This window comes from Impatiens glandulifera, chromosome 8 (genome assembly GCF_907164915.1).
Source record: "Impatiens glandulifera chromosome 8, dImpGla2.1, whole genome shotgun sequence".
NCBI classification, from domain to species: domain Eukaryota; kingdom Viridiplantae; phylum Streptophyta; class Magnoliopsida; order Ericales; family Balsaminaceae; genus Impatiens; species Impatiens glandulifera.
The window spans coordinates 35,464,671-35,536,759 of NC_061869.1; the positions used below are offsets into that span (position 1 = coordinate 35,464,671).

Genomic DNA, 72,089 nt, shown 5'->3' on the forward strand with positions numbered 1-72,089 from the left:
ACCTTGAATCGACAAATACAGAGTCCTTCTTATTTGAACTCTTCAGACTGGAGGAACTGGCCTCCGATTCATTCACCGTTTTCGATCTCTTAACCCCTATAGACATAATAGAAGCAGAAGGTTGCTTGGATCGGGTAGAAGGCTTTCCACCAGCTTGGTAACTAGATGCACCAGATGCAGATTCAAGATTGTTCTTCATCCTCATTAGTGTATTAACCACTATAAGGGCAGTATATACTCTTGGAGAGTTGATCTACACAGGTTTACCAACAGGAACCCCCAAATGCTTCAACAAATGACTCAGTTGAGCCGCAAACGTTATGCTTTCCTTGTTCGTTTGACAGATCGAGAAGGACAAGTTCTGGAAAAGGGTATGAGCCTAGTTTACCTGGATTCCCTTTGAAATAGCACACATATAGTCAAAACGGTCTTGACTATAGAGATGGAAGGAGTCAGATTTCCCTTGTATCGCCTTTGCCACCACGTCGTTCAGCAGAATGAAGTGTGGTTTAAATGCCTTTTTGAGTCAATTTACATGGATTATCGAACCATCGGCAGAAAAGGTTCTCTTCATCTCCTCCATGATTTCTGAAGAGAGGATCAAGTCGAATGAGTGCCCCTCCGTCGGAAGTTCAAAGAACTCCGCATATACAGTTTCATCGAAGGAGAACTCCATGTCGTTGACAGTTGCTATGATGGATTCGCCCACCATAGTTGCAGATTTGAAGAACTCGCGAACTTCTTTTTCATAGAATATGAACGGACCGCCGAGATACTTTCTTAGCCCAAAATATTCTAGGGTTCTGAACATCTCCACCACCTCTGGTTGATCGAAAGTATACACCGATGGAAAATCCACCTGCAAAGTACAGTGACCCAAAGTGATTTTCTTCACCATTTTCGAAAGAATATGAAACGACACAAGATTTCAGAGAGATTTTGTGAGAGAAATTCAAAGAGAACTAGGGTTCTTAAGAGTTTCTAGAGATTGAAAACTTCCAAACGCATGCACTAATATCCTTATATAGACAAAAGAGAGAAATACAGAATAACCGTCTTTTCTTAAGGGTATGGCCCATTAATAAATGTTAGACGTCCTTTTTCAACGAGTCATCATTAAAAATGAGGGTATATCAGTCATTTTCTCAAAACTTGAGAGACACGTGTCTTCATGTTAATAAGAGATGATTGTTTGATATTTTGAGCGGGAAAAGTAAATAGCTCTCAATCGTGGGACAACTGTCCTTGATCAGTCTAATCAGCATGTAGTTAGACGTTTTTCTTACTCCACAAATCCTTATAACAAAACGTTTATTAGGAGGATGCATCTATTGGATGCATACGTCTAATTCCGTGTTATAAAATCCGTCTAATGTCTATTAGACGTGTACGTCTAATTCCGCATAAACACCACGTGTTAGACGTGTGTTTGATTAGACGTGAGCATCCACTTGCTCATGACATAAAAATGTCTAACGTCTATTAGACGTGTCCGTCTACCCGCGTAGGTATAATACTTCAACATATAGACTTAAGTGAATAGATTTTGAGCAAAAATACGTCTAAGTACACACTGTTTCTTTCAGACACCCTTGTCTAATTAGATCGATTAAGGATATTCGTCTGGAGAGTATCTTTACTTCCAAAGTAATTTTCCCTCTCAGTATGTATATGGACATAAAAATGTAATAAATAATTTTTGTGGTCCAAAGAACAAAAACATTTTTAACGACAGAACACATTTATTCTACTAGAATGGCAAATTCCATTGTTGATCTTCAAGCCAGTGTACTCAGAAGAGTACTCTTCTAGCTTCCTTCCTGCAATCCTCCTGCATCACCTACAAAAGAAACTATTTACACATTTTGGTACCCGTACTCAATTGGGTCCTCGATCAATTAGTCCCTTTGGAATCCATATTTGAGTTATTCTGATGGACTTCCCATTTTGTGTTGTGATTAATGCATAAGATTTTGACTTAACGGATGACTTCCTACTAGCCACTAATCCTTTAACTTTTGAAGAATATTTTCTTTTAAAACTCCTTGACTTAGAGTCAGGTTTTAGATTGTCAGACTTGTTAGCTGCTTCTAGCTTATTCTTAAGTCATCTAACAGTAGGCAGAACATAAACTATTTCATTTTTGAAAGCAACTTCTTCATGAATAGGATCAGATTCAATGTCAGTCATACTTCCTTTGACAAAACTTATTTGCTTAAGTTTGTCATATGATTTTGACTTTTTGCATGACAGGTTAGGGTCATTGCTATCATATCCCAATCCGGATCTAGATTCAGCAGGTTTCAACATGCTGATCTGATATTTAACAGCATCTTCAGACCTTGTCCATGCACAAACAACATAGTTTAACCTTTTGTTTTCAGATAAAAGGGTTTGAATCTATTCCTTGAGAATCTCATTCTCATATGAGATCTCTTCAATCTTCTTTTCAAAAACATTTGACTATTCAGCTTGAGACAGATTTGGTTTGTTTACATCTGATGAAGATTTAGTTTCATTTAGGGATTCTGCTAGCTTTCTGTACTCGATGAACATGTCATCTAGTGCAGCTACCAGTTGATCCCTTGAAAACCTTTCGGAAGAGAAGTCAAATACCTCAGTCTCCTGAGTTGTTTCTTCATTTTCTCTTTCCATGAAGCAAGCCACCTCTTCTTCATCACTTTCATTGGATAAAAAGTAAGAGCCACATCTGCTTCCTCTATTCTTCCCGTCACCTGCCATAAGAGCCTTCAGCTCTTTTCCATCATCCTTGGCATCTTCACGCTTTGGCTTCCGGCATTCCGATGCATAATAACCTTTAATACCATAGTTAAAACAAGTAACATTAGCTTTAGATTTTTTATTGTCATTAGAATTTGAAGAGTTTGAGTAAGAGTTCCTCTTCTTCATGAAGTCGCCAAACTTCTTCACGAAGAGAGACATGGCATCGCTTCTCAGGTGCTGAGCAGCCATCTTCACATCCGGAACGGTTGGTGGCTCATCAGCAGTCACCAGTGCCTTGGTAATGATAACGGACGTGGGTTGATCTTCTTCCATCCTAGAGTTCAGCTCGAACTCATAGGCCTTGAGATCAGCAAAGAGATCAAAGAGAGAGATCTTGTTAAGATCTTTGGATTCTCTCATCGCCATAGTCTTTATGTCCCATTCCCTTAGAAGAGCACGCATGACCTTGATAGCAAGCTCCCGGTTTCCATAGATCTTGCCTAGGATAGACAGAGAGGAGACGATCTTGCTGAATCTGGTGTCGAAATCGTTCATTGTTTCACCAGGACCCATCTTGAAGTTGTTGAACTGTTGAGTGGAAACCATGATCTTGTTTTCCTTGGTTTGCTCGTTGCCCTCGCACAGTTGAGTGAGTCTGTCCCAGACCTCTTTGGCAGTATCGCATTCGATAATGTAGTTAAACATGGTGTCATCGAGAGATCTGTACAGAACATCAAGAGCCATGTTGTTGAGATTGTTCTGCCTCTTTTCATCAGCGGTCCAGTCAGCCTTCTCCTTATCAATCTTGATATAACCTTCTGTGACAACGCTCCATATGTCATCATGAAGAGAAGATATATGAGCACGAACCCTTTTCTTCCAAAAAATGTAATTTTCTCGAGAGAAAGTTGGAATGGCTGTAGCACTAGCATCTTTGGTTACGGTCAACATATTTCAGGAAAAGCTTGAGAATAGAAACAGGGCTTTGATACCAATTGATAGGATCGGCTTTATCGATAGAGACGGGGGTCTGGCTAGGGATGAAGGCTTATGAAAAACGGTTTGAAAGAAATCCTGTTAGGGATTTAATTCGCTTTTTATTATACGCAAACACTTGTAAACACTTGAAACAGATTCAAGGCGGAATTGTTTACTTGGGTTTGAAGCACAAGAAGAAATATGAAAAGATGACAGAAATGAATGAACACAGCAGTTTGTTTATGGATGTTCGTAGAAACTCTCCTACGTCACCCCTTCTTCCAACCACCGGAAGGATTCACTATAATATGATTCCAATCAAATACAGTTTACACACACTTAGCTCACTATTGAACAAAACATTTTCTGTTCAATTACAAGATGAAGAATATCACTCAGTTAAAGGTTTTTTGATTCTATCTCTCTCTTGATTCACACACAGTACAATCAGAAAGCAGCTTCACAGTATGAATATTCAAATGCTTGACTTCAGTAAGCAAGATGATAGAACAGTTTCTCTCTCTGTAAAATACGATTTCTTGTTCGTTGTGTGAGACAGATTGTCCGTTGTCCTTTAGATTTGTTAAATACTGAGCAGGAGCTAACAATCGAATCTTTTAGAATGATACGTGGCATTCTTCCATTGGAAAGCCTCCATTGTACACAGCAGGTTCTGAGCACAAGGATTGTGGTCGTACATCACTGGTAGTGCGCCGAATATTCCATCAGAGATATGTACCTACAAAACAAGTAATGTGAGGAAAATTATCTTACGTGGTATTCCTTGGTTGGTTGCATATAGCTGTTGTACTAATCTTCACTAGAAAGTGGAGCAAGAGTATGGTACAACTATAGCACGTGGGTAGGTAAAATGCTAGCTTCAAGCAAATTACTTAAGCTGAGCATTAGACGTATTTCAGTTAGACGGATTATAAAATCAGTTTAATGAAATCAAACATCTCCTTCTAATAGTAACGTCTATTAGACCGCTTGGTCTAATATAATTAGACTTACGTCTAATTATCCAATAACCATTAGACTACATGTCTAACTCCACTGAGTTAGATTGCACGTCTAATTCCGGTTCTACCTTAGACTTGTCTGAAGGATTTAGACTCACGTCTAACTTTCACTAATTAGACTACACGTCTAATTATCCAATAACCATTAGACTGCACATCTAACTCCACTGAGTTAGACTGCACGTCTAATTCTGGTTCTACCTCAGACTTGTCTGAAGGAGTTAGACTCACGTCTAACTTTCACTAATTAGACTACACGTCTAATTATCCAATAACCATTAGACTATACGTCTAACTCCACTGAGTTAGACTACACGTCTAATTTCGGTTCTACCTCAGACTTGTCTGAAGGAGTTAGACTCACGTCTAACTTTCACTTTCTATTAGACTGTACGTCTAACTCCACTGAGTTAGACTACACGTCTAATTCCGCACAAATTAGACTATCCGTCTAATTGTAAATATATTAGACTACACGTCTAATTCCGAATGTCTATTAGACCATCCGTCTAATTAGAAGTCTATTAGACTACACGTCTAACTCCGCTTAGTTAGATTGTACGTCTAATTTCAAACACATTAGACTTACGTCTAATTCCGTGTATATTAGACTTACGTCTAATTCTATGCATTCATTAGACTACACGTCTAACTCCAATGAGTTAGATTGTACGTCTAATTCTACGCATTCATTAGACTACACGTCTAACTCCGATGAGTTAGACTATACGTCTAATTCTATGCATTCATTAGACTACACGTCTAACTCCGATGAGTTGGACTGTATGTCTAATTTCTATGCATTCATTAGACTACATGTATAACTCCGATGAGTTAGACTGTACGTCTAATTCTATGCATCGAATGCCAAAATCGGTCTAATGACCCTCATTAGAGCCAAGTCTTATGAAATATTGTTTTAATACATCTGCATTAAAACTCATAAGTCATTTCATCATCAAAATCTCAGTGGTTAAATTATTTCAACACTTAGTCAAAATAATTTGACCCAACAGAAAGCTTTCCGTTTTTCTTAAAAAGGAAAAACCGAGAGTTTTGCATATACCTCTCGTGTTTTTTTGAAAAGGAAAAACCGAAAGATATGGAAAGCTTTCGGTTTTTGTTAAAATGGAAAAACCGAGAGTTTTTCATATACCTCTTGGGTTTATTTGAAAAGGAAAAACCGAGAGTTATATGGAAAGCTTTCAGTTTTTCTTGAAAGGGAAAAACCGAGAGTTTTCCATATACCTCTCGGGTTTTATTAAAAAGGAAAAACCGAGAGTTAATTGGAAAGCTTTCAGTTTTTCTTAAAAGGAAAAAACTGAGAGTTTTCCATATATCTCTTGGGTTTTTTTGAAAAGGAAAACCGAGAGTTAATTGGAAAACTTTCGGTTTCGTAAAAGGGAAAAACTTAGAGTTTTCTATATAACTCTTGGTTTTTCCCTTTCAATAAAAACTGAAAGCTTTTCAATTAACTCTCGGGTATCTAAACCGAAAAATCTATGATATCTCTTGGTAAACACCTAATTATATTTACCGAAAGTGGCAATACCGACGAATGGCGAGAGTTACTCAAACTTTTTGTATTAGGTTTATACCGCGAGATATAGGGCTATTGTTGAGAGAGTTTACTCTCGGTTTTGACCCATTTTTCACCAGAGAAATCTAATTAAAGCTTAGAGTCATCTTTAAGCGAAGAATATGGTTAATCCATTAGATTAGTCGTAAAGTTGTGATACAAAAGCAAAAGAATTCTTAGCTCTGAGTGCAATGTGTAACATACCTTCAAAAATAACTAGCCAATTACATTCGAGTAGATTATCCTTCAGGATAGGTGTACAAGACATATCCCTACGACCCTTTCCTAATAAATAACTAAACACCAGACCCTTAATACGTGAATACTTTATTTTCTTTCATTTAGTTTTTTTGTTAAGTAAACTAAAGTGGCAACTCTTAAAGTCAATTAGTTTATTACGCTTTCACGCGTACTAATCTAAAACCTATATGGGCCAATACCAAAAGTCTATAATATAGAACACCACTATGGTTCATCATCTCAAAAGATAGGATAGCATCCTATAGGAATAGTCTTTTATCTACTTTACAAGATTTGAGAGGAAGGTAAGCCAATTGGTTTTATAACATAAATTTTATAGAAAAAAAACTTTTCTAAAATAAGTGCACGAGTTGCACATACCATTTAAATCTTTTGATGCATCTCATCCATGGGTGGAGCACTCAAACGGATAGGTAAGACATGAGATCAACCAATTTCAAATCACACAGATCGTCCTTAAAGACAAAATATTCTAATTGATAAGAAATATACTCATTAGTAACAGATCTTTTACGTCCAAAAAAAAAGGCAAATTAAAAATAGTCATACAGAAAAAGAAGCATGGGAGACGACAAAATAAACAACATATAGAAAATTTACAACTTAGTTGGGGAGTAACTAGATGCTTAGCTCAAAACATTTAGTTGGACAAACTACCCTAATAATGAAGGATGTTACACTCCTCATTTCACAAGAATCTTTTCTTGAGGGCACACAACTCATTCAATCAATGTGAATCACGCATTTGCATTTGATTGTTGGCTTGCCTATTTGCATATGGATTAAACTCAACAAGGTTCACTGCCTCTTAAGTGATGAGGTGTGTGAACATAAGTATTTTGATAAACACTATTTGCACATAAGCAATCTCAAATGCATCTTGTATGTCGAAGTTCTGTAGTCAAAGAGTATCCAACTAATATTAACTACACCAAGAGGCCCTTGCGCCCATGATGTATCTTAAAATAAAACTAAGATATATTTGTCTTTCTCATCTCATTTCTTCTTGATTACGACAACCGTTATCGTAAGTCATGCTAAAAGAAATAGACGCTCAAAGGATTAAAATTTGAGATTTCTTTCTAAAATTAAAAACTAATTAGAACTTTTATTTTGCTAGGAAATGTCTCAACTACCTCAACTTGATGTTGATCGATATATTCAATGCTTCTTCTTCAGCAACAAGGAGTTGTATGCGTGATCTGGAGTAAACGAGATTCTCTCGTTGATCCATTCACTAGTGGACACTAGTTTCTTGATGTACATGCATAACTAATGGAATCTAGATACCAGGACATTCATCATAGTAAAGAGACACATCTAGCCTACTATCAAATATTTTCATTCCATCATGATGTCCTTTAGTGACACTTCGTTGTGTCTACTGCCTCCACAAGGGACAATTCCCTATAAACGTTTGAAGATATATTTCAGCTTTGACAAATTAACTGCTCAACGTATAGTAGTGAATAAAACCATTAACTTGACAAGATGCACTAATTCGATCATAAATTCGGGAGGTACGGAACGAGTAGACGTCCAATTTAGAAAGATGATGGTGATGCTCCTTGCTCATTTCCTGTTGCGTCCATCGGAGGCCAGAGGGCCTTCAGCACGACTCCTTGAGGTTGTCATCCACATGGAAAGGAGCTTGTGCAGCTTGGCGTGATTGGTGCTCACTAAAACTCTCATAGGGCTCGATGATACTCCTCGTCTTTCTTATCGTTTCCTTCAGAGGGAATACCTACTAACACTCTACATTTGGCTTATGGATAAATTCAATTTTTTGCCTAAAGTAGAGTATCATTATTCTTCCTTTATGTCACTTCAAACAAAAAGAATAATCAAAGTTTATCCAACTTATCATGTTGAAGACGATCACCCCATGAAATACATTGTAACATGGTATCATTTCAAAGGCATAAGGCATGAGGTTCTTCATGGATGATAGTCCTTATATCATCTTGATTGGCCTTGAAGAAGTCACTTCACATTGCACCTTGTCTCTCTTTTATCAATTCAGAAAGACCAAGGAAATAGTTTGACAATGCATCGTTGACCATGTATTCATAATGATATGTACATCATATATCTTGACATGTGGAATGAAGCATGTTCCCTCATATTCCCTCATATTCCAACACAATTGGATTAGTCTCATTAACATGACTGAGAAATTGCTCGATTCAGAAAAGAAAGGAGATGGAATAGAAGACAACGAGACAGGCTCTGATTGTTAGGAAAAGTCTCTAGTTTTATTTTATATTTATCTTATTTGTAACGCTTTATCATGTGTATGAACTATTTGTGTACTCGAGTACTAGCTATTTGATTTGTTCAAACTATGTTATTTTCAATATTAATCAGATTTAGAAATTGAATGTTTATTTCTATCATAGAATATTGTTTGCATGTTTGACAATGTGGGTTTTCACAATTACTTGAGATAGTAGTGTGTGAATTTTTTTATTGATTATCTTGCATGATTATATAACATCTTCATTGCATGCATGCATTAATTAGAATGGGTAAGTATTTGTGAATGTGTAAAATAAATTTTTCTAAGAAATAAAAGCTAATTTAACATTACTACTTCCACGTGTAGGACATGGAGCTCCTCAACTCTGAAGCCTTGTTTACATGCATCATTTGTACAAGAACTGCGTCCATTTCCATCATTATGGCATTGACCATATTCTTTCTTTGGGTCTCATCAAATTCAACATAAATATGATGACACATATGAGGAGCATATGGTGTACTAACACTCACACTTTTTCTATTGGATGTCGTCAAATTACTCCTATTGTAGAGAAGTTTCATGCCCTTATGTGACCTCGTACGCAAAGCATGTTATTTATTTCCTCTACGATAACATCCATTCTTCACACATAGTTTCTCATAAACTATTTCGGTTTCAATAACCATGACTCTCATTCTCTTGTTAAAAATGGGGGCATTAATATTCGACTATGGCATGATCATTTCGAGCGCCATTTCAATAAGAATAATGATGCATTCATCTGATGTAAGACAATGGTCATTATCTTATCACATCTCTAATTGAGCTTCATTAGTCATCATCTTGCATTTTGGAAGTGGTTGTATCCTTGGAGTACAAACCGTACTATCTATCTTGTATATATTCTTGTTGAGATATAACTTGGCCTTAATCATCCAATGTCAAGAAATTCTCACAAGTCACGAAGATGTTCTCTATCCATCATTTATCTAGGGATTATGGATAAGCTTAATGTTCTCCCTCTAAAACTAGATTTGTTCTATTTGTCATGCATTTAGAGGATAAAAGGAGGACTCAATCTTGCTTCATTTATGCGAGTTATCCAAGATGATCATCCTATTCAATTTTTAATTCATTCATATCGCATCGAATCTATGATCTTTGTCATGAATGGTCATCCATACATTATGATTGTGGGCCTCGAATGATTCACATCATATTGTACTATTCCATTGTATCGATAGTTCGATGTAGAACGAGAAAACCCATGGGAGAAACTATGTCCCACATCAAAAGGCTCATTTACTCCCTCTATGTTCGAATCATAATTAGATCTATGGTGTACTATTCAACCATTCTTGCTCCCTTTATCTCAAAGGAGTATAAAAATAATGGAAATAACTCATCTCCATTATGAAGCTGGTCTGAGCATCGATCTTCAAGGTGCAACTAAGGCATTGACACATGCAAGATTAGGTGCAAGTGAGGCCCATGGGTCCAATCATGTTGTCGACTTATCTACTCAGGCTGATGTAGAAACAAATGTTGAATACAAAGGTGATGAATCTAGATATGAAGTTATGGAGGGTGAAGTGGAGTCTAAAGAGGATCATGTTTCTCAAGATCCTACTTACTTTTTTAATCCTTGTGATCTAGCTAGGAATACTAATTATGTCCTCGATATTTAGAAGGATCATTAGAAATCTTATCTCTACTAATGACATGTTATTGTAAATATATAAAATAGTAGTATGAGACGCTAAGTTATTGTTAAATGATTTGACACTTTAACTTATTAATTAAAACTAATATTTTATGGTCAAGCCCTTACCTTTATGACATATTTTCTTTGTTACTTAGAAATAATCTCTTCGTTAAAACTAATTCTTTTCTAAATTTATGCATATATATACTTATAAAATAGTTATGTGCATCATTTTCAAAAAAAAAATATTTAATTTTAATATAGGATTGTAACAACATTTTATTCCCCCCCGGTCTATATCCCGTTCCATAGCTTATCACGTGTTTGTGAGATACATGGCAATATGGAAGGACTACCGCGAGGCAGCTCGAGGTTCAATGATTTCAACCTTGGTTTGCGTACCAAGCATCTTTTAAAATGAAATATTTAATTTTTAAAAGATTTTGAGAATACCTGGAGCAGTAATAAATTAATTATTTAAAATAATTAATCTTTTGTTCAAACATTAATAATCTAGGAGGCTGAATAACAATTTAACCTGGCCCAATTTAAATCAATTAAACATAATCAATTTAAAGATTATTCATTTGAAAATCAGAGTCGCCAAGAGATTTTATGAAAATCAATAAAATGATACGTGTACAAACGTATTTATACTAGAGTTTCCAAAAAAAATGGTTCGTTATCTGTTTACGCTCGGAAAAGGGCTTTCGCGCTATGTCCTCTACGCCCGCCTAAGGACGGTTTTCAAAATCCTTCTAAAATAGACAAAGTCTGGCTTCTATAAATCTAATTATAACATTCCTTATCTTTAATTAGTAGTCCAGGGGTCCTAAATGAGGATAGACTTTAAATAATTGTACAAAATTATTTAAAGGAGGTGTGTACCTGTTGCGTTGGGGTTCAGATTTAACAAAACCTTAAAATATCGGAAAAAGATGTTAGAGAGTATAACCAAACAAGACCTAGCAAAAGAAAATTTCTTTGGGAAACATCCTAGAGAATTTTGAGAGTTACTTTATGACCTTGAAAATACCATTTTTTAGAAAATGGGGGCTTGGTTCCAAAATAGTTTTGGATTTTTTGAAAATTGGAACCAAACGGGCCTAAGGATTAAACCCTAGGTTCAAGTCCGATCTGGTCAATTTGGACTTAGTAAGGTTGAAGAGGTTCAATTTTGAGTAAGGGTTCGGACTTAAGCCTAGGGCTATAACGGTCTTAGGTTAAGTGGGGGTTTGATACTAGGTTGGGCTAGGGTTTGGCCTAGGCTAAGATGAGGTTAGGTTTAGTTGTTAGTCCTAGGTTAGGTGTCACGGTCAATCCTAGGTCAAGTGGCAAGGTTTGTCCTAGGTTAATTAGGTCTATGCTAGTTTTGTTGGCCCTAAGATAACTCTCTCGGTCGGGTGGCTCGGTCGTGGGCGGTTTTCTCGGTCGCTCGGCTCGGTCCTGGCCTGTTTTTCTCGGTCCGAAGGCAAAATTTCAGGGCTTGGTGTTCTTGTGTTGGTCCGAAACTTTAGAAGGCCATAACTTTTGATTGGGATGTCCAAATCACAATCCGTAAGTTACAGTAGGTTCATATGATCATGAAGAACAAAATCCCTAACATAAATCACGATTTTGAAAATCATAAGAGAATCAATTTTAAAACACCATTTCTAGGTCAAATTTTGGGATCTTTTAAATTAGGTCATTTCAAGGCCTGATTTTTGTTCCATTAGCTTTGAAATGATGAATATAGTTAATCCATACCAAAACAAGAATATCATTACATCATTAAAATGGTTTTTGAAGATTGAATCAAAATCTAACTTTTTTCAAAAATCAAATTTGATCAAACATGATCAAAAGGGTGAAACAGTTACTTGGAATTCATCCCTACATGTTAAGAATCATGTATAGCTACTAACTGAATCAACAAATTCAACTTAGAAGCAAGAACATGAAATTTCAAAAATTCAGATTTTTAACCTTTTTCTCAAAATTTCAATTTGATCAAACATGATCAAAACATGATTACAGTTACTTATAAATCATCTAATCATGTATACAAACATGTAATACAACTAATTGAACCAACAAAATCCGATTAAAAGCAAGAACACAAAGTTTTAAAATTCAAATTTTCAAGCTTTTTTTTCAAATTTCAATTTTGATCAAAAATGATCAAAACTTGATTACAGTTGTGTGGAAATGATTCAAACATGTTTATAAACATATATAACAACAATCTGGATCGACAAATCCAGGTTTAAACCAAGAACACAACATTTCAAAAAAATCAAATTTTCAAACTGATTTTTGCAAAATTATGTTCTAGGTTGATTTGATCGGTTTTATTTCAACAAAAAGTTTACACATGTTATATATAATGATTCTCTACAAATAAATCACATAATCAAGCATAAGAACACGACCAAAGTGATCAAACAAGAAAATTTGAAGAATTTCAAAATTTTGAATTACAAATCGAAAATCAAGGCTTCTTGAATCATACCAACAGCTAGAAAACGTTCCTGGGTAGTGTTGGAGGTGATCCAAAAGCCTGGATCGAAGCTTGGCTCACCGGAGAAAGTTCTGTAGAAAACTGTTCTTGGCCGGAAATTGCAGGTCTTCGATTGAGGCGATTTGATGTGTAATTCTTGGTTATTGTTTGATGGATTGGTAGTAGAGGGGTAGGGGAGTATTTATAGGGTGGAAAGGTCGGTTGTAGAAGGCCAATTCGACTTGATTTTGATCGCCGGCGTTCTTATCCCTAAAATCTTATCCGGCAGCTGGCAGCCTTATCCCGGGGAAGATAAGGCTTCTAGATAAGGGGGAAACGTAGGCGCTGACGAGGGGATCACGTGGGCGAAAAAATCAATGGATTTGATCGCCTGTAGCCGAAGTTAGAGCTTCTGGAAGGTTTGACGTCGGCGATGATCGCGAATCTGGCGACCCTGCATCTCAACGAAGAAGATGAACAAAACGACGTCGTTTTGAGTAACGGAACGCTGAGTTCCGTCTGGTTCCATCAGCGGTCAGCCTAGTTGACTAACGGGGTTAGTCTGTCCCGTTAGTTGATCCGGTGCGAGCGCGCGCGTGTGGTTCTGCTACAACTGGATTTATGGCGCGCTCTGGGCTGTCGGATGAGATCTGGGCGCTCATCTGATGGTCCAGGATCCTGCTGCAAAGTTTAAACATAAAATCAGCCACACAGGATTATGCAATTTTAATTTTATTTAAAAGGTTATTAAAAATCGAATTTAATTCCTTTTAAATCCATTTTTTCACCAAAAATTTCACAAAAAATATTTCTAGATTCATAATAACAATTATGATCATATTTTATTTTTGGGGAATTTTTGGGAATTTTGGGGTATTTTATTTAATTGGTTTAAGTCATGAATTAAACATAAATCATGAATAAATCATAATTAAATATTTTTAACCCCTTCCTTGGTCTAATTTGGATAAAATATATACAAATATTTTATCCTCAAATTATTTTTGGAATTTTGGAAAGTTTCCTTAATTAAGATTTAATTATCACAATAATTAATCCTTAATTGGGTTTTAATTCCTTCTTTCAAGTTATTTTGAATATAAAAATCCAAAATATTATTTTAATATTATTAAACATAATAATATTATTTTGCAAATTGGGTAAGTCAAATTTTCATGCTTACAAGGATGTTAACATAACCTCATAGAGACACTCACTTCAACCTAAAGTGTTTTAAGTTGGAATCGAACCTATGACTTTTGATCTCTTAAAAATAAATCTTATCACTTGTGCAGTGGGTTCATATAATCTAATATAAATGTCTTTTAAAACTCTAATCTAATATAAATGTCTTTTAAAACTCAAAACACTGATTGGTTGCAATTTATTTTCATTATGCACTAGATGATTTGGATATTCATTTTGGTGCAATATTTGTTTGACTTTTGTGTTTTTTACCAACTTTTTAATTTGTAAACTTTTGTGTTTACATATGCACTTATAATAAAGATCAAATCTTTTATTTAAAATAAACTTAACAATATCTAAAGTAAAACAATCACTTTATCTATATTAGGTGAGTATGAATTTATAAAAAAATTAATTAAAAAAATTATATATTGATTTATATGGCATATCCTTTGAAAACAAAACAATTTTATAATTTTCATAAAATGTTAAACATAATTAGTTGCTTCTTAATAATCAATAATATCACATTTAAATAGGTTGAATGTAGGTTTAGTGAACAAATTGAGGTAATAGCAAAAGTTCAAGTTTAACCTATTTTAATAAGTAATTATTGATCTTTTGTTTTGTTTATTTTTTAAGAAATTATTTCATTAGCAAATTTATTTATTAGAAGATGTTAAATAAATTTAAATATTCATACACATTAATAAGATAGGATAATAAGAAAAAAAATAACAAATTTTTAATACACTATAAAAAAGAGAAATGATAGAGAGCGGGAAATAATTGGCAGGAATATGTAAGGAAATGATGTGTCATCTTTCCATTAGATTGAAAATTTTAAAATTCTCTCTCATATTAAATTTTCAATCCAATGGAGGAATGACACATCATTTACCTACATATTCTTGTCAATTTTTTCCCGCTTTCTATCATTTCTCCTATAAAAAGGTAGGGGTGTTTATCGGTTCGTGTTTCGAGTTATTTGAGTTCTTCGGTTCAGTTTTTTCTAATTATTTATTTTTTAGCCAATTCGAACACCGAACTGAATTCGAATAAATTCTAATAAAACCGAACTGAATTCAAATAAATTTTAATAAAACCGAACTGAATTCGAATTTGATATTCGGTTCGAATTTCGAATAATTTGAATTCGAACTGAAATTTCTTTTCTTTTTTTCTTTTATGGTTAAATCTTTAATTCAGATTATTCTAATTCAAAACAAAATTTGAATTAAGATGTTGAACGGCGGAGTTAAATCTTGACTTCGAAGTAGGTGTTAAACGATACAAAGATAGATAAAATTTTAAGAGTTTTGACAAAGAAAAAATGAAGAGATATCGTGATTTGATAGATCGAAGTAGTTGAAGAATCTTTTATATGAGAATGGAGAATAGATGCAGTTGAAGCCTATAGAGGCTCTTTTATATAAGAATAAAAATGAAAGAGAGAGGTAACAACTATGGAGATGAAAGAGGGAGGTGACGCTTTAGATTATGTTAAGAGAATAGAGATATGAAGGGTAAAGAGATTATTTGATTAGGTTAGAGAATAAAAAGAGATTAAGTTTAGAGAATATATATATGAGGTGGGTTGTAGATGTAGGCTAGAGAGATTATTTGATTATGATTAGGTTAAAGAATAAAAATGGATTAGGTTTAGAGAATATATATATGAGGTAGGCGGCTGAGAAATTAGGTTTAGAGAATAAAGATAAGGTGTACAACGTCTAGGGTTAGAGAATATAGATGAGCTGAGAAATTTGGTTTAGAGAATGAATGAGTAATTATTATATATAATAAATTATATAATATATAATAAAATAAATAAATTATTATATATTTTATATAATAAATATTTATATAATATAATAAGTTGTATATTATATATAATAAATAATAAAAAATGAATTCGGTTTGGTTTATAAGTTGAAACTCCAACTCGAAATCCAATTTGAAAACCGTATTTAAATTCAAATTGGTTTGAAATTTGATTCAAAAATCAAAAATGAAATTCGAATTCGGTTTATTCGAATTCGGTGAATTCGAATTCAGTCGAATATTCGGTTCTGGCCAAATATTGAACACCCCTAACCATATTTAATAAAAGACAACCAATTAATGATAGTTAGATATATTTGACTTATTAAATTATTTATATTATAGATATTTTGCGTAACATATTTAATAAATAAAATGGAAGAAAATTGGAAGAAAAAAAATCTTTTAAATAATTTTAAAAAATATAACATGTTCTAATATTATATAATAATTTATAAGTTTTATAACATATTTAATAAATAAAATGGGATAAAATTGAAAAAAAAAATATTCTTTTAAATAATTTTAAAAAATATAACATGTTCTAATCTATATATATATATATATAATGATGCTTAATTTTTAAAATGTCCGGATTGCCGGGTCGAGAGCTGTGGTTAAATTGAATACTTGGATCGGATTGTGGGTTGACCCGCCCATAAACTTAAAACGGTTAAAAATAAAATTAAAAATGCTAGATGTATATTTCAAACTTGTAACCTAACAAAAACAAGTACAACCCTTTAACCAACTAGGCTACTAAAACTTTATATTTTAAATTCAACACCAAATTTGATGAACGCGGTATGTTTTAACATTAATATAAGTTCAACTTTTTAACTAACTAGTATATATATATATGTATATAATGATGCTGAGTAAATGGATACTTGGGTCGGATTGTGGGTTGGTCCACCCATAAACTTAAAACGGTTAAAAATAAAATTAAAAATGTTATCCGTAATTATTTTCACGGTTTTTATATTATTACTTGTGCAAATTGTCATGGCTCCCTTGACCAGCTAACCCAAGAGGCTTAATCACCCATGAAGGCCCAACCCAAAGAACATTCTAGAAAGCCTTGTGAGTCATTTAATATAGTGGTTGGTTATTAGGGTGGTAGTTGGATAGTAACTCATTATTGTGGTGGTTGGCTAGCACATCATTAATGAGGTAGTTGGGTAATTAATGTAGTAGTTGAGATTAACACTATAAATACCTTTGAGGTATACCTTTGTAAAGCATCAAGTATTTTACCAATATAATTACTTTCTCTCTCTAAAAGTTCTTGTGTTTATTCAAGTGTTGCATTGAGAAAGGCTGACTAGTTATTGATCTTACAAAGATAATAACTAGTGTCGCACGGTTCGTTGGAGAAAAGACCAAGTCCGTGACAATTGGTATCAGAGCTGAAATGACGAAGAGATCGGATGAAAGTTCAAAGGTCGTGGATGAAGTAGAGAATCTTCCCCACGGGACAGGAGAAGATGGTAGGATCTCCCGCAAAGTTCAAACGGGAGGATCCAAAACTACCAAAGAAAGAGAGAGATCAAGGGATGCTATCGTTGACATTATCGCCAGACTGGAGAAGGTAGAACTCACAATGGCGTACGGACAAGATAATTTTGGGGACCTAGAGGAACGCATTGCCGAGCTTGAGAAAGAGAGAGACGAGCTCCGGGAAGGAATGCAAGGTGCCTTAAACGAGGGCTTGTCAAAATGTCAGGAGCAGGCTCAGATCATGGAGCAAACCCTCATTGGTGAAATCAATACCTTGACCGAGAAACTCGAGGTAATGTCATCTAAACTACAAGCCACCGAAGAGGATGTGGCGTTACTCAAAAAGGCGGTTGCGCAAGAGTGCGGACGTGCGCCTGTTGGAGTCCCCAATCCGACAAGGATAGATGTTCCAAGGCCTAAAGCGTATTTAGGCGAGAGGAATGCGAAAGAGATTGATAATTTCTTATGGGGTCTGGACCAGTACTTCAAAGCACTCGGCCTGGTAGAAGAGGCGAGGAAGATAGATACTACCACGACCTACTTGGAAGACACCGCAATGTTATGGTGGAGGCGAAGGAGTAGCGACATAGAAAGAGGTATGTGTTCTATTAACACTTGGATCGAATTCAAGGAAGAACTCAAGAGGCAGTTTTATCCTGAAAATGCTATTCGAGAAGCAAGAGCCAAGTTGCGGTGGCTCTCACATAGGGGGAGTATCAAGGAATACGTCAAGGAATTCATTGCCACTCTCCTTGAGATCCCCAACTACTCGGACGAAGAAGCTTTGTTTGCCTTCACCGATGGTCTACAAATGTGGGCTAAACTAGAGTTAGAACGGCGTGGCGTCCAAGATCTAAACACCGCCATTGCTGTGGCTGAATCTCTAGTTGAAATGCGAAGACAAGACAACACAAAATCGACCCACGATAGGAGCGACAAGGGGAAGAACGGTAGAGATCGTTTTCACAATAGGGAAGCTCCATCTAAGTTCACTAAACCCAATAGTGGAGATCAGGACGAGAAAAGTGGGGAGAGACCCCGGATAAAATGCTTCTTTTGCGAGGGACCACATAAAGCAAGAGAATGCCCCACGAAAAACAAACTATCTGCATTATTGGAGGAGCAGGAACGCCTTCATGAAGAGGCGCGATTGGGGTCGCTACATCTCCTCAGTTCTATCAAAGCCAAGTTCGAAGAACCAAAGTCCGCGAAGAAGGGACGATTGTTCGTGGAAACTAAAGTGGGAAACCACACGGTTAAAGCTTTATTGGACACGGGAGCCAACAGTAACTTTCTAGAGGCAAAAGAGGCGGGAAGATTGGGGATCGATTACACCAAAGAGAAGGGGTGGCTGAAAGCGGTCAATTCGGCACCAAGTGCGACATATGGCGTTGCTCGTGATGTAAGGGTCAACTTGGGAGAATGGACTGGAGTATTAGATTTTTCCATTGTTGACATGGACGATCACAAAATGGTCATTGGCATAGAGTTTCTAGACAAGGTAAATGCTTTCCCACTTCCTTTTGCAAATACTATGTGCATTCTAGAGCAATGCAATACTTGCATGATTCCTTTAACAAGGGAAGGCAAGATAGAAGCTAGACAGCTTTCTGCCATGCAACTCTCAAAGGCATGAAGAAAGCTCGTCCAACTTTCCTTGTTAGCCTGAAGGAAGATGAGAAAAGCGTGTCCCAAGAGAAGACACCTCTAGAAGTCACGAAGGTTCTAGAGAGGTTTCAAGATGTAATGCCCGCTGAGCTGCCAAAGAAACTCCCTCCGAAGAGAGAGGTGGATCACAAAACAGAGTTAGCCGAAGGTACTAAACCACCAGCAGCGGTCCCTTATCGCATGGCACCCCCCGAATTGGAGGAGCTGAGGAAGCAATTAAAGGAGCTGTTGGACGCGGGCTATATCAAGCCGTCCAAAGCACCTTATGGAGCACCAGTACTTTTCCAAAAGAAGCAGGATGGGTCGCTTCGAATGTGCATTGATTACCGAGCTCTCAACAAGTTGACGATAAAGAACAAGTACCCTATCCCATTGATTGCTGACTTGTTCGACCAACTTGGTGATGCGAAGTAGTTTACAAAATTGGATCTACGGTCGGGGTACTACCAAGTAAGAATAGCGGAGGGAGACGAGCCCAAAACCGCATGTGTTACGAGGTATGGATCTTTTGAGTTCTTAGTTATGCCTTTTGGTTTGACGAATGCTCCTACTACATTCTGTACCTTGATGAATCGAGTCTTCCAACCTTTCCTGGACAAGTTTGTTGTGGTGTACCTAGACGATATTGTCATATATAGCAGAACATTGGAGGATCATCTACAACACCTACAACAAGTTTTCCAAGTATTAAGGGAAAATGAGTTGTTCGTCAAGAAAGAGAAGTGTGAATTCGCAAGGCCAGAAGTGATGTTCTTGGGGCATATTGTGGGAAGGGGCCAACTCCGGATGGACAAGGCCAAGGTGCGAGCCATTGAAGAGTGGAATCCACCGAGGAAGGTTACTGAGCTGCGATCTTTCCTCGGCCTTATCAATTACTATCGAAAGTTTATAAAGGGGTATTCATCGATTGCATCCCCATTAACGGACCTATTAAAAAAGAATAAGTCGTGGAATTGGGATACGAGATGCAACGAGGCATTTGAGAAGCTGAAACAGGCAGTGATGGAGGAACCCGTGTTGGTACTACCAAACCACACCATGGCTTACGAAATCCACACAGATGCCTCAGATTTCGCCCTTGGTGGAGTGTTGATGCAAGAGGGACACCCCGTCGCCTATGAGAGTCGCAAGCTCAATGATGCGGAACGTCGGTACACCGTCCAAGAAAAGGAGATGACTGCGGTTGTCCATTGCTTGCGAACATGGAGACACTACTTGTTGGGGGCTAAGTTCGTCGTGAAGACCGACAATGTGGCAACAAGCTATTTCCTCACTCAAAAGAAGTTGACTCCAAAACAAGCAAGGTGGCAAGCTTTTCTCACAGAGTTCGACTTCATTATGGAGTATAAACCGGGAAAAGCCAACTTGGTAGCAGACGCCCTGAGTAGGAAGGCAGAGTTAGCCGCAATCACAAGTGCTAATTTTCCTTTAGTAGATCAAATCAAGGAAGGAATTGAGCACGACCCACAAGCCAAGAATTTAAAAGAATTGGCAGAGAAAGGGAAGACTCGCCAATTTTGGATAAGAGATGGAATACTCATTACCAAAGGAGATAGAATCTATGTACCAAGGTGGGAAGGATTAAGGAAAGCCATTCTAAAGGAGTGTCACGACTCAAGATGGGCTGGACATCCAGGAACACATCGTACATTGGCGCTAGTAGAACGTGGGTATTATTGGCCTCAGATGAGAGACGACATTGAAATCTATGTTAAGACGTGTCTTGTGTGTCAACAAGATAAGGTGGATTAACACAAGACTGCGGGATTGCTAGAGCCATTGCCAACCCCGGAGAGACCTTGGGAAAGCATTTCCATGGACTTCATCACTTGCCTACCCAAGTCTGATGGGTGTAGTAACATAATGGTTGTGGTGGATCGATTTAGCAAATACGGAGTGTTCATCCCCATGACGACAAAGTTCACGGCTGAAGATGCAGCTCGATCATTTTTCAAGTATGTGATGAAATATTGGGGCATTCCAAAATCCATTGTGAGCGACCGAGATACTCGCTTCACTGGAAGGTTTTGGATGGAGTTGTTCAAGCTTATGGGATCCGAACTCAACTTCTCAACTAGCTTTCACCCGCAAACCGACGGACAAACAGAAAGGGTGAACGCCTTACTTGAGTTGTTCTTAAGGCACTACGTGAGCGCCAACCAAAAAGACTGGACAAAATTGCTTGACATAGCCCAATTTTCATACAATCTGCAAAAAAGTGAATCAACAGGGGGAAGTCCCTTTGAGATAGCTACAGGTCAACAACCCTTAACTCCACACACTTTGGCGATGGGATACAAAGGCCCAAGTCCTACGGCTTTTAAGTTCGCCAAAGGGTGGCATGAGGAAGCTGACATAGTACGAGCCCACCTCGCCAAGGCCGCCAAAAAAATGAAGAAATGGGCGGACAAGAAGAGAAGGCACTTGGAGTTCGAAGAAGGAGACCAAGTGATGGTAAAACTCCTCCTCCATCAAGGGAGACGCTTTTCGCAAGTTCACAAGGGACTAGTGAGGCGGTATGAAGGCCCTTTCATCGTGGAGAAACGGATTGGAAAGCTGGCCTATCGCTTAAAATTACCGACACATTTGGAGATGCACCCCGTATTCCACGTAAGTTTACTAAAACCTTATCATGAAAATAAAGAAGATCCAAGTAGAGGAGAATCAAAACGAGCTCCCACGGCAATCACTACCGTACCCGAGAAAGAAGCCGAAGAGATATTGGCACATCGGGTCATACCGAGGAGGGGTACCCACCCAAGTTATGTCGAATACTTTGTGAAGTGGAAGGGACTACCGGAAAGTGAAGCCAGTTGGGAACACGAATTAGTACTATGGAACTTCAAAGACGTCATTCGTAGCTATAAGGAGGACGCGACGAGGACGTCGCCAGATTGAGTGGGGGAGAATGTCATGGCTCCCTTGACCAGCTAACCCAAGAGGCTTAATCACCCATGAAGGCCCAACCCAAAGAACATTTTAGAAAGCCTTGTGAGTCATTTAATGTAGTGGTTGGTTATTAGGGTGGTAGTTGGATAGTAACTCATTATTGTGGTGGTTGGCTAGCACACCATTAATGAGGTAGTTGGGTAATTAATGTAGTAGTTGAGATTAACACTATAAATACCTTTGAGGTATACCTTTGTAAAGCATCAAGTATTTTACCAATATAATTACTTTCTCTCTCTAAAAGTTCTTGTGTTTATTCAAGTGTTGCATTGAGAAAGGCTGACTAGTTATTGATCTTACGAAGATAATAACTAGTGCCGCACGGTTCGTTGGAGAAAAGACCAAGCCCATGACAAAATGCACGGGCTAAATACTAGTATTATATAATAATTTATAAGTTTTATATGCATTTATATGTTAATCTAATTATATTTAAAGGATAAATAATTGTACTGACTTAGTATTGAAGTTGAATTTTTTTGTTTTCATATAGTCATGTACAGATGTTAATTGAGGAATCTCATGTAAGACGAGTTTATTAAAGACCGAAGATAATTATTTTATTGTTTAAATAAGATATTAATATATCAACATAAGATAATTACATCCTCATCAAAAAAATTGTATTGTGACTAATTTATTTTTCATTTATAATTAAATAAATATAGTTGAGTTTACACACTTTTTAATTAGGATAAATTTATTATTAATGTTCAGATATTTAAGTTTCTATTATGAACATAGTCACATGCACTAAGAGAGAAAGGGTGGATTAGGGGCAGAAAATTATAAATTATAAATTCTAAATATCGAGAATACCCAAAAAAAAATTGTAAAGTATGGTACCGAAATATGATAATGGTATGAGGTTTTTAAAATTTAGGTATATCGTTTTATACCGAAATTTTGAAATAATATTTATAAATTAAAATGTATATATATAATAATTATAAATAAAAAATAATTATTAATACAATTATAATAATTATACTTTAATTTTCATTTCAAAAATTAAATTTATGGATCCATTAGAAATTTTGAGTTAAATCAAACGGTGATCAACGAATCAATCAATCTTAATAAATATATTTATTTCTTTCTCCAAACATATTAAGGTCAAGATTGTTAAAATCTCAAGTTGACTCTTAAAAACTTACAATTTCACATTAGGTTAACGAGTCTGATTTTAAGTAAACTCTTAAATAGGTAAACTCTTACAATTTTAAATTTATGATAATAAGATTTTACGAGCTTACAAGTTAATAAATAATTTCGATTTTACAATTCTATATGATTTACTTTTAAAAAAACAAATTTATATTTAAAAATTAAAAAATAAAGTTATTATTTATTTAAATAAATTAATTAATATAATTAATTTTGTAATTATAATTTTTTATAGTGTTATTAACTTATTATTATTTTTTAAATAATTTTATATTAAAATATATAAAAAAAAATTAAGTTGGCTAAGTATAAAATACTTAATTATATATATAAATATTAATAATATATAACTATTCTTTTTTCAAATTAAACTCTTACGATTCCATGTAAACTCTAGATTTTACGAGTTTTACAACTATCTAACGATTTTACGTAAACTCTCGATTTTGACAGCCTTGATTAAGGCTCAACTTTAAATATATTTATTATGTCTCTCGAACTTTAACCACTTTATTTCATTTTTAAACATATTTGATGTTAAAACATCATTTTTAAAAATCAAATCAAAATATAATTATATTGCAAAATTATTCAATGTATATAATTCTTAGACATTTGGTTTACTAGATATAAAACTAATTTAATTTTATTATAAAGTATTTAATTTTTTTCTTATAAAATAGACTTAATGGAGTCTAATATGTTGTCAAGTATATCTCGAATAAAAAATACGACGAAATTTGAAACACAAGAGTCCACGGCTCAAAAAAGAGTAAAAACAACTTCAAACTAAAACTTCATGTGACTCTTAAACATGGAGTGTATTATCAATTTATACAAAATATTTGCAGATATAAATGCGATTAAAGACCGTTCTAGATCTCCCTCTTTCGCATTTTAGTTTGACTTAAATAATATATACTTATGTTTATTTATGTTAATTCCAATTTTTGTGACTACTAGTCTCTATAAGTGTTATGATGTTCTTCTTAAAAACTGAAAATGTTCTAGAGAGAAACTAAAAATTTGGCGAATCAGTGTACGGCGTCGCGATTTCGTTTTCGTCCGTCGTCGGTTGTCCGGTGCTGGAATCCCGCCATGGTTGATCTTTTATGGTGCGTCTCTTTCTCCCCTGTAGTATATCCGAAACTCTCATCAATACATTGGAAGAATCAGTGTCAATAAGGATTTATATATTTTGGAGCGTGTTATGTTTTTTCACTCACAGTCGCCGCGGCGTTGCTCCAACACTGGGAGTGGCATCGCTGGTTCGTCTGAGACTTCGATTGCTACTAGCTCTTTCTATTGGAGTCCACAACCGCAAGCTACAGCCATTATCAGTCCACCGGAAATTGGAATGACAGTTCGTCGGGTTACATTTTTCTTCCCTACTTTAGTTTTAGATTGTTATAGATTTCGAACTGTTTCGATTGTTTGATTTGTCAATGCACGATTCGAGCCCGACAATTCTCTTGGATCTCTTTGTCGTGTTCCGATAGTTTGCATTTTTCAGCAATGCACGTTATCAATAAATCTATAACCTCGAAATAGAATTATTTTGGTGAATAGATAGAGAAGAAGAAAGAAGAGAAATAAATAGTCTTGGTAAAGAAGAACAAGAAGAAGAAGAAGAAGCAGCAAGAGAAATTATTCAAGGTATTCTATTATAGAAGAAAGGTAATGTGATTTACATCCAAGATATCATATCCTAACCATTATTAATCTATCTATATATACTAAGGAGTTCTAACTAACTAACTGAAATATTAATTGTCTAACTGAAATGTTCTAAGTAAAATTGATTTAGAGGGACATGACAATCCCCATTCCTTAAAAGTCTACTTGTAGGTTGAGCTTACTTTCTCTTACTGTTTCACCAATACTTTGGCCTCAATGTGATCTCTACATACCTCCTCCTTAACATCATATAAACGAATCTTCCTCTTCATTATCCCCAAGCTTCAACCGTTCCTTTAATTCATCATCAAGTTCGACATTAAATAGTTGTTGATTAGCACATATGTGACCTGGGGTATATTTCTCATTACATTTGAAACAAAGGCCTTGTTGTTTCTTTTCTCGTATCAATGCCCAATTTACGTTTCTAGTTTATTGTTCCAAATTAGAGTGACCTCCTATATTATCTGTCTAGGCTGGTTTTGGATGATTTGTTCTAATCGAATCTCCAATCGTCTGTCATGTGGTTCTAATATCATTTGGTAATGGATTTAAAAATTCATTATTCTTCATCGCTAACCTTATTGCTTTGTCCAAAGTTTCAAGTTTCAACAATTTTAACGTCTCTTTCAGTTCATCATACAGACCTCCGAAGAAACATAGCACGTAGTAATTTTCGCTCTGAGGTATGTTCTTGACAATAACTAACGATCGCAATTCCCATCATTGGTCAATGTATTCTGTTAATGATCTTGTCTGCGTAAGTTGATGAAATTCAATAATGATGTTTTGATGACCTGCTTCTTGAAAAGATAATAAAACTTCATTAGTAAATTCGTCTCATGTAGTTATAGTATGATCTACCAAATAATTTTTAACCCATATATCCGCTCATTCTTTAAAGAAAAAAAACGCATAATTCACTTTGTCAATATCTTCAAGTATGAAATTTCCAAAAAAAATGGTTTGCCTTTCTAACTCAACCCCTTGGATTTGTTCCATCAAACTTTTCCATATCAATCCTATAATTCTTTAGTGATAAATTTCCTACTGATTGTAGTCCCATGAGTTTTGTAGGTCGTGAGCTTCCGAATTTTTGAGATTTATTGTTGGTTGTATCTGGTCGCCTCAACAGTCCATCTTCAACAACTTTTTTCTCTATTTTTGTATTTGAAGAAAAAATACCCCTATAACTTCTTCCTCATTACTTTTGTTAGGTATATTTCTTGCTTCAAGCTTGGCTTCCAAATTAGTTAAGAATTTCGACTGCATCAGTTAAAGGCGTTTGGTCGCATCTTGTTGGAATCTTGTAGGTTTTTGGTGTATGAGTTCGAATTGTTTAGTATTTTCCTGTTGTAACTCTATGAATTGGGATATCAACTTTGTTTCTATTACCCATTGTCCTTGAATTTCTTACTATACCGTAATAAGTTATCTTGCCACGACCGTTTCTAGTTTAGTAGAAATAGTTGCTTCTAGATTATCCATTTGCTCGCCTAGCTTTTGGATTGCTTTCTTCCATGGCTTATGATCTTGACATTGTTGTCAACGGATTTTTGTCGAGGATTGTTTCTCTCTAATACCAAATGTCGTATCTCGATAGTTTGCGTTTTTCAGCAATGCACGTTATCAATAAATCTGTAACTCAAACTAGAATTATTTTGATAAATAGGTAGAGCAGAAGAAAGAAGAGAAATAGATAGTCTTGGTAAAGAAGAACAAGAAGAAGAAGAAGAAAAACCAAGAGAAATTACTCAAGGTAATGTGATTTATATCCAAGATATCATATCCTAACTATTAGTAATCTATCTATTTATACTAAGGAGTTCCAACTAACTAACTGAAATACTAATTGTCTAACTGAAATGTTCTAAGTAAAATTAATTTACAGGGACATGACACCCTCCAAATTGTTTTCTAATTTTGTGAGGTTAAGTTGGATTTAGAGAATTCATTTGAGGTAGTCTGTAGCATCATTTCTTGCTGATGTGTGCACGCGTATGAGATTTGTTACTACTCTCTATTTCAATAAACGAATTTGATAGCCATTGTTTGGGCACACAGGAATTCCTATTATATCTGTTACCTTAGCTTGTGAAGTTTATTTAATTCACAATATCTATGGTCAATTTTGGTTGTGATTTGGTCTATCGTATGACTGGTTCACACCCTTCCAGCATAATCACTAGGGCAATGGGAATGTCTAAATCTTTAACCGTCGATCTTGAGAATTTACCATTAGGAGCTGCTAATTGCAGCAAAAACTTAAAGGAAAAGCACATTCTGAAAACGAGCAACAATATTTGTAGGTCAGGTCAAGATAAGGAGCACGCTTCATCAGTAGGGATCAATGTGTTACAAGTTTATCTATCAATGAGGACAAGAGTTTGGCTTTCTACGGCGGTGTTAAGGAGGAAACAAAAGCGGATATTTTCAGCATAATGGGCATCAATGAGGGTACCATACCGGTTCTATATTTGGGAATTCCTTTGACCTCAAAAAAAAATCAGATTACACAATGTAAGCCACTTATTGAGAATGTTAAAAATTCGATCCTAGGATGGGCTACGTTAAAGTTGTCCTATGCGGGAAGAATTGAGTTAGTCAAGAAGGTCATGATGGATATCATAGGGTATTGGTCACAATAGTTGGTTCTACCTAAAAAAGTGATGAAGGAACTTGATCAAATCATGAGAAATTTCATTTGGGGTAACCAAGGTAGAGGTGGAAAGAAGGTCAAATGGGATAATGTGTGTATGCCTAAAGATGAAGGAGGAATCGATTTAAGAAACTGTGTTGAATGGAATAAGATTATGACAGTAAGACACTTTTAGGATATTGAAATAAGGCAGAATTCTTTATGGGTTCAATACATTCAAAATTTATGAAAAAGGAAAAGACTATATGGACGTGTAAAATCAAACCAGATATGGCTTGGTCGCTCAAGAAAATCCTAAAGCTAAAAGAGAGCGTTAATTTGTTGTTTATTATTCGAATTGAAGATGGTATAGGAACACTCTTTTGGCATGACCCATGGTTTGAAGAGATTTCAATCGTTCTTAAAGAAGACTTTGGGCATGTGCAAATTAGAAGGGACTGTCATGATGCTATTGTCCAAGACATTAAGGAGGGTAAGTGGAACTCAATCTTGAGGCACATCCTATAAGGTACGAGAATCCTTGACTATTTACATACTTTACAGTTTAATGAGCATATGGATACTCGTGTGTGGAAGGTTGAACAATGTGGTAAATTTGTTGCTGGATTAGCTTGGGATATGATGCGAAATAGGGGTGATTATGTTCAATGGTTTCATATTGTTTGGTCTCCCAAGATTATACCTAGGAACCAATTCATTTTATGGTTTCTATTTAGAGGGAGGTTTAAGTATATGAAAAATCCATATTCTAAATATTTGCTTTGTAATGATATGGATGAAACTATTGATCACCTTTTTGGTTGTTTCCCATTTACCTTGGAACTTTGGAAGAGATTTTCTAAATCCATGGCATTGGCTATAGTGACAAACCCAGAAAATAGGGTTGGGGTGTGCTTAAAAAATATTTGGGGTGGCTTAAAAAAGTAGCGAGAAAAATCAAAATAAAACTAGTGGATAAAGGTAAGTTTTACCATAATTTTTAATAATTAGATAAACAAACATTGAAGTATATTGAAATTTTTTAAGAAATTAGCGTGTGTAGTCAAATTTTAACCGTAAAAAAATCGGGGTAGGCTTCAGCCCACCCGAGCCCCTACATAGATCCGTCCCTAATTGGCTAGCTTTCCAAGTGAATGGGAGGATGTTAAGTAAGTGGCTATGATTAAGGTAAAAAGTGATAGATTATATTATAATGTTTTCAAGTGTGGATTTGTATCTATTATATATCACATTTGGAAAGAAAGGAATATTGTAGTGTTATTAAGAGTGAGTAGAAGTATTGATGAAGTTTGGGAAGTCATTGTGTTTGATAGCGGCTCTCTTATGTGAACTTGGAGGTGTATTACCGTAAGTGAGCAAGCTTGGAATATATGCCAAAGTTGGAAGATCCCTTATAATGTAGTCACTCAAGTGAGAAATTCAAAGGCGAGATAAAACTATAAAAATGGATGTATGTTACTTTGGTTGCCTTTATAAATCATGTCCAAGTCTCTAAAAATGTTAGATTCTTAAAAATAATATTTTATTTTACGATAAAATTCTTTAATTTTTAGTTTTGTCTAACTTGTATGTAGTGGCCATACTGAATTGTTTTTTTTTTGTTTGGGTAAATATGTTTTTTTCGGTATCAACGGTATAATATCGTTACCAAATAAAATCAAGGTATACCGAAATCAAGGTACGGTAAATGTATGAATTTTTATATATCAAAATTTCTAATATGGTATAAGGTATACCATACCGACCCATTGTAGAGTTAAAAGTGGAATTTCAATCTTAAACAATTTGTAAATACTATATACCATAAAATATTATCAACTATTTATATATTTTTATAAATTGTAATTAATATTTTTTATGTCAAGTGTTATATTCACAATGTGAGAAGTGATACAATATTTATAACAAATAAAATAGTAGACATTATCAAGGTATGTATAATGATTTATATACATTTAACTAAGTTTGAAATATCTCTATATATGATCTTGTTTTGCATTATTTTTGTTTTCCTTACAAAATATTTTGTTTGAAATTATTCCTTATATATTTATTTTGTTTAAATTTACACCATAAATATGTAAAAGCATTTAAAATGTTATAAAACCGTAATTTGTGTTGAAAATATGTACAAATTCCTCTTATACAAGATATATCTATATTTTTTCTAAGTCTGTTTCGAGCAAAACTTTCACATTTGTCTTTAGATAACTTCTTCAACTTCATTCTCAAACTATGACGCGTATACTATGTTCTATTTCAAGTTAATGATGTTACAAACTAAGGCGGAGACGAGGTTATTTCGTCTCTTCCATATTTAAATATTGTGGGTTTGTGTTGTGCCCCCAAATAATTTCTAAGCAATAAAGAATGTTGATGTTGAAGAAGAAAAAATTATATGATAATAGTCATATACTTACAATATAAATAATAGGATAGAAATTATGAAATATAAAATATGATATTGTAATACAAAAACCCGTAATATTTTTTAACCGACCGAGTAGACAAGAGTTACACTAAAAGAGCGACAATCTCTTAGTGAGAATGAATTGGGAGTGAGAATGAGTGTATTTTAATTTAAAGACGACATGCGTTTATTAGTCAAAATTAGCTCTAATCCAAATTTGAAAAACACAACCTACTTAAAATTTGAAGTGATCGATAGTTTAAAGTTAATTATTAAGGGTTCAAATTTTGACCATAGAATAAGAATTCTTCCAAGTACTTGAAGTTAGGTTCTTCATTTTGTATTGTTCTATAAATCTTAACTATTTCAAACCAAAATAAATGTATAAAAATAAATATATAAAGAATTATTTCAAACAAAATTATATATATATATATATGTGGATATTTAAAACTTAGTTAAATGTATCGAATTATTGTACATATTTGTCATTTTCAGTTTATTTAATATTCTACTTTCGTTTTTATTATCAATTTTATTTATTTATTTAGTAGTTTAAATCTTTGTGTTAAATAAATCATAATATCTTAATGATTAATCTTTTTGTTCTAACTCTATTTGTGGTAAATTATTAAGTATTAGACCCACAAAATACACATTTTTAGATTTATTGTGAAAGTTTTCATTGATTTTTTTTTATATAATTGCAAGGTTTAAAAAATAAAATAAAACAATTTGTATTTGTTAAAAGTAGAGAAAATAAAGTAATAAACTAAAAAAACAAAATCAAGTTTTATTTTTATTTTTATTTTTATTCTCGCTACCTCCTATATATAAATATTACAGCTTCAGACCTAAGGTATAGAGAAACAGCATAGAGCGACGAGAGGAGGAGGCGGCGGCGTCAAGAGCAATAATCATCATCTGATTTTGAGGTGGAAATGGATCCAGATTCAGTATCAAAGGCTTTCGTCGAACATTATTACTCTACCTTCGATACCAATCGAGCCGGTCTCGCTAACTTGTATCAGGATGCGTCTATGCTAACCTTCGAAGGCCAGAAGATCCAGGGATCGGTCAACATCGTCGCCAAATTGACCAGCCTCCCCTTTCAACAGTGCAAGCACAGCATCACCACCGTCGATTGCCAACCTTCCGGCCCTTCTGGTGGCATGCTTGTTTTTGTCAGTGGCAATCTCCAACTAGCGGGCGAGCAGCATGCCCTCAAGTTCAGCCAGGTACGCATATTCCCTTCAAACCCTAGTTTTACTTTCGTCTTCATCAAACTAGTTGAAGATCTATGGATATTACTGTCTTGATCAAGTTTTTTATTGTCTTCAAATTGAAATTACAATATCTGCTCCGATTTGAATGTTTTGCTCCCTCATTGTCCTGCACATCAGAATCCAGTCAATCTGTTCTTCTTTTTTATATTGGTCATTTACAGTCATTTTTATCTGATTAGTTGATGTTATGTTCACATAGGCAATCACATGAGTAAATATAGACTTTTTATAAGTGAGAGATCAATGTGCTATAACCAATCTTTTGCCTCAATATTCCAAAGAATCCAAGAGTCATCAAGGATATAATGGGATATTGAGGATGAAGGGAGAAATTTTCGATAAATAGAATCAACTAGTGGAGAAGAAAAACACAGTGATAGCTAGAAAGAATTTGTTAGACCTTGTGTAAGTTATAGAGTTCTAACCAGGTAAAACATTATGTATGCAATTGTTTGATCTAGGATTATTTGAATAACCAAGTGATTATTTCATTCTTGTTTGATATAGGTTTTATAGGAAATCAGATTATATGGGTAAAAAGATAGAGGAGGATAGATAATTTGAAAGATGTAACTGATGGGTATATTGTTGATTGGATAATTCCAAATAACCCCCACATAAACAAGGCCTAGGTCTAGTAATAAACACGTGAAATATTGACATGAGATATAGTTTACCGATCTGATTGAACCTTTTTTGACTTATCCTTCTTCAAAAAAAACTTCCTTGTTCACAATTTTAAGTGATTCGACGATTTCCCTTCTCAAGTGTTTTAATGCATCTCTTTATTTTCTTTGTATTCATAAGATGTTTGATCATTTGAATGATATTGTTATTTTTCTCGTTATCTTTCCCAGATGTTTCATCTTATGCCAACACCCCAAGGCAGCTTTTATGTACTGAATGACATTTTCCGCTTGAACTATGCTTAAGAGATGGTGATATCCAAATGGTTAGCTATTGGCATTCTTATCTTGCCTCAATGATTTTATTTCTGTTTTAATGTATTTTGCGGAGAATGTTCCAAATCAGCTTTTGGCATTTATTTGTTATCGGAATTTTATGTATTTTTGCAGACTGAGGAAGTTCTTAAACTTACAATTCTCTGATTTTATCATTCATTCTCTGATTTTATTATTCTAATTGTAAGATTTCAATTGGACAAACCAAATTAAAGTAGTTTGATTTTGAAACTCTAGACCAACTGAGGGAATAATAATTTGACTTCAAAGTTAATTTAGTTATCTTGTAAATTGTTCCAAAATGAAGTCTAAAGGTTGCACTAAGAACATAGACTAATTCAACCATGTATGTTTTTTGAAGAAAGTGTTTAAAGGTTGCACTAAAGAAATAAGAAGAAAATGTATGTATTTTTATCTGAAAATTTTTAAATTAATGTGTTAATTTTCAGTGAAGACAATAAGTTATATGAATAGGATAATAATTGGGAAAAAAATCTCAATATCAAGCAAGAAAATTGCATAAGTTTAGATGGTCATTCTTGGTTATGCTTGACACCATTATTTTCATTGTTATGCAATATTCATCACTAACATTTGAAAAGAAAGCCCATTGACAAATATTTGGGACTCAATTAAACTTTGATATGAAAGGAAAAGAAGTGAAAAACTAGAATTTTACCCTTCATCCCCATAAAAACACAATCCAGGTTAGGAAACACCTATCTTATCATTTGTGGCTCTTCCTCCCATCCTCTACATGCAAAAAAAAAAAATAGGTATTTTATGTCATGATTTTGATGGAACTTGGATAACAAGAAACACCACTACTGTAAAAAATCGAAAATCAATCTATAAGCTAAAAGCATTGAGAGGATTAGGTTTCAGTAGTGCAAAAGACCACATTCACAAATCACAATCTCTTTGCTAAGGTTATTAGCAAAATTGCTCTTCTTAATAAGGAATGTGATGGTTCCACACCATCTTGGATAGTCATTTTTTACACAAATACCTTGGCAAACCAATTGTTGGGGAAGTTTCATATACTTTACAAAATTCTCTTATGTCTGATAAATGAGTGGTATTAATCTTTGCTAAGATCTTATCATCCCATTCAATTGCCGAAAAGATTTTATTGTTTAATTGTTTTTACCATAAAAAAAGTCTCTTAACACTTACAAGTTTGTCTCTCTTGCATTCTAAAAAAATCAGGTTCATTGATTCATAGATCATGCCAACTTTGAATTCAATCATGTTTTGATCTATCTGGTTTTAATGTTAAACAAATTTTGTTTGTTAACATGGACATTAACAAAGTTTAGCCTAACAGTACTAGCAAATAATTAAAATTTCAAACTTATGTTCTTCCCTCACACAACCCATATATAGGCTATTAATTGGCTTAATGAACTCCCACCACCAATCAAAATATACTTGTCCTAGATCATCATTGCCACATACCATTTTACTCTTAAAATAAATGATAAAATGTCATCCCACAAACGCATAGTATTTTTGATATGGATGTGTTTACTGTGATCTTTCACTCCAATGCCAGTTTGTATTCACAGTTTGATTTAATTTTCAAAAAATTCTACACTATAATTCATCTAAGTCCAATATCATAAAAGAATATCAAAGGTTCTATGGTGTAGTGGTTAGCACTCTGGACTTTGAATCCAGCGACCTGGGTTCGACTCCCGGTAGGACCTAATTTCTTTTTTAAATATAGTTTTAAACGGGAAATTGGACGAAATGACCCTGAAGATAGGGGGCATTTGCCTCCGTTGTCACCCGATAATTAAAATTGATCTGGTGACCACTTTATTTTTTTTTAGACAAAATTACCTTTTTCGCGTAACGCGAAAGGACTTTACGTTTCGCGAAGTCGAACAGTGTGTATATATATTCTCAAATTTTTTCATTTCCTTCATTTCGTTTCTCTCTCTTCTCTCTCTATTCTTGTTCGTCGACAAAAACTTCGACGACGGCAATTACGGCTATGCCCTGAATCTACAAATATAAGAAAACCTTGTCCCTGAATCGATGGAGATACTGGAAACATCGATTTAGAAATAGACAATAAGAACATAAATCGATTTGGGTTAGACAGTGTATTTAAAAAATCATTTATGGTCCAGATCCAAATAATATTTATCTTTATGAAAATGAAATCTAAGAGTGAAGTGTTTTGGTATATACATATTACAAGGGGAATAACAACAGTTACTGTTCAGGCCAAATTAAACTGGCATTGACCATTATGATGACACCTTCATAATAATAACATTCCACTTCCAAAATCACTCAAGAACTGGAACCTCCATCCTAGCAAGAAAAGAACATTCATTTTTAAAAAATATTCAAGAAATCGAGTGTAAAATGCTTTCCAGGAAAAAAATAACCTAAAAATCAAATGTATTATTTCAATTTATATGAGAATTATTCCTTCAAAAATATTTGCATGTTTGATGGGAAAGACTACTTACTCATGGTCATGGACATCCCTTTATCTTATTTTGTGGGGTTATTCTGCAAGAGAAAACATTGACGAAAGGGCAAATCCGTCAATAAATTACAATTAAAAGGAACTCTCAAAGTATGCAATATATTACCTAAATTATATAAGTTTTATCATTAGGTAACTAACTTTTATAAAATCACATCTAATTTGAATGAATCATGATCTAAAAACAATCTCATACCAAACAAAAAGAAAATCAGTTTCAATTTTAACTTCCACAAGTTTTCAAAGGGATGTGATAGATAAAACTTTCACCTCTTGGAGGATTTTGCGGCTGTCGCTGAAATATTGGTTAGGATGATTGATCCCAGTATCACATGATGATCCATGAATAGCTTCAAAGGTTAAAGTGCATGCCAACTGCACTCAAGTTAAATTTGGAGATATTATTATTATTCAGTACGTTGGGGAGGAATGGAGGATATTTCAGACATTTTGAATGTTTTATCGAAAATAATCTTCTCACCTGATAATGTCTATTACGAACTTTTCCCATCACATCATCAAGAGGGCGATTGCCAACTCCCATTTTGGAAAGAGCTGCTTTAAGGTTATCCTCACTGTATGAAGAGCATAATACTCAATTGCAGTTAATACTGGGAAAAGCAAAAACTATTAGTAATATAGATCACTATCATCTGCAAATAATACTGTTAATCATCATGTGTAGAGATTCTTGACTGGTTCATATTGGGCTTATTGCAAAATTTATGAGAATAGAACACTGTGATGCGCACGATTTTTGCAGTATCTAGAGCTTGTTTAATGTAGGATTATTTGGAAAAAATCAGCTTTATTTTTTTAATAACTGTAAAAATCGGTTTAGATAAAATGATTAAAATAATATCCTTAGTATTTTATATTATAAAATGTTATAGAAAATAAAGTAATAATAATTTGATAGTTTTGAATGATGGGATTGAAGAAATGGTTGATAAGAGGCAACTATTTTTTTTGGATATAATCTCATATCAATCAAGCTCCTAGTCAGCCACACATTCCAAATTCATATCAATATACAAAAGTGATTGCCAAAATGAAAGGTCTTGACCTGAGACTAAAAACAAATGCTAAATTCAGATTAACTCAGTTAACTTTGACTGTGAATGGAATTTTGTACCCTAAATAAAGAATAAAAGGTGTCTATGGGAATGAGACGAGAGAAAGAAAGAACTTCCCATATTTCAGCATTTTTGTTTTTAGAGATACAAAAAATGTCCCTAACAGATAAAAAAAACACTCAAGCTACCGAAAAATCTAAAATGTCTTGAGTATACCCTGGTTATTGAGGATATGTTTCTTTGTATAGATCAAGATTTCTTTCAGGATAAATGAAATAACTTAGCTATCTGTTACCTGAAATGACGGAAAGGGCATCCATGATGATCTCCAACACCAGGGGTTGATGAAATTATCTTATGACAAGAATAAGGTGTATAATCCTGCATTCACCCACCAAGATAACACTTACTTACATTTTAAGTTTTAGAAAGAAAATAAAAAATAGCTTCATAAAGAAACAAAGATGGCACTCACGGTTCTCTTTCCTTCTTTTCCATAGTTATGACGTATGCTATATGCATATTCTTTGTCAAATCTCTCCGCACCAACCTGCAAGGAGAACCAGCAGCGTTCAAACGTAAAGAACATGCAAAGATGGTGGAAAGCGAGAGGATAAAGGGGCCTTCTTCCTTCACAACCTCGCCACATTTAAGAGATATAGCAAATGAAATAACAAAAACAATTCTAATGTAGATCATAATCCGGAAAATTCTTAAACCAATTCAAGAAAAATCGCTTTCAATTTTAACTTTGACAATTTGTCAATGGAATCGTGATGGTAACAAAATACAAGTTTCTAATTTTCTATTTAGGCTAGATATTGATATAAGCTTTTGGCATTTCTATTTTCTCTCTTGTTTTTGTTCTATTTTGTTCTTGCTTCTCATATTCTTGTAAATTGTGAAGGATGTTCGCGCCTCTTTTGAAAATAAAAAAGTTGACCGCTTTAGAAAAAAAAAACTATCGGTTATCTAGCATTAGCATGTGAGAAAATAAAAACCTTTAGAAGACAGGAACCAGATAAAATGCTAATACTGCATAATCTTACCTTTCTTGAGAACTCAGCTTTCCAGAATGCTAGGGCATCATCCAATTTCAAGCCAACACCCTGCAGAATTGGATATGTTGAAAATCTCAAGTCCATGCATAATAAGAACATAATATGTTTATGTTGAAAATCTAACCTTTATAAATAGGCCCAGTTGCATTCTTCCTCCATGCTTCAAATGATGATCTTCTCTTAGCTACACATGAACACATCACGAACCAACACAATCATGAAAGAATACAATCAAGAAAGGAAATGAAACTAAATCTATACTTAAATAGAGGATTCTATTATAAACTGTAGTTCTTCTACATCTTGCTTGATAACTAATATTGATTGTCTTCCTCAACTTGGTTTTCTGTATTGTACTACAAAAGCTTTGATATTGATCAAAATTATCCAAAATATAATCTATTAATGGAGAAAAATATTTTTACACCAAGTGAAGCAAGAAATTACAATTTAATTTGGATCGTTATCTAAAAAAATTATTTTTATACCAAATGAAACAACAAAAATCACACTACAATCTTGATCATGATCCAAAATTAATATAAATCTCGTAGAAAAAAAAAACCACTTCCAGTTTTAACTTTGGTGATACTTAATGAGATCTTAATTACGACAAAGGTTGTGAAAAAATATTAGTTTTCAAAAAGGTTCAAATTACTTTTGCTAGGTAGTAAAGTCATACCTTATCAAATAGATGACGCATGCAAAGAGGAAATGAAGTCTTAGCTGCTTGTTCTATATCCTTGAGTGATATTTCTGCAGATTCACTTGGCTGCCACAAGTAAACACAAACGAGAGTTACACATAAACGGAAGAAATGTAAGACCAAATGCACAGAAACAATATACATTTAGAAAGGTGAAGTACCTGGGAATAGTCAGGACCCAAATAACTAGTTGATAGAGCTTCAACAATCTATACTTCATGTAAATTTCAGGTTAAGAAGTTTCTATGAAAGACAGTTTGTTCTATGTAAGGCATATGTAGTAAATCAAGCAGCACTTACGGGAGTCAGCCTACCCTTCTCCTGATCTCTAATGGTAGATGTCCACTTCCTGAAAATCAAAGCAACAGTTATTGGAAACTATCAAATACTAATTTTTTGCTTTAGGATATACACAATAAAAAGTTAGTACAAACACAAAGGGGAAAATCAGCAGACATACACAGGAAATAACTGTATTGTGCTTCTAAATATAACTGTAGCAAAATCTTTGGCCTTGTTTGATGAAGGTTGTCCAAATAACCCCTTATCCTATCATCAATTCTTCATTATTCAAATTATTCAAATAATCAACTAAAATACCCTTACTTTTATTTTTATAATAATTAAAAATATTAAATACAAAGATATTTTTCTCATTTAACCCAAATAATCTACTATTTCATCAAACAAGGTTTTTTCCAAAAAAATAAACTACATCAATCAAGCTCTTTAACTACAGTTGCAGTCATTATTCAGATGCATGGAATTATTGCATGCTTGCATACAAGTGTAACCAGTGTGTATCTCCTTGTCAAAGACAAAAGTCTTTAGTGTAGTATGAAAAATTTATAGTTCAAGATTTTTTTAAGAAATTATCAGTCTAGTGTAGAAATAAAATGTAAGATAGTTGAGAAAACATAGCATTGACAATAGACTAAGCTCATAACTAGGCACATGATGCTGTTCATTTGTTTCTAATGCATGAGATTGATATGGAAAAGAAAAAAGTTATTAAACACTAGATAGGAAAGGTTGATTGTTTAGAAATATGCAAGAAGATTGTTTAGAATATATTATTAGACTATAATAAATACATAGGCATTGTAAACAAGTATGTTTGTAATAATTGTTGCTATGTTTGGTTTGGGCGGAATTGAAATTGGAACTGGGGTCCAAATCCAAATCTATTGTTTGTTAGGTGATTTAAAATAAAGAATTGGAATTGGAATATTATAATTCTGATGGAATTGAGTGCATATGATTTTTTAAGTTTCAATTATATCGTCCGTTCTTAGGAAAAGAGAAACAGTTGTATTCACTTAAAAGGAAAAGATCGTGACCTGTTAGTCAGCACCAGTGCCTTCGAAAGATAGCTACGAAATTGAGTTACAAGAAGGGAAACCACCTATATGATTCCCACAAATGTAAATATCTCCATTGTGGTAAATGATCAAAATATTCATATAAAGAGGACAAAAAAGAATAAAGATAATACTCACCTGATTCATAGCTACATATGCATACCCTTTCTGGATGAATACTCTTCGGCTGGCCACAAGCTCTGGAACTTCTTCAAAAGGTACCTTATTGACATTAAAAGACAACATATAGCCTATTTATATAACCAAGCATGTGATATCTTCTCCTTTTCACCAAATAAAGAGAAAAAAAAGCAGCATATTCATGTGCTTCACTGTATATATCATATCTAGAGGAACACCTAATCCTAATTTTAAGGAATTTGACTTGATCCATGTTTGCTCATTCATCCACTGCTACACGGACAGTTATAGTTTTTGTCTGATTGTGACAATAAATAATCTCATAATATAAGACATTTCAGTGGATGATCAAGAAAAACTAGATTTGATTACAATCTTAACTTAAAGGTATTGAATCTTATAATACACAATCTCCATTATGCAATAATAAAACTTCACTTAATCTTGAATTGGAGTAAAGCCTCTAAATCTAATGTATTATTGTGATGTTGTGTTTCTTATCTTTCTTGTTAACTTGTGACAACAGTTGTCCAACTTGTTTTGTGACAGTTTCGGTTTTTCCCATGGGTGGCGTGACCTTCACATTTCTTGTGTACTAGTGAAAAGATCCACACTTTCAATATAATAATAAAACTTATCTTGAGATTTTACATGCTTTTAGGTTACAAGTTGAGATTCTTACCCAACCTCCAACATGGTTGGAGTAGCTATTAGTGGAGGGCAACTGAAGAATCTCAACTTGAAACTATGATACCATTTAAAAGAACTTTGAGAATTCTTATTGATGAAGAATTGGTTATTATTACATAATAGAGATTGTGTAATAATAACCGACTTTTACATGGTATTAAAGCTTTAGACGAAGGGTAACATGCAATACCCAGTGCCTATTTGTATTCCTTGCTATGAACAAATATACATTAGCAGATTAGCTATCACCCGTGCTTCTTTTCTTAGACCTTTAAAGAGTGTATTCTTGCAGTTTGCTTCAATTATGAAGTACACACCTTATAGAATATGGTATCACCTGCCAAAAAAACAACCAGACGGAGAATGTTAAAACACAGTAAGATCTCCTATTTTTTTCTCAAATACTTTAATAAAAACCTTTATTCTATCATAAATCCCTTTATCATTCAAATAATCAACTAAAATTACTATTTATTTTTTAATAACATTTTAAATATGAAATACAATTGATATTTTAGTCATTGAACTAAAAATAATAATAATAATCCTATATCAAATATGCTCTAGCAATGCAAGACAAGGTATCCAAGACACAAATCAAGATTTCAGGACAAAAAGTAATGATCAGCAGTTACCAACCAGTAGATAGAGATTGACCCATGGACCTTGCAACTTGGTTCAGCTTTTCCTTCAAATTCTAACAAAGGAAATGGATAATTATGGTTTAAAAATGGTTAAGCTAGCATATGTGAGAAGATAAATACTGATTCATTCATTCATTCATTATACTGCAAGTAGTACCTCCAATTCAGTATTTGAAACCACTTTGTAGGGAAGATCAAATTCCACCATGAGTGCTCTCTATGAGAAAATGGGGCAATAGCAAATCAATTAATGGCACAACCTCAATGAAATGTTCAGGCATCAATATTTACCTGAGCTTCAGCTTTTTCAAGACGTAATCGGTAACGAAAGAGTGTAGTCTCCATTGAAAGGAACCATTTTCTCAAATCTCCCTGATAAAATGAGGGAAACAGGTTGCAAGAAGTAAAGTTTCAATGAAGACTGTTTTATTGACTGTAACGAACTTACGTTCGGCAATAAACTAGACGAAGTACGAAGTGCGAGATGATGTCCTTGTTAATTTCGTCAGAAGAAGTTTGTGGCTGGATCATATTTGACTTCCAGAGATCTCTAACCTAGAAAATGAAATTGAGCAAATCTTACAAGTTGAAAGTCAACAACATCTGTAGAAGAGTAGTTGAAGATGAATGAACTAACCGATATCTCCATCTCATCGGGTTTCTTGCCTCTGGATAATCCATCGGATATTCCTTGAAGAACTGCAAGAGCATCGGCAAACAAATCAAACAAAAAATCTTGCAAAGTAAGAGAAAGTGGAGATACTCGCCTCGGAGACGATGAATAGCAAAAATCTCGAAATCTTCGAGTCTGACTTCAAGGGGTGGAGCAGAACGGTAGAGTGGAAGAGTTGGAACTATTTCAGCGGCAGGAACTCTTCTTTGGGGAAGAACAATCTCCATTGATTTCCTTTTTGCTTGATCTCAAACCACGAGTTTTCAATTCAAGGAAAAGAGAAAGTTTTGTGTGTGTGTGTGTGTGTTTGAGAGAGAGAGAGTAAGAGGGAATTGGCGGGAACGCTTCCCTCCTAATTATTTTCGGGCCTCAAACATCATTCGGCCCAATCAAAGTTCAATTTTTTTTTTAATTTTGTCTTTCTTTTATATAATATAAAAAGTAAATAACTTATATAATAAATAAAGGAAAAAAGCTCACTTAGACGTATGTACTTGTACAACTAGCTCACTTAGACGTATGTACTAATAAAAGGTCATTTAAACATATGTACTATCAAAAATGGGCTCATTTAGCCTCTTTTAATAACCATGGTTAATTTTTATTTTTAAATTTATATATTTATTAATTAAATATTAATATATTTTCTCTCTCCTTCTTTTTCATTAATTAAATTAGGTAATTTATTTTATTCTTAAATTTTTTATTATTTTAATATTAATTCCTCTTTTATATTTCATCTTCTTTTTCTATTAATTTTTATTTTTCATATTTCTTAAATTCTCATTTTTTTTAAATTAACAACTTATTTAAAAATTTATATTTTAGTGTACTATTTTTTTGAAGATTTTTTATATTTAATTTAATATAATAAAAATGAAAAAAATGTTTTTTCTATATAAATAAAAATGAAATTAATAATTTTTATTTAATTTTTATCACTGCTTATATTAGTAGTAAATGAATTATTTTGTCTAATATTTGATTATTACTCTTTTGTTTGATGAATGAGTTTTTATTATTATTCAATTCTTAATTTTTAATTAATTTATTTTTGTGTTAAAGGATTTTTATTGTTGAAAAAAAAATTATTATTATATTTAATTATTGGGATTAAATAATTTTAAAATAATTAATAATGAATGTGAATATAAAAATATATATATATATAAAAAAGAAGAAGAAATATAGAATTAAAATAATTAATAATGAATGCTCTTATATATAAAATAAAATTAAAACAATCAATCATAAATACTCATATAAAAATAATAAAAAATTATAAAAAAGAAAAAATAAAGAGTTCATTTATTAGAAATAAATGAAATAATAAATGAAAAGGAAAGAGAGAGAAAATATATTAATATTTAATTAATAAATATATAAATTTAAAAATAAAAGTTAACCATGGTTACTAAAAGAGGCTAAATGAGCCAATTTTTGATAGTACATACGTTTAAATGACCTTTTATTAGTACATACGTTTATGTGAGCTAGTTGTACAAGTACATACGTCTAAGTGAGCTTTTTTCCATAAATAAATGATTGAAGTATACTATTTATTATACAAGAATCTTAATTAAAAGATTATATTTCTCATTCTCACACAAACGTCTTTATTAGAACATTAACCGGATAATAATTTACTTTATGAGTTACACATACACTTTCAAAGTTTAAGCAATTGAGAAAATGATTCTCATGAATGTTTCACTATTTTGTTTTTTAAAACTAAATAAATAAACTTTTAAATATGAGTATACCAAATAAATAATTATATATTTGAACATTATCATATTTACAAAAGGACACAGTGTTTACAATCAACTTTTTTTTAAAAAAATTCCGGGAATTATTTCCAGTTAGTGCCACACACTAACGAATTATATGTAAAAACGTCTTTTTAAATAATGTTATAATATGATATAAATAGTGCCGTCTCAGTTTTATGAGACAAAAATGATAACAAAAAAATCTTGAAAATAAAATAGAACTATAAGTGCACTCTCCACGAGATGACACTAAATAATGGATTATTTGTAAAAAGTGTTAGCGCATAAAAAAAAAGTACGGTGACACTTATAATTCTTTTTGAACGATTTTGCCCATGTCGCGAGACGTCCACAATCGCGAGACGCAATCGGCATTCGCGAGACGCACCCGACATTCGGGAGACGATTTTTTTTTAAAAAAAATAAAAAAAATTCGTCTCGCGATTGTCGGGTACGTCTCGCGAATGGCGACATTCGCGAGACAAAAATCCGTCTTGCGAATGCCGGTTGCGTCTCGCAACGGGGGCATTTTCGTCCAAAAAAAATATCCCCAACGTTTTTTTTTTTTTTTTTAAGTGTCATTTGCTCCAATTTCCCCTCCCCACCCTATTCACTATTGCCCCCTTATATCCATTCTTGTTGCAACTCCCTTGAAACACTTTTCTATGTCATTATGCTTAAGGTCAGGTTAGAGTTAGACAGGATCAAAGAGAAAGAAATGGTAATTTGAATGAAATAAAATGCTCTCTACACTTTGTATGTATAGCTGCTGCTCCTCAACTGAAGTAGTCTGTAGGTGGTAAGTAATAATACACTACACCAATATATATATATATATATCCTATTATGTAATAATATACACTAGAAATCAAATCAAATAAAAAAAGAGGAAATGAATGACTAGAGAGTGTGTTAATCATCTATCCTTTGAATTTCACCCTTCATAATTCGATTACTTGTCACCTTAAATCCAAGAAGAGCCGGATCAAGTTGCCTCCCTTTCTTTCCTTTCTTCTTCCCACCACCCCCACCACCACCACCACCTTTCCCCATTTCCATCCCCACCTCCGATCCTCCAACCCCATCCTCACTTTGCCCCGCCACAGCCTTCTTCATATTATTACTATTACTTCTGATCAACATCTCGCTAAACGATGTTGTATCAACGCTATTACTATTATATCGTCTTAACCCTTCCCCTTCCTTATACCATTACTACCCCTTTCCTTCATTCATCCTTACATTTTCTGCCCCACCTAAACAACCAAAACAAAATCACAAACAGTCCTTCATAACAAGCTATTTGGAATAAACCAATAAAATATAAGAAATTACCAGCAAACAGTAATCGGTGGTTGTGTCTGTAGTGGTCTGCCGTGTCATCCAAGACATTCATATCAGATTTGCGGTTGCCACTTTCCTTTTCATGGGTTACACCAACATTGGACACTCCCGCGTAAGATCCTAGTCCATCATGTTTCTGGTGGAGCAATTCCATAAGTAATGTCTTGGAACTATCCTCATCCACAGCACCCGCAGACATCCATAAACTCGTAGGATCTTCATACATCGGAAGAGAATGATTCATTTCCGACTCCCACTTCTTCTTCTCTTGTTGTTGCAATACTCGAACGTGTGAATCATTCCACTCGTTTCCTTCCTGCCATCGCCTCTCAACAGAATTCATTTGCATTTCCCTTGGCATTTGCAGTTGTTGTTGTTGTTGATGCTGCTGATGGTGGTAAATATCCAACGGGCTCAGCCCCGCAGTATGAGGGCGGGCTGCCATCCGATGAAATTGATTGATTTCATCTTCAGGATGATGATTAAACTTTGCTCGTGAGACAAGCTCCGATAGATCCACTTGATTGAGTTTCACTTGATACAAGTAATTCTGTTGCTGCTGCTGCTTCTTCAATAAAATTTGCTCGAGGGCAGCTTCTTCTTTACGGTTCTGTATCATTTGTTCGATAAGAGACTGCCTCTGCATTTCCTGTCTGTATATTTGCTGCATATGGAGCCTCTGTTGCTGTTGTTGAAGCTGGGCTTCACGTTCACGTTCGCGTTGAATCTGCTGCTGTTGTTTCAATACAATGAGGTTTTCGAGAATAGATTCTTGGTTAATATTTGGCCAAGTATCGGAAATGTGAGCCGAACCCTCGAGGGTTCCAAATGGGCTAGCTCTTCCGGCTCTATAGTTTGTGTTTATGCTGATGTGGTCAGATGGCTGTTGGTCGCGTCTTGCATAATTTCCTTCTAGCTCAGATAATAACAAACCAAACGGGTGCAGAGCATTATCGTTTCTGCTGTCCATGCCCGGTTCTCTAAACTCATTTCCAAACGAGGGGAACATCATTCCTGCATAACACAAGCAAATGCAGATAGTGTGAATAATTGACTTGTTTCTTACCAACATTTTTACATGTTAGATAGTGAGATCTTCAAAAATCCACATTTGTTAATTGTTAGTCAAAAATCATAATATTTTAAAAATAGTATAAAAATGATCCAATGAGGACTCATGGTTAATGGTAAAGCGCAAGAGCTCATGTCCACAAATTGCGTAATGTTACGTTTTGAACGGCAACTTTCAAACGTTGACCTTTTTTTTCAGAAAAGGACAATAATAGCCTATTTGGAAACTAGCAATTTGTTATAATCTTTATCAGAATCACGGTCTCATTGAAAAGCGACAAAAATCAAAAGTGCATTTTTCCGTTCAGTATTAGATTTTCTTCGATGATTATTAGATTATTTTTACATCATCATCCCGAATATAGTGTGATTTTTGTTATTTCGTTTGTGAGCAATCATATTTTAGATATTCAAATTATAATACAATTTTTGCTTCATCTGGTATATGATTTTATTTTCGATCATTGAAATTTTTTACAAACATAATGCAGATTTTTTCATATGATGATCATCAACATGAAAAAGTTGACATCAAAACAACCCAATTTGATCATGCTATACCAGATGAAGCAAAAAACTAAAATAATTTGGGTCATATCAATAAAATAATTGTATACAAAATAAAAAGAATTTATTTTTACTATAATCTGGGTCATGATTTAAAAAATCAATCTTAAACAAACAAATAAAAAATCACTTTCAATTTTAAAATTTACGATTTTTCAATAATATTGTGACAAAATATGAAAATAGGCTCAGTAATACCGGAAGAGTGGTAAGGAAACACACCTCATTCTCGGTACTCTTGATCGAGGAGGATGTTAGACCAGACAACTGCCAGTGCTGATCAGCCGGTTCAGATACACGGACCAATTTCAGTTCCAGTTTTCGTTTTCTAGAAGAACTCTATGCTGTTCACTTTCGGACGGTAAATCGTTTATGAGATGTGGCATGATTTGACCCAGCTCATGGAAAGGGAGTCTTTGGGAGCATCTTCTAAACGTACCGCAAGTCAATTCCGAAGAATCCTTGTCATACCATGAGATAATGTCGGCCCCCAGAAATGGTCCCTGAATATCTCCTTGAGGATCAAGGTAGTATAAACTCAATTCTTCTGGTTGTAGATACTGACTGACAATTGGTTTCCTTCTGATGATGAAGATTGTAGTTTCCCCATTCTAATGAAGGGAATAAACAAACCATTTGAATCATCCGGAAGAAGATTGACCCTTATTATTACCGTAGCTGACGAACAGAATCTTTGAGTACAGCATGATTTGCACTGTTTGAATGTAATTTAACTTTTTGAAAGTAATAGTATCACCTGTAGCTGCTGATAAAAAGTCAGTGGGGAAAGGACGTCCACTAAATGCTGAATCCAGATTTTCGGGCTGCAAAGCCTTTACTACATCAATAGCACCATTCTCATCAAGCCTGTTGTAGGCTTTGTCAGCCACTAAGAACAGTCGGTTTTACAGATCTTCTGAAAATGCACCCAAAAAAAACAATTACAAAACTCTCTCTATCATGATGGTGGTGCCTAGGGATTATGATACGAGATATAAATTAGGGTTTCGAAGGACAATTCCAATCACACGTAGACATGTGGCCTGGAAATTAATAGTAATAGATAATTGAATTGCATAACTAAACTGACTACTTAAGTCACCTATATAGAATAGGGTAGTCATAATCCTACTATCAATTTCTTTTTCTTTTTCTAGACCAAGGAACTTAGAGGAGTCTGCACAGCATCCTGCCGCATGACCCCACCCCCACTTCAATTCGAACTCGAGACTTTAAACTCTTAATCCTATTATTCTAATTATAATAACTAGATAACCAACAAATTAAAATAAATAACAATAATTATTACAATCCATTGACATGTGTAGTTGGTCCTTCGAAACCCTAATTTATATAATATCAGATTGTGTGAAAGAAAATTTTAAAAATTCCATCCTCACCATTGGGACAAGCATTACCCTTTGTGTCGTCGACAAGGAGATTGACATTGTCTTCAGCTAATGTAGAAGAAAGAGCATTTGATTCCAATTCACACGTCTCTGGAAGGAAGGAAGAAAAATTGGTAAGATTCAGAAAAAAATATGGAAGAAGAGTGATTCAGAAATTAACAACCTTTTGTGCCATCATTTGATCTTTCCTTCTGAAATGAATTGTATATAGCCCCACCGCTGCTAGAGATTTTTCCTTTCAAAACATCTTCTAGGATAGCCTATTCAATAGAATATTACCAATAAGATCCCATACACAATTTTAAATTTTTTTCCCGGAGGGCTAGTACAAAATGGACAATAAGATCACATATACAAATTTAATTTAGACCATGGTTTTTTTTCTTCCTAGAGGAAGGCTAGCACAACGTCTCCCCTCTTCAAGATAAAGGTGCTTTTATTGGGAATACAATTTGAGACCTCAGTCTCTTAGTTCAAAACTGAACTACCCTGGGTGAGTCGCATATGCAAGTTAAGGCAAGGGCTTACCTCCTCTTCTTCATCTGGAGTCACAAAAGCCAGTGGTTGGAGGTGAGTAGTTTGCGTTATGGGAGGAGCTTCTTCCAACCCTTCAAGAATAGTGACAAAGGACGGTTCCATAAAATTTTCCATTCGATAGATATCAAGAAGCTTTCCCCTAGGATAGATAAAAGTATTCGTTGAAAAGCCTAAAGTTCCCGGAATTCCCAAAGGAGAAGTCCCATTAGATCTTCCTCTTCCTAAGTTAAACCCCGCCTTAACTCCTCCCTCGATCTTTCCTTTCTCCTCAAAACCAGGTGCAACACGATATGAGCTGGATCCAGTAGAATTCCCTTCCATTCTATGGTGTGGCCTCCATTTGTCACGAGAATCTAATTCATGTTCAGTATTAGCCTCTTCCTTCTCGACATCCACCTTCTTCTCATTCAGAGGTTCCTTGGTAGTTTTGTCATCGGGAGTCCACCTCGATGACCACTTGCCATCACGCCTAGTGGAGTCCTGCCCGGAACTGCGGTTAGAAACACCGTTCCATCTTTCAGAAGAAGGCAAACCTTATTTTCAATGGTTTCCCTTCCTGCAGGTCGATCAGTCTTCTTGCGATCTCTTCTACCAAGTAATCCAGTTTCTCTCTCTTCTTCACGCCAGCGAAGGGTAGTGTCGGTCTCAATCAGATTTCTTCTCCATTTCTTTTTCTCCTCGGGAACATCCGTACGCCAAACTTCCTTCTGATTGGATTCAACAGAATGCCCGAGAGAAAGAGAACTTGGTGTTCTTACATCCTAGTGAAAAATAAGACAAAAAAACAACATAAATAGAACTGAATGGAAACAAAAGGGTATTCTATGGTAATAAAGAAGGAACTTACTATCTTTGTCTCACTTGGTTTGGCATAAAGCCATTGAGGTGACAAAGGAATGTTCTCAGGTATTGCTTGATCTGAAGTAACTGGTCATAAAAAAATACAAAAGTGCATCACCAATGGATAAGTAATGCTAGACAGACATAATGAAGCTAAGGTTTGGACAAAGAAGGAAAAATCACAATTAATGTTATTGTACGCCTAGATTCATGACATATAGAGTAATTGATTGATTACATCTAAAATAATACTAAATTAGTAAGCCATGCAGAAGATATCCAAGTATCAATTCATTAGAAAACAAAAACAGTAAGGATGAATACTGCAGGTTATAGAAACAATATATATCTACACAACATCAAGAAACTTAACAACAAAATGTAAGATAAATTTTCTTAATCTAGCTAATAATGTTAATTATGCTCTAAAGGATGAACAAGCAATGAACTCAAGATAAAAGCAGTATACAAGATCATACTATATATGCATTTATTCTTAAGAAGGAAAAGATATAGAATCAGTCTTCTAATTCATAACAAAACAGTGGAAACATTCTGAGCACAGGGACCGAATATACCTAAAATCAAATATGATTTCAGATATGAATCATCCATGGAATGGAACTTGAGACCATACTAGCTAGAATGTCAAACATAGGTCATGGTTTGTAATGGATGGTAAATGAAAATCGCAATCGAATTAATCAAGGGAATTGGTGCGCTTAGATCGATCTCGCAAGCAAGCAAGCAATCGGAAAACACACAAGAATCAAGATCGAAACAAATGAGCTCGCGAGATTAGAGAGGATTGAAGGAATACATAAGCATAAAATGCTCGTACCTTTGTCAGTGCAAATTTGATCACTTGGTTCCGATAGAAGATCATGATAAATTTGAAGCTTTCCCTCAGCCATCCAATTGAGAATGAGTGATACAAGATCCGGAGCAAGAGAAGACCACGATTCAGGCGGTGGAATTAGTGAGAAGCAGTGAGAGAGAGATGGAAAGAAGATATAGATGGCTCGTTGGGACTGATCGACTGGAGTGAGAAGATTCGGGAGGTTCGCAAGTCACAAGGCAGATTGAGCTGAAGAGAGAGAAGATTGATGAAAGGGCTCGGATAAGCCAAATGGTCCTATGCATATCAAATAATACAACTAACTAATGGTTGCTTAAAAACACTTGCCAACAAATTAATTAAAATATAAAAACTTAAAAATAAAATAACAATTTTATATTAAAATAATTATTTAAAAATATAAATATAAAATATTTTAATAAATTTTATTATTAAAAAGATTATATCACATTTATAATATAGGTTACTAAATAAACGACTTAGACGAATAAAAAACTATTTGAAATTAATAAAAAAAAGATTGAATCATTCAATATATTTTATATATTATAAAAAATAAGAAAAATGATATATACACACTCTTATACACCTTATTATACCGCACCTACCTAATTTGGTTAAAAATATAAAACATATAATTGGTTAAAAAATATAAAACATATTTTTGAAAAAAACACAAAAAAAAAAATATTTTTTCATATTTTCTCTTTCTTACCAAATCAAATATAAGGTACTATATATATCATTTTTCAAAAATAATATTATAAAAATAATATTATATTTTATTAAATTAAAAACACTTAAATATTTTTATATATAAAAATAATAATATTTTATATTTTTAATTAAATAAAATTAAGATATTAATACTAATTTTAATTACAAAATAATATTAATAAATTTTTTTTAGAATACAAATATTATAAATAAAATGAGATTGAATAATACTTCTAACCAACACTATACTTTTATCAACAATTATATTCCACACTGTTTAGGATCTAGGTCGCGGCTGGCGGACCGGGTCTGGCAGGTTATCGCGTCTCACTCAAAGGTGGTAATTAATCGGTTAAAGATTAACACCGGGGTTCAATACTACACAAACTGTCACAAACCCTTGAACTGAGTTCAAGCGCGAGAGTGGTTGTTTTTAGGTTGAAGTAGCCATACACACGAGATAGGCAGAACCGGTTTTTAATAAGACAGGTTTGGGAAATGATGGGGTCGGTTTTGGAGCTTAGTAATTCGGTTTAGATGATGTTGAGTGGTTGGAGCGGTATTAGTCGGTTAGTGCAGATCGGTTAGAAAGTTAAAGCGGCGGAAAGTAAATAACAAGGCAGGTTTTTATGATGTTCGGAGATCAAGCTCCTACGTCAATCCTTCCTCTCGAAACCGCGAGAAGGATATTCACTGAGGAATACGAACACAATTCGATCGAGACTTATTTCCTGCTCGATAAACACTCGTACACTTTTTAACCGAAATTGTAAATCACTTCAAATAAGCACTTAAGCTTTCTAGAGATCGGCACAATCTTTTCACTTAGGCTGTAGAAAATTCAGAACTTGTAACTCCGCATTTACTCCTCTTCAGCTCCTTCTTTTATAGGTGAAATGTGCCAACGATCACATTCATTTCCTGAATCTGATTGGTTGAGCAGAGGTCAGTGATTCAGACCTGACGGTTCTAGTCTTCAGACCTGGCGGTCTAGTCTTCTAGTGTAGGTCAAACCGGCTAGGTTTGTCTTTTACTCATATGGCAACTGTCGGTTGGACAGTTGTCTGTACTTGGAAGATTGCTTTTCTGATTTATCCTGAAGTAGAAAGATCTTGTAGGACGGTCTTCTGCAGTCTGCAGACTGTCCTCAGACTTGTATGAGTATGGCAATGCTAAGTCTGTTCATTCCGTATCATTCTCAGCAGATACCCGAAGTATCTATTTGTGCTGGTCGGTTGTTTTTGTTAACCAGATTACTTCCGGTTTTTCCATAGCTTCTGATTGACCGACTGTCTCGTCTTTCTTGTTCGGTCAGGTTTTTTGTCGGTTTGATTACTTGACCGGTTGAGTTTCTTAACGGTTGAGTGACTTGGCCGGTTGAGTGCTTGACCGGTTGCGTTGCTTGACCGTTCCTCATAGGAAGTTTGTTTTTGTTAAGTTCTATTAACCGATCCAATTTTATCTAACAATTTCTCCCTTTTTGATTATTTTATTTAAAATATTCAAAATCATGTAAAAATGCAAATATAGGCCGGTTTTGTTTAAAAGAATATTTGGCCGGATTTTTGGAAATTAACTTGGAGAATTTTTCGAAAAATTTTGGAAAATTTTGAGAAAAATTTTGAACAATTTTATCTTATCAATTTCTCCCCTTTTGATTATTTTATTTAAAATATTCAAAATCATGTAAGAAATGCAAATATAGGCCGGTTTCCAAAAATTACTTTATATATAAGAAGACACTAAGGAAAAAAAGCTATATATATAAATAATCGAAAATAAAAGTAAAGAAAGCCCCTATTTCTTTGCTCTAGGCAGCAGAAACTGTTTCAGTAGTTCATCGGTTGGTTGTCCCATAGCCGGCCTGGAAGAGGGACCTTGACCGCCTGAGGTGCCGGTTTAAGGAGAGAACGGTTGACCGATTGATCTGATTGGAACCATATTCAAGCACCACTGTCTTCGGAGTGGAGGCTCGAGCTCTTCCTCGAAATCATCCTCGGTTGTAAAACCGGGTTGGGTGGTAGGGTCAATAATCGTCTCAGGACTTCTGTCCAGTAGTCTGGTGATTTGTGCCTTCTTCAAAGTAGCTTTCCCTTTTACGTGTGACCGGAACAGAGGAGGAAGCACACGCCTGGGACTTCTTGTGAGCCTTGGCAAAGTTGTTGTACGTTTTTGTTGAGCCTTTAACCGGTTAGCATCTTCGGCTTGTTGAGCCGCTATCGACTTTGCGATGGCCGGTGCATTGACCGCTAGGTTTTGCATGTGGCCGGCTGTGTTCGCATTAGCCGATGTCGCTTCCTTCTGTGTATGGGTCTGCTTGTCCAGCACATCTTGGAGTTTCTGAGCCGCGAGAGCATTCGCCTCCTCAGTTGCCTTATCGGCAGCAGCTTAGCCGCTATTAATTCAGCCACCTGTTCGGTGACCGCCTTGAGATCGGCTTCAAGCTTGGCGTTCCTTTCCTCAAGAGTCGTATTCTTTTCCTCAAGAATTATTACCCTGTCAAGTGTCGAGCCGGCCTGGGCACCTGATTGCGCTAGGTCCTCCTCGACCTTTGTCAATCTTTGACTAGTCGTTTCTTGAGACCGTTCCATCTCGGCTACCTTTTGATGGACCGAAGCGAGGTCGGTCACCAGCTTCGGAGTTATAGCCTCCAAATCCTTGGTTCGCTCAAGATGACTGCCGTACAGTTCATCCGTATTACCGTAGTTCGTTTCAACCGACGCGATCCGCTCGACCGCCTTGCCAAGATCATCCTTTGTCGTCTCGGCTATCTCGACTGCTTTAGCCGCAGTTTCTTTTATTTTCTTCTTCCAAGGCTGAACCGCGTCGTTGACAAAATCTTCAATGAGAGATTAACCCTTTCTTCCGTTATGGCCGGTTTCGAATCCCCGGTTTGAGCAGATGCTCGATGATCGGTAAGAGGTGTCTCTGTCCTGACGTCGGTCATGTTGATAGTCTAATTCGGTTGGGGAGAGGATGGCTCTTCATTGGTCGGATTCTGACTGCCAACATCCGCAGGAGGCGATGAGTTCGTTGTTTCTTTGCGAACGGGCTCCGCTTCGAGCCGCGCCACCTCCTTGGCCATTTCCCTTTCCTTGAGCGTAAGCAGTTCGATCACCAATAGTTGAAGTTGAGCGTTCGGTGTCCCCGAATTATACTTTTCTTGGAGACGTTGAATGTGCTCGGTGAGCCGTTGTAACCGAGCATGCAGTTGGACCATCGTGTATCGTTCCAAGGCGGTTGTGACATCTTGAGCCTTTGTGAGGTTTATGACCTCCTCCTCTATCTCCATCAACTTTTCGAATTTCTGGTCAACGGTTAGATCCGGTAACATGTGTTTGTAGAATAACTGATGCCGATACCGGATCCATTGACAAAACACTTCGGATGCCGCGTTAGCTTGCCGATGGATTTCGTCCATGATTCTGCTCACGAGATTCTCGGCCATCTCCTGGGTGTTATCGTCAGCGTGGACATTTTCTTCCCCAAGGTCTTCTACACCAGTATCAGCATTATCATGACTGACCGATTGGTTCTCGACCACCGGTCCTTTCCCTTTACCGGACTGATCTCCTCCGGTATTTTGCGAGGTGGTTCGGTCAGAGCTGGAGGCCGAATCCTCATCATTTGGAGTGTCTGACCGCGGATCAGCCGATCCGATTGGTTGTCTATCCTTCTTGCTCCCGGATTTTTCTTTTACCGGAGCTGCTTTCTTACAGACTCCCTTCTTCTTTCGGCCACCCATAGAACCGGAGGCCTTCCTATTGCTTTTCATGTCATTGAATTTATGGGACCTTATGATTTTACTTGAGGAGAGAAGAACACTAGGACCGGTGTTGATGTTGAAGTGGAGCATGATTTTGCCAAGTGGGATGGCGTATCCCCATGACCGAGTGGATGTCGGATCCACCATTTCACGTAGGTTAGTGAAAATTACCTTAGCCTAGTTTACTTTGATGCCCTTGACTAAACCGGTAAGCATTTCAATCTTTGCCCGGATGAGACTATCATAGTTTCCCCCTCTTGCTTGGACCGATTTTGTGAAGATATCACACAATGGTCGGTACTTCGGTCGAAGGGATGATTTCTTTCCAGAGATCTCGATAGGGTCCTCGGTTTCCGAAAGGATTTGGCAAGCAGCTTCGAAAGTCTCCTCTTCTAAAGCCGCCGAGAAGTTGCTTCCTTCGGATGGCAGATGTAGGATTTCAGCGACCGACTCTTCCGTCAGTTCGAGCTGCTGACTGCCTATGTTTGCAATTATTGATCCTCCGTTGATGGATGCGGTTCGGAAAAATTCGTTAACTGCATCTTGATATAGTATGAAAGGACCGCCCAGAAAATGTTCAAGGCCGGACTCGGAGATCCGGGATAACACCTACTTTGCTGGAGCTGAACCGTTTGTCCGAATTTCCTTAAAATCGACTTGGATGATATGTTTGAATAGCACGGAGTCGCGACCCATTTTACATGATCGAACGAGAGGGCAGGAGAGTAAGGATTTGAGAGAGTTGAGAAAGCTGAAAGCTAGAGAGAGAAAGCCGATTCGCGTGATAATGAAATAAAATAACTAAGAACCCTATTTATAGTTGCGGTTTGGAATTCCAACCGTCGTGAACCGTCCCATCACTTTTAGGCGAGAATTTTCCCTCCAAACGCATTGGGCGGGAAGCCATGGGCGGCAAACCGAAGACGGGAAACCAAAGGCGGGAAAGCCATAGGCGGGGATCTATTGGCGGGAAATTTCCCTCCGAAGACTTTGAGCGGTTTTGCGGTTATCTAACCGGTGTTTAATTTGTTCTTCTTTTTTAACCGTTTGTTAAAGAAGCGGTTTATTAACCACGATTATGCGGTCTTCGATTTTGACCGGATTTTATAACGAAGTAGTTTATTGATATGAACCGGTTAGTTAGATGGATGGATGGATGTTCTGATGTTGCAATTACTGACCCGGTTATCAAACTGAAATAGATATTCATTGAAATGAAAGATACAAGATAAAAGCCGATTCATTTATCGGTTTAGAATACATAGGAAATGAAATTACAACATATGTAATGACTATCCTAGAGAGCTTGTCCTCCACTCCATCCATATCAAGAACATTCGATGGGATGCCGGTTGTACCCGGTCCAAATTCTGGACGGTACTTAAGAAAGATCCGACTTAGGTGAGGAGCGTAACCGAGACCTTTCTTGGTCACCACCATAGTCCTCAGATTTTGGAAAATGACCGATGACCAATTGATGGACGTATTGCTAACAATGTAGGTCATCATGTCAAACATTCTCTTAGAGTAGCGTTGGTTCGGAGATTGACAAATGATGGTTCAGTTGACAATCTCGTGGAGGAGTTGGATGTGGTGGCAAGGCGGGTTTTCAGCCCGTGGTTCTCCACAGGTACCTCGGTACCGGAGAAAAATTCTGAATAATCGGTTGCTGCACTTCCCACCCGGGTCGGGAAGTCGGAAAACCCTTCCGTGGGCAAATTGAACGTTTGAGCAAATTCGTTTTCATCCAGCCAGAAGGTGTGGTCCCTCACTGTGGAAACAATGAAATTTCCTCTTATACAGGCATTTCTGAAGAAGTTGATGACGTCTGGAAGGAGTATGGGTCCGGATTCTTCGAGAAAAGTGCGAAGACCGGTGTCGATGAGGGACTCAAACATGAACTCCTTGGTTTCCAGGTCCCAATGTTCCATACAAGAATCGAAATCGATGCTCAAGAAGTTTCTTAGAGTTCGGCTCGGCATGATTCAAACTTTGCCAAGAGAGAGAGAGTTCAAGAAATTTTGTTTTGAGATGTGTTAAGTTGATAAGGGGGGTTCCTTATATAGATCCAAATTTGGAGGGAAAATATCAGCATTTAATGTTGAAGATCAGTTTTGTCTTATAATGAAGAGAATATTTATGTTTCCAAAATTCCTTGGGAAGGGGTTACTTTTGACCGGTTGCGGAGCTCGAGGTAAGGAATCTAGTTCAAAAGTAACCAAGTTAGTTGGATAGTGATTACTCATGTAGTTGGAAGTTGAAAGTTACTTTCCATTAATGACGGATAGTACAAGAAATCGAAAATTAACTGATTAGAAGCCGAAGATAACATAAACCAAGCCGAAATGATCATAATAGAGTTTAACAAAGATACAACCGGTGCGTACAACAAAATGACCGGTTGTAAGAAGAAGTGACTTAATGTCCGTTGGAGTTGGCGTGACCGTTGGAATTAATGTGGCGGTTCTTCCTCTTCCAAGCTTTCTCAAACCTCTCATAGAATGAGTCGGTGACCTCTTTGGTGATTACCTAGGCCTGGCTCAACCCTTCGCCCGGATAGAGTGGAACTCCAAGCTTTAGAAGTAGACAGCTTATTTGAGGAACGAGACCAATTGCCCGAGTACCGATCATCCAGATTAGGACATCGAACAACACTCTTGACCAGTTGACTGGCGTACCCGTGGTTATGGCGGTCATCATGTTGAAAGTTGCGGTACAGTAAGTGTTGGTTACGTCCCTTCCCAGGATGCCTCGACCGATGACATCGTTGAGAAGCTGGTACTCATCTCTCAACAATGATTTGGCACTGTGGTCATTAACCGGGTGATTTGACCGAGCAAAGCTTAAGGCGATTTCGGCCTTTAGTTCAGCCGGAACGTTTAGGTCGGTTAGCCCTTGCTTCGGTAGGTCGAAGCATCTAGCAAAGTCTCTTTCGGTGAAGTCGAACACAGTCCCTCCCACCTTGGACTGAATGTGAGTGTCGAAGTGAGGGGTTCCTCGGAAAATCCTAGCATTATAGAAAAATTCCAGGACTGATTCAGGGTAGATGACATGTTTGTCATCTAGAAAGTGCTGAAGACCGGTGTCTTCAAGTGACTTAATCATCTTGAAGACATCGTAGTGTTCAATACCCAGAGCAGATTTGAAATCCACTTGAAGAATGTTTGGAAACTAAGACATTTTGTCTTAGTGAGAGGATAAGTTATATCTTGTGATTGTTTTGTTTAAGGCTTGCCTAACTTATATATTAGTGGAGGGATGATCTTATTATCTAGTGTGTCACATGTAATGATGTCTATTAACCATAGGATAAAGTATTTTGCATAAAATAAGCATGTCTACAGCCTAGGATGTTGGTCATAGGCTTGGACGATGAAAGATATCATATCTTCACGTCTTTTGAGGTATGACCGATTTTACTTTGAAAAGGCAATTTTTCAGAACAGATAAGTTTAAACACAGATAATTATTCCACTTTTGTTTGGAGGCCAAATAATCTGAAGTAAACTACTTCCAAGCCGGTTGGTTTTCAATTATTCATTCCGATGCGGTTAATTGGTGCATGCACTAAGTAACCGGTCGGTTTACTCTAACTGATAGACCAGGCGGTTCTTCCATAGATACCTTGGTGAATTTGGAATCCGACAATTTAGGAGGAACTACCGGTTTTGTCTGTCCGAACCGATTTCCCTTTTTAAGCATTTTTAGGGATAAGCTGATTTATATCGGTTAAACTAAGTGTAAGTCTGAATTGAGAAAACTTAGCTTCCTATAGAGGCTTTGTGAAGATATCAGCTACTTGTTGATCTGTCGATACGTATTCCGGCCGGATATGCTTCATCATGACATGTTCCCGAATAAAGTGGTGCCTTATGTCAATGTGCTTGGTTTTAGAGTGTAGAACCGGATTGTAGGTGATAGCTATGGCACTTGTGTTATCATAGAAAATTGGAGACTCTTCGGCTGTGATACCGAAATCCTTCAATTGTTGTTGGATCCATAGAAGTTGTGAACAGAAGCTTCCGGCTGCCAGGTATTCAGCTTCTGCGGTTGAAGTGGCTACAGATGTTTGTTTTTTGCTGTGCCATGAAACAAGCCGATCACCTAGGAATTGACATGTTCCGCTGGTGTTTTTTCTATCAACCTTGCAACCTGCATAATCTGCATCTGAGTAACTTGTGAGGTTAAACGATAAGTCCTTTAGATACCACAAACCGACGTCAGGAGTTCCCTTTAGGTATTTCAGGATTCTCTTTGCGGCTGTGTAGTGAGATTGTTTTGGATTAGTTTGGAAACTTCCACACACGCCGACCACAAATAGAATATCCGGTCTACTTGCTGTCAAGTATAGGAGAGAACCGATGATTCATCGGTAAGCAGTCAGGTCCACTACCTGACCCTCATCATCCTTATCCAATTTGACCGATGAGCTCATTGGAGTGGCGGCTGATGAGCACGTATCCATCCCAAATTTCTTTAGTAGTTCCTTTGTATACTTGGGTTGGCTTATGAAAGTTCATTCTTCGAGTTGCTTAACCTGAAGGCCTAGGAAGAAGCTCAATTCTCCCATCATACTCATTTCAAATTTGTTAGTTATCAGGGTTGAGAATTTATCACATAACTTAGGATCGGTTGAACCGAAAATAATATCATCTACATATATCTGAACAAGTAGGATGTGTTCCTTTTTTTCAAATTTAAATAGTGTTTTGTCCACCGAACCGATGGTGAAATCATGTTTTAGCAAGAATGCAGTTAGTGTGTCATACCAGGCTCTAGGAGCTTTCTTTAGACCGTATAGTGCTTTGTTTAACCGATATACATGGTTGGGTAGTTCAGCATTTTTGAAACCGGGTGGTTGTTCAACATATACTTCTTCACGTATGTCACCATTCAAAAATGCACTTTTAACATCCATTTGAAAGACTTTAAAATTTTTGAATGCATCAAAAGCTAGAAAAATCCTAATAGCTTCAATCCTAGCTGCATGGGCAAATGATTCTTCAAAATCAATGCTTTCTTCCTGTTTGTATCCTTGTGCCACTAATCTGGCTTTGTTCCTCGTGACTAAACCGTCTTCATTGAGTTTATTTCTAAATACCCATCTTGTTCCTATGACCGGTTGATCTTTTGGTCTAGGGACTAGGTACCAGACTTTATTACTCTCAAACTGGTTTAACTCTTCTTGCATTCCCAAGATCCAATCCAGATCTGACAATGCTTCATCCACTCTTTTCGGCTCAATCTGGGATATGAAAGCGGAATTGAAGTATTCCTCCAAGATTTGTCGCCTAGTTCGAACGGGTTCTGAAGGGTCACCTATAATTAGCTCAGGAGGATGATTTGTGTTCCTTTTGAGGTTCGGTTCAGGGATGTCTACCAAGTTACCGTTTACTTGATCAAGGTTAGACATATCGGTAGGCTGAACAGGAGTGTCAGACCGACCGATTTCCTCGGTTTGAACCGAAGTGTCAGCTTCCTGTCGTATGACATCTTGATCCGGCTGGGTTTCATCATCACCCATTTGGTCATGGACAATCCGTCTAAAAACCGGAATCTCATCTTCACTATCAGAATGGATGTTGTTATTTTCCAATCTGTTGTGTAGATCAAAGCATGATGCAGTGTTACTTTCAACCGATTCATCGAAAACAACATGAAGTGATTCCTCCACAGTTAATGTTCTATTGTTATACACTCTATATGCTTTACTTACTGCTGAGTAACCTAACATGATCCCAACATTGGATTTTGCGTCAAAAGCAGATAAATAGGTTTTGCCATTTATGTGAATGTAGCATTTACAACCGAAAATCTTAAGATACTTAAGGTTAGGAACCCTATTAAAGTATACCTCATAAGGTGTTTTGTTGTGAAACTTGTTGATCAAAGACCGGTTTTGTGTGTGACATGCAATATTGATAGCCTCAGCCCAGAATTTCTGAGCAATGCCCGAATCGGCTATCATTGACCGTGCGGCTTCCTTGAGAGTTCGGTTTCTTCTCTCGGCCAGGCCGTTCTGTTGAGGAGTCCTAGCACTAGACAACTCATGTCTAATACCGGATTCATCAAGAAATGCATTTAGAGTACTATTTGTAAATTCAGTTCCTCTATCACTTCTAATACTATTAATGCGTGTTGATTTTTCATTTTGCAAACGTTTAAGCAGTGTGATCAAATTTGATGCGGTTTCACGTTTGGATGGTAAGAATATTACCCATGTATACCTAGAATAATCATCAACAACTACCATAGTGTAAAGCATACCTCCTAGGCTGACGACCTTAATCGGTCCAAATAAATCCATGTGAAGAAGCTCTAGGCATCGGTTAGATTGAATGTTTCCTTTACTCTTAAAGGTTGACTTAGTTTGTTTACCCATTTGACATGCTGAACAGACCTTATCCTTATTAAATACTATGTCAGGAACTCCTTCGACTAACTTTTTACCGCGGATATAGTTTAAAGTTTTCATGTTTAAGTGGTTTAGTCTTTTATGCCACAGCCAGGTTTGATCGGTTTTAGCTATCATGCAGACAGGATATTCTACTTTAGTTTTCCAGTCTACCTTGTAAATATTTCCTAGCCTATTTCCGGTTAGTAGTATGGTGCCTTGAGAGTTCTTAACTAAGCATGCATGTTTAAGAAATTCTACAGTGTATCCAGCATCACACATTTGACTAATACTTAGCAGGTTAAAACGTAGGTTTTCGACTAAGAGTACATTATCAATTGTTAAGTTACCATGGACAATCTTACCCTTGCCCACAGTTCTACCTTTTGAGTTGTCACCGAAAGTGATTAGTGCACCGGTTTCTATTCTGATGTCGGTTAGAAGGTTATTGTTTCCGGTCATGTGTCTGGAGCAACCGCTATCCAAGTACCATTCAGAGTTTCCTAGCCGTTTCTTCATTTCCTGTAAAATGTACATATTTACAACTATTTGGTACCCACGTTTACTTGGGTCCATAGGCGATTAGTCCCTTAGGTATCCAGACTTTGACAAGTCGGACAACTTTCCCGGTTAAGGTTTTAACTAACTTTCTTGCACTCGGTTTGGGGTCTTTCTGATTTCCTAAGAGGGCCTTATGTGGTGATGATATTTGGTTTGTCCTATGTGGTTGTGGGTTGGCTTGCCTATTCTTGGACTGGTTGGTTTTTCTTTTCTCAGGTGAAGCCATTTCTTAGAATCAGTTGGACCTACATAGGTTAGTTTGTCTTTTGTATAGTAGGCACTTAATTCTTCTTCAGCGGTTAAAGAACTTCTGACAAAACTTACAAAGGGAAGATTATCCTTTGTGAGTCTCATTTTGTCGAAGTGTTTTCGGTTTTTGGATCTATTGTTTTTGTATCCTAGACCAAACATGCAAGTAGGGTGTCTTTTATAACTACACATTTTGCTTACCATTTCACTTGATCTTTTCCATGCGGCCATTCTATATTGGAGTCTGGCATTTTCCTCCTCGGTCAACTCTTGAAATGGCTCATTGGATTGTTCGGTCTCAGAGGATAGTTCAGGTGTTGCCTCGGTTTCTAGGATTTCATCAGGTTCTATAGTCTTTGGTTCGGTCAAAGTGGGCACTATGGGGTCGGCTCTAAAGTTGGGATGATGAGGTAATAAGGTTAATCGGTTCTTATACTCTGCTACCATATCATTCAATGCATTATATAACTCATCTTTAGTAAATTCTTCACAAGGAGAGTCAAATATCTGTTCCTTATTTGCCATGAGGCATGTGAGTTCATCATCACTGTCACTGTGAGCCCATAAGCTTCCTCCATCATCGGCTATCAGTGCTTTCTGAACCTCACTTCCTTCACCGGTCTGTTGATAGTTATTTCGGTTATTCTGATTGTCCGGTTTCCGGTCATCTCTCCTCGGTTTTCTACATTCCCACTTAAAATGTCCCAAACAATTGCAGTTATAACATATAACATTAGATTTATCACCGTAGTTATAGTTGTTTGTCGGTTGGCTTCTCTTCATGAATCTGCCGAATTTCTGTGCAAGCATTGCCATGGCATCCTCGGTGAACTGTTTAGCGGTTCTGATTGGTGCGGGAGCAACCGGTTCTATGGATGTGATCAATGCTCTGGTTGAGGTTGAGGCTGAGACTTCTTCTTCAGTCCTAGATCTCATTTCAAACTCATATACCTTAAGATCTTCGAATACATCGTGTAGCTTCATCTTGCTTATGCAGTTTGATTCCCTCGTCACCATTATCTTTATGTCCCATGTACTTGGAAGAGATCTTAAAGCTTTCATGATAACTTCCTTGTTGGCATACCTCTTGCCAAGAGTTGCTAGCTCGTCTATTACACCTGTGAATCGGTCACTGTATTCTCTCATTGTTTCTCCCAGTTTCATCTTGATGTTTTCAAACTTCTGAGTAGCCACCATTATCTTATTTTCATTGGTTCTTTCATTTCCCTCATGAATCTGAATCACCGCTTCCCATGTTTGCTTTGCTGTTTTGTAATCTCTGACCTTGCGATACGTATTTCTGTCCAAACCGTTGGAGATGCGGTTCCTGGCATGATTGTCCAGATTGTTTCTTCTCCTATCTTCAGCTGTCCAGTCCTTTCTGTCTTTATCAATGATTATCGGTCCTTCAGCTATAATGAACTGCATCTCGTCATCCATGGTGATTAAATGCAGGTGCATACGTGCCTTCCAGTTGGCAAAGTCGTCACCTTTTAGCATTGGAGGCCTATCGAACGACATGATTGCTTGAGTATTGAAACTAACTGCTCTGATACCAATTGTTAGGATCTAGGTCGCCGCTGGCCGACCGGGGTCTGGCCGGTTAGCGCGTCTCACTCAAAGGGTGGTAATTAATCCGGTTAGATATTAACACTAGGGTTTCAATACTACACAAACTGCCACAAACTCTTTAACTGAGTTCAAGCGCGGAAGTGGTTTGTTTCAGGTTGAAGCAGCACACACACGAGATATGCAGAACCGGTTTTTAATAAGACAAGTTTGGAAATTGCTGGGTCGGTTTTGGAGCTTAGTAATTCGGTTTAGATGATGTTGAGTTGGTTGGAGCGGTATTAGTCGGTTAGTGCAGATCGGTTAGAAAGTAAAGCTGGCGGAAAGTAAATAACAAGGCAGTTTTTTTGGATGTTCGGAGATAAAGCTCCTACGTCACCCCTTCCTCTCGAAACCGCGAGAAGGATATTCACTGAGGAATACAAACACAATTCGATCGAGACTTATTTCCTGCTCGATAACACTCGTACAATTTTAACCGTAATTGTAAATACACTTCAAATAAGCACTTAAGCTTTCTAGAGATAGAGCACAATCTTTTCACTTAGGCTGTAGAAAATTCAGAACTTGTAACTCCGCATTTACTCCTCTTCAGCTTCTTCTTTTATAGGTGAAATGTGTCAATGGTCACATTTCATTTCCTTGAATCTGATTGGTTGAGCAGAGGTTCAATGATTCAGACCTGACGGTCTAGTCTTTAGACCTGGCGGTCTAGTCTTCTAGTGTAGGTCAAACCGGCTAGGTTTGTCTTTTACTCAATATGGCAACTGTCGGTTGGACAGTTGTCTGTACTTGGAAGATTGTCTTTCTGATTTATCCTGAAGTAGAAAGATCTTGTAGGACGGTCTTCTGCAGTCTGCAGACTGTCCTCAGACTTATATGAGTATGGCAATGCTAAGTCTGTTCCTTCAGTATCATTCTCAACAGATACCCGAAGTATCTATTTATACTGGTCGGTTGTTTATGTTAACTAGATTACTTTCGGTTTTTCCATAGCTTCTGATTGACCGACTGTCTCGTCTTTCTTGTTCGGTCAGGTTTTTGGTCGGTTTGATTACTTGACCGGTTGAGTGACTTGGCCGGTTGAGTTGCTTGACCGGTTGCGTTGCTTGACCGTTCCTGCATAGGAAGTTTGTTTTAGTTAAGTTCTATTAACCGATCCAATTTTATCTAACACACATTTATCAATCTAATTCATATTATTATTCTCTTATTTGAACGAAATCGAGCTTCTCTTAAAATAAATTTATGATATTTAATATTTTTATATTATAATAAAACTGGCGATAATTCATTCAAGGATTTTTTTTTTCTTTTTTATTGGGTTAATTTCTCATAAAAAATCTAAAAAAAATAAATAAAAAATTCGCAATAGTTGAAAGGGAAGTATATAAAATTTAAAAAGAGTTTAATTATGACCATAAGACATGATTATAATGATAATCAACCGTCTTTTAAAAAAAAAAGGTATATATATGTGTGTTTTATTATAAAATAAGAGTTGAGAGGAAAATTATAATTATTTTAATTATTAATTAAAAATATTTATTTTATTGATTTTTTTTTAATTTTGTTTGTAATATATGTAATTTATACGAATTAATAAAAATTATTTTATTTAAAAAATAATTAATAAAATTAACAATAACCAATTTTCAAATAGTATATTCACCCAATCCAAGAATTAAAAAAATATTTTATTTATTGGATATATGATTTTCATGTAATAATTATTCAAATAATAAAACAGACGGATTTCACACAAAATATTAACTAATGTTAGGATATATAGAGAAATTTTATTTTAGATATGACAACTTTGAAAATATTAAAGTTCATAATTTTTGTTGTTAAATAATATTTAACTTGTTAGAATATTGATTTATTTTTATTTTTATTATTCTCTTTTATTTTAAAAATGATAAAAAAATTATGCATATGAATAAAAGAAAATATAACTTTTTATAATTTTGAATTATTGTTCAATGTTATATTAATCAGATAATTTAATTGTTTTTGTTTAATTTAATTATTTATTTTTTTTAGTATTATTTTTATAATTATTTAATTAAAATATTTGTTTTAAATAATAGTGAATAATTATTACTGATAGTTTAATTCAAAAATTGTTATGTTGTTATTTTGTACTTAATTTTGTTTGATAATTTTATTATCTTAAAAATATTTATAAATAATAGAATATTAAAATTTGCACCATTTAAAAAATGAAACTTAAAATTTTAAGTCATATCGGTATTTATAAAAAATAAATTATACTATTAGAGAAAATTAATAATTTCTATGTAATTTATGTTTAATTTCAAAGTATTTGGATTGTTGAGTTGAGAATTGTGGTTAATTTGAATATATATATGTGAGAGTAATAAATATTTGAGTCGAAATGTGGGTTGACCCGTTCATAAACTTAAAACGGTTAAAAATAAAATTAAAAATATTATATGTATGTTTCAAACTTTTAATTTAACAAAAATAAGTATAACCATTTAAATAACTAGGTTAATGAGATTTTATATTTTAAATTCAACACCAAATTTGATAAATGTTGGACAATTTTAACAATATAAGTTTAACTTTTTAACTAACTAATTTATATATAATAATAATATTTAATTTCAAAATGTCCACATTGTCGGGTCGAGAGTTGTGCTTAATTTGAATATATATGTGAGAGTAAATGAATTTGGGTCGAATTGTGAGTTGACCCGCACATAAACTTAAAACGGTTAAAAATAAAATTAAAAATGTTATAGGTATGTTTTAACTTGCAACCAAACAAACAAGTACAACCCTAATCTAAGTGTGATTGGAATGCGGTTTGTCGAGGGATAATAGACTAGTAACAATTCAAAGTGGATTAAAAATATGAATCAAATATTTGATTGACTAAAGTGTGAGGTCAAGATGTTAAATGTCAATTGAGAATTATGACTTATTTTCTTAGGTATAAGAGACGTGTTAAAGTGTGATTGAGATGTGGTTTGTCGAGAAATAAAAAGTCGGTAACAAAGGATCGTGTGATCACGAAATTAGAGTTCGATCAAGATTGGTGGTTGGTTTTTTGAAGGATACAAGATGTGTGAAACTGTAATTGAGATTGGTGATTGGTTTTCGATATATATATATATATATATATATGGATGAGTGAAAAAGAAAATTTAGTTAATTAGGAAAGAAATTAGTATATTTCTTTATTTTTTATTTTAATAATAAATTTAAATAAATAAAATTCAAATTTTATTTAAAATAATATTACAAAATCAACATTAATAGTATAATAATAATTCATTCATGTAATATATATATATGTAATAAATTAAGTGAGTTTAGTTAATAAGGAAAGAAATTGAATTATTTATTTATTTTTTATTTTAATAATAAATTCAAATAAATAAAATTAATAATTCAAAATTTATTTAAAATAATGATAAAAAATCAATATTAAAAGTATAATAATAATTCATTCATATATATATATATATAATAATAAATCATAATGAAAAAATTAATCAATTTTAAAAATAAAAATTTATTTTAAATATATTAAAATAATAAATATTTATTAAATATTTAAAAAATACAAATATTATATATATATATATAAGTATTTTTGTAATTGTTAATCATTAAATTATATATGCATACACAAAATTATAAATATAAATTAACAATCTTAAGTGTTCTAGTGGTTGAAATGTTAATGTTAGTTGAAATATAAACGTTGGTTTATCGAAGTAAGGAGATGGTTGGATGTGAATGATATTAGTTAAAATTTGCGATAAAATTAGTGGGTGAGTAATGACATTTACAAAATTAGAGGTCTATTGTGATGGATGATTAAAATATGTCATGAAATTGGTGGTTGTGTAAATGACATTCACGATATGGAAGAATATGGTTTATTGTTTGTTGATTTGATTAAAGTGAAAGTGTAAGGTAATAAGATTAGAGTTCAATTGAGGTGGATAAAAATATGGAATGATATGATTGGTTAGTCCAAATGAGTATGACACACAATGAGAGGTCGATTGGGGATTAGTGGACCAAAGTTAGGGTAAAAGAGATTGGTAATGTACCAAAGTGAAAGTTTAAGATCACGGTATGAGATGTCCAATTAGGGTGGATAAATATGAAATAAGATGGCTGATCAGTCGAAGTGAGGATAAGTAAGTCGGGTCGTTTATTGTAAAATATGTGAGTGTTGGGTCAAATTATTTTGACTAAGTGTTGAAATAATTTAACCACTGAGATTTTGATGATGAAATGACTTTTGAGTTTTGATGCAGGTGTATTGAAACAATATTTTATAAGACTTGGCTCTAATGAGGGTCATTAAACCGATTTTGGCATTCAATGCATAGAATTAGACGTACAGTCTAACTCATCGGAGTTAGACGTGTGGTCTAATGAATGCATAGAATTAGACGTACAGTCTAACTCATTGGAGTTAGACGTGTAGTCTAATAGACGTGTAATTAGACGGATGACCTAATAGATACACAGAATTAGACGTGAGTCTAATGTGTTTGGAATTAGACGTATAGTCTAACTCACCGGAGTTAGACGTGTAGTCTAATGAATGTAAAGAATTAGACGTGTAATCTAATGAATGTAAAGAATTAGACGTACAGTCTAACTCATCGAAGTTAGACGTGTAGTCTAATAAACTAATAATTAGACGTGTAGTCTAATTAGTGAAAGTTAGACGTTCGTCTAACTCCTTCAGACAAGTCTGAGGTAGAACCGGAATTAGACGTGTAGTCTAACTCAATGGAGTTAGACGTACCGTTTAATGGTTATTGGATAATTAGACGTTTGGTCTAATTAGTGAAAGTTAGACGTGCGTCTAACTCCTTTAGACAAGTCTAAGGTAGAACCGGAATTAGACGTGTAGTCTAACTCAGTGGAGTTAGACGTACCGTCTAATGGTTATTGGAAAATTAGACGTGTGGTCTAATTAGTGAAAGTTAGACGTGCGTCTAACTCCTTCAGACAAGTCTGAGGTAGAACCAGAATTAGACGTGTAGTCTAACTCAGTGGAGTTAGACGTACCGTCTAATGGTTATTGGATAATTAGACGTGTAGTCTAATTAGTGAAAGTTAGACGTGCGTCTAACTCCTTCAGACAAGTCTGAGGTAGAACCGGAATTAGACGTTTAGTCTAACTCAGTGGAGTTAGATGTACCGTCTAATGGTTATTGAATAATTAGACGTGTGGTCTAATTAGTGAAAGTTAGACGTGCGTCTAACTCCTTCAGACAAGTCTGAGGTAGAACCGGAATTAGACGTGTAGTCTAACTCAGTGGAGTTAGACGTACCGTCTAATGGTTATTGGATAATTAGACGTGTGGTCTAATTAGTGAAAGTTAGACGTGCGTCTAAATCCTTCAGACAAGTCTGAGGTAGAACCGGAATTAGACGTGTAGTCTAACTCAGTGGAGTTAGACGTACCGTCTAATGGTTATTGAATAATTAGACGTAAGTCTAATTCTATTAGACCAGGCGGTCTAATAGACGTTTTTATTTAAAGGAGATGTGTGATTTCATTAGACTGATTTTACAATTCGTCTAACTGAAATACGTCTAATGCTTAATTTAAGCAATATGCTTGAATCTAGCATTTCACTTACCCACGTGCTATAGTTGTACCCTACTCCTGCTCAACTTTGTAGTGAAGATTAGTACAACAACTATATGCAACCAACCAAGGAATGCCACGTAAGAGAATTTTCTTCACATTACTTGTTTTGCAGGTACATCCCTAATGGAATATTCGGCGCACTACCAGTGATGTACGACCACGATCCTTGTGCTCAGATCCTGTTGTGTACAATGGAGACTTTCCAATGGAAGAGTGCCACGTATCATTTTTGAAGATTCGACCGTTAACTCCTGCTTAATATTTAACAAATCTAAAGGACAACGGACAATTCGCATTACGAATTTGCCTTACACAACGAACAAGCAATCGAATTTTACAGAGAGAAACTGTTCTATCTTCTTGCTTACTGAATTCAAGTCTTTGACATTCATACTATACTTAAGTAATATAAGTATATCACATTATAATATAAGTTATTAATTATAATATAGATTATTAAGTAAATGTTATATTTAATTTGATGTTTGATCTATTATTAATATATAATATTTTAAAGACTTAGACGTATAATATATAATTTTGAGTTGTAATTAATAAAAAAAATTGAATTATTCACTATACTTTATATATTATAAAAAATAATCTTATAAAATAATCTTATATTTTATTAAATGTTATATTTTATTAAATTATAAAACACTTAAATATTTTATATATAAATATAATAATAATTTATATTTTTAATTAAATAAAATTAAGATATTAATATTAGTTTTAATTATAAAATAATATTAATAATTTCTCTTTTATAAATTCAAACATAAATAAAAATGAGATTGAATAATACTTTTAACCAAAAGTATACTTTTATCAAACATTCATATTCCAGACATTTATCAATTTCATTAATATTATGATTATCTTATTTGAACCAAATGGTTCCTTTTAAAATAAATTTATCATATTTAATATTTTTATATTATAATAAAATTGACTATAATTTATTCAAGAATTTTTTGTTCTTTCTTTTTTCTTTTGTTAATTTCTCATAGAAAAATTAGAAACAAAAAAAAAGCAAAAATAAAAAGAAATTCTCAATAGCTGAAAGGGAAATTTGACGAAATGACTCCAATAATAGGCGTAAATGGGGAAAGTGCCAGCGCATAAATTAAATAGCGTTGGTGACCCTCTTTTTTTCTAACGAAAATGCCTCTATTGCGTCACGCATCATCTAGTTGTGTGACGCACCCGAGTGCATTGTGAAAAGTCCACAATGCCCTTGTTATATAATTAGAAAATTTCCAGTTCTTCTCATTTCTTTTCATTTCATTCTTCATTGTTCTCTCTCTTCACTTCCCCTTCTATCATTCTCCTCTTTCTCTCTAAAAAGACGACGACCCCCGACGAAGACGTCGGAATCCCAACGAAGGAAGGATGTCTGTTGCTACTGGTATGCTTCCTCCTTCTTTTATTTCTTTCTTTGAACGCATTGTTTGTTAGGGTTTAGGGATTATGGATTGATTAGGTAAATGCCACAGTTGCGATAGAATCCGGGTGCGTCACGCAGGTGCGTGACGCGGTGCGTCACGCGACCAGACCATTTATAGTTAGTACTTGCATTTCATTGTTATGGTTGTGTCTCTCGATTGATAATATCATTTTTTCAATTGCAGCTGACGTATTTGTTGTGTATAATGGAGAGTGGAAAATTGCAGTCGATGGTACTAGGTCTTTCTGTGCAAAATCATGCAAAACTATGGATATACCCCCAATGTACTACATTTTCCGAATTAGTTGATATCATCTATGAGGCGATTAACATGCAAAAGTCTACATATGATTTAGTGATTAAAGTCATGTATGATCCTTCTACAAAACTTCCCCTTGTTGTTATTGAGCGAGTTAATGATGTGGGCATCTATTTATCACAGTTGATTTTGGGTCGCAGTTCGTCACCTTCGTCACCACTGTGTGTCATTAGTAGAGAAGTACCCAAGTCAAGATAGTGCACTACCACTACTTACTAAAAAAACTATACCTGGAGTTGTTTCTCGAGTTGTTTCTCAACAGATTTTATTTGAAAGTGAAAATGAAGGAGGAGGAGAAGAAGATGAACGGGTTCATCATGAACTAATTAATTATGAACGGGTTAGTGACTTTAATTATGAACGGGTTAGTGACTTCCAAGCTACTACTAGTACTGCACTAGCAATTGCACGCACGCCGCACCGATCATCAATACCTACACCATTTAGTGCAGGAGCGTCAATGGGTACACCATCTAGTTCAAGACCATTAATGAGTACACCATCTAGTGCAAGAGCGTTAATGGGTACACCATCTAGTGCAAGACCATCAATGTGTACACCATCTAGTGCAAGAGCATCAATGAGTACACCATCGACAGACCCGACAGACCTATCACCGACAGATCCTTCATTTGCATTGGCATTAACTAGTGAAACCGTATTGGAAGTCGGTGTGTTGTTTGATAATAAAAAAGAACTTTAACTGACGCTATATAAATATGCGAGGACTTATCATTTTGAATTCAAAGTGATGAATTCACGAAAACATCTTTGGTATGTGAAATATATGAATGAGACATGCAAGTGGAGCTTGCGTGATGTGAAAGATAAGTTTTCTGAGATGTTTGAGATTCAGAAATTCAATCAACAACACTCATGATCAGTTTTTTCGAGACCGGAGAAAAAAATGCAAATATCGGCATGGGTTATTGGGCAGTGCATTAAGAGTAAGTACATGGACCATCACCATAACCACTTGCCTAAGAAAATAATTGAAGACATGCAGTTAGCTTATGGGATATTTTTGACTTATAATAAGGCTTGGAGGGCAAAAGAAACGATTTTAATGGCGATGCGAGGAACGGTAGAGAATTCAAATGGAAAATTGTCTTCATACCTATACATGTTGGAGAAGAATAATCTGGGTACTATAACAGATATTCAGACAGACGAGCTCGGTCACTTCAAGTATATGTTCATGTCTCTAGGCCTCTCAATTAGGGGTTTTAAAGTCTTTTGTCGTCCCGTATTGTGCGTTGATGCTAGTTTTCTCAAGCACAGGGTGGGAGGTCAACTATTGGTGGTTGTTGCATTGGATGCGAATGAGAAACTATATCCTGTTGCATTCGACGTTGTTGATTCAGAGAATAATAACTCCTGGACTTATTTTATGCAAAAATTTAGAGAAACATTTTATAACATTTACTTGTGGGAATTCTAGAAAATGGGAATACATATATTTGATCCAACTGTATGAAATTGAAAAAATGGTCTTAAGACTTGAACTTATTGAGTAAGCCAAAAGAAACTGCACAGATACGGTTCAAGCTCTGGAATATATTTGTACATATGTAAAATTCTAAAACACTTAATCATTTTATAGGTTTATTGGGTAAACCATTATACATGGATCCAATTACTGAAGGAGGAGAGCACCTATCATTTGCTAAAATTAGCATTGAGGTGCATCCTAGAAGCACACTGCTAAAAAGTATGACCGTAGTAGACAAAAGAAAAACCTACTATCATGGAAATCACTTATGAGTGGAGGCCAAACAAATGCTCTTTCTGCAATATCTTCCAACATGTAAGCCCAAAATTTGATTTGGCTAAGGAAGAAGATCAAAAAATTCATAAAGGCCAGA

General features: G+C 35.1%; 4 protein-coding genes and 1 non-coding gene across 6 annotated transcripts; 2 read left to right on the forward strand and 3 right to left on the reverse strand.

Annotated features, from left to right (window-relative positions):
• Positions 1-30,896: 30,896 nt before the first annotated feature.
• Positions 30,897-32,438, forward strand: LOC124912050 (nuclear transport factor 2B). The gene is made up of 2 exons (XM_047452605.1): positions 30,897-31,273; positions 32,179-32,438. Exons 1-2 carry the CDS (start codon positions 30,977-30,979, stop codon positions 32,251-32,253), a joined length of 372 nt encoding a protein of 123 aa, XP_047308561.1. The 5' UTR covers positions 30,897-30,976; the 3' UTR covers positions 32,254-32,438.
• A 1,482-nt stretch (positions 32,439-33,920) lies between these two features.
• TRNAQ-UUG lies at positions 33,921-33,992 on the forward strand. The gene has a single exon. It is a non-coding gene; the product is annotated as a tRNA-Gln (tRNA).
• Positions 33,993-34,419: 427 nt separating this feature from the next.
• LOC124912051 (probable DNA primase large subunit) lies at positions 34,420-41,415 on the reverse strand. The gene is given in 19 exon segments (XM_047452607.1): positions 34,420-34,812; positions 35,060-35,164; positions 35,271-35,364; positions 36,161-36,246; positions 36,341-36,415; positions 36,915-36,974; positions 37,051-37,110; positions 37,609-37,698; positions 37,794-37,841; positions 37,933-37,981; positions 38,973-39,037; positions 39,132-39,215; positions 40,142-40,161; positions 40,464-40,521; positions 40,626-40,685; positions 40,760-40,840; positions 40,913-41,023; positions 41,106-41,167; positions 41,236-41,415. Coding segments are annotated over 19 exon segments (1,359 nt in total). The 5' UTR covers positions 41,369-41,415; the 3' UTR covers positions 34,420-34,794.
• Positions 41,416-43,643: 2,228 nt separating this feature from the next.
• Positions 43,644-45,298, reverse strand: LOC124912139 (putative uncharacterized protein DDB_G0271606). The gene is made up of 2 exons (XM_047452703.1): positions 44,249-45,298; positions 43,644-44,169 (listed from the first exon to the last, which is right to left on the reverse strand). Exons 1-2 carry the CDS (start codon positions 45,267-45,269, stop codon positions 44,129-44,131), a joined length of 1,062 nt encoding a protein of 353 aa, XP_047308659.1. The 5' UTR covers positions 45,270-45,298; the 3' UTR covers positions 43,644-44,128.
• A 1,335-nt stretch (positions 45,299-46,633) lies between these two features.
• On the reverse strand, positions 46,634-49,788 carry LOC124911545. 2 transcript variants are annotated; one of them, XM_047452047.1, is made up of 6 exons: positions 49,523-49,788; positions 48,689-48,768; positions 47,833-48,602; positions 47,468-47,564; positions 47,314-47,394; positions 46,634-46,811 (listed from the first exon to the last, which is right to left on the reverse strand). In XM_047452047.1, the coding sequence occupies exons 3-6, from the start codon at positions 48,160-48,162 to the stop codon at positions 46,801-46,803; spliced, it is 519 nt and encodes a 172-aa protein (XP_047308003.1). In that variant the 5' UTR covers positions 48,163-48,602; positions 48,689-48,768; positions 49,523-49,788; the 3' UTR covers positions 46,634-46,800. The 2 variants fall into 2 exon arrangements, with proteins under 2 accessions (XP_047308003.1, XP_047308002.1); XM_047452046.1 differs by having other exon boundaries at positions 47,296-47,394.
• Positions 49,789-72,089: the final 22,301 nt, after the last annotated feature.

What these genes read in the sequence shown, in the direction of transcription:
- LOC124911545 (XM_047452046.1), bottom strand. Translation starts at nt 48,162, where the DNA reads ATGGAAGGGAATTCTACTGGATCCAGCTCATATCGTGTTGCACCTGGT. An exon ending in CTCCAGATGAAGAAGAGGAG is followed by an intron (nt 47,565 to 47,832) that starts GTAAGCCCTTGC and finishes TCTATTGAATAG; the next exon opens with GCTATCCTAGAAGATGTTTT. An exon ending in ATCAAATGATGGCACAAAAG is followed by an intron (nt 47,395 to 47,467) that starts GTTGTTAATTTC and finishes CCTTCCTTCCAG; the next exon opens with AGACGTGTGAATTGGAATCA.
- LOC124912050 (XM_047452605.1), top strand. Translation starts at nt 30,977, where the DNA reads ATGGATCCAGATTCAGTATCAAAGGCTTTCGTCGAACATTATTACTCT. An exon ending in ATGCCCTCAAGTTCAGCCAG is followed by an intron (nt 31,274 to 32,178) that starts GTACGCATATTC and finishes TATCTTTCCCAG; the next exon opens with ATGTTTCATCTTATGCCAAC.
- LOC124912139 (XM_047452703.1), bottom strand. Translation starts at nt 45,269, where the DNA reads ATGATGTTCCCCTCGTTTGGAAATGAGTTTAGAGAACCGGGCATGGAC. An exon ending in CCACCGATTACTGTTTGCTG is followed by an intron (nt 44,170 to 44,248) that starts GTAATTTCTTAT and finishes TTGGTTGTTTAG; the next exon opens with GTGGGGCAGAAAATGTAAGG.